Consider the following 70,809-nt stretch of genomic DNA (forward strand, 5'->3'; position numbering starts at 1 on the left):
CTGAGATGCAGGTGAGGGAGTTCCTGGAGAGATTGAGGTGAGTCAGGTGGGGCAGGGCCTCAAAGGCACCGTCCTCGATGTCCATGAGGACATTACTGTGGAGGTCTAATTGCTCCACCGCTGGCATACCCCAGAAGGTGTGGCGTGCCAGGCGAGTGAGGCTGTTCTCCGACAGTGAGAGCTTACGCAGCCTCGGGGTCTCACCCAACAGTCGCTCCACCAGATTGCCATGCAGGCTGTTCCCAGACAGGTCCAGGGAGACCAAAAGGGGCAGGCGGCCCAGACCACCACTGTTGAGTGCCATGCCCGTGGCAAGCCGATTGTGGGCCAGGTTAAGGTGCTCCAGGTAGGGCAGGGCCTGGAAGACCCCAGCCTGGAGGAAGCTAATCTGGTTGTCACTTAAATCCAGGTGACGAAGCGCTGTATAGAAGCCCAGTGGGGAGACCAGGATGCTCTGCAGTTGGTTCCCGGACAAGTAGAGAGCTTGGATGTCCAGTGAGAGCACCGAGGGGACCTGGAGCAGGCCAAGGCCGTGGCACAAGGCTTCCTTGTTCACCTAGGGAGAGCAAGGATGGCAGAGATGCTGGCATTAATGGGGACAGGACAGTAAGTGGGGACAGGGTTCTGTAGGAAAGATGACTCGCCCTCTCTCCAAGCTTGGGGTGCTTCCCCCAGAGTCCCAAGATGTTAGCCTTGCCTCCACCCAAGCTGATGCCCCAAGCTGCTCTCTGGCCCTGACTGGCAGTCCTCCTGGTTCTGGGCAGAAGGGAGCAGAGACAGAGACATAGTAGAGACAAAGTAGAGAGCTCTAAGAATACGTATGTGTTGACTAGTATCCTGTTCTATGGGAAACTAAGCCATGTTTCACTCACAGTGATGCAGAACCGAGGGGCAACATGGCCCACAGCTTCCAGTTCCACACCTGGGTCCTTGCCACATCCCAGATAAAGTTCTAGCTTTAGGCTGGAAGCGTCATCAGGAAAAGATGTTTACAACAGGGAAACCAGCAGGCCTTCCTGCCAGCCCCTTTGATTTGGTCCAGCCAGCACAGCTCAGACCACATTCCTGCTGTGACTTGATCCTTTCTGCAGCTACTAAATACCACCATATCAGTAGCCTGCTCTGGTCCAGCACAGCATCCCAAAGGTTGTAGGAGTAAGGAGACAGAATAGAATAAAGGGATACCAGAACCCAACGGGTGTTATCTGATGACAATTTAACTGAATGATCATTAACAGGACACATCAACATTGACGCTCCAGTTCCTTATCCCAAAATTAACTTGTCCTTCCCAGCACCTACTTAATACATCAGGACTTTCAGACTGGCAATCTTGTCTTACAACAGCCCACCCAGTGCATAGGGCTAATCTGATGTAATTATAGATTTTTACCAAAATCCAGGTTGGAGAGGGTAAGAGAGACTTCAGGACCACCCAGCTGATATGGTGGGAGTTGGGATTCGAACACAGGGCTCTTAGCAACTCTTTTCCTTCCACTAAATGTATCGCTACGGGTCATAATGCACATCTCCATCTGGTGGCTCCCAGATTCTCACCCCAGGTGCCCCCCTCCCTAGCAAAGAGTGTAATGTCTACATTAGCCAGCTTAGTTTTACCCCTGCCCCTAGCCTGTCTCTATCGACCCCCACTGAACTGCCTACCTGCTAAAGGCCCACAGACTGCTCAAACCCCACTTTGCCTATGGTACTCTTGGCTTAAACACAGAGCAGGGTCCATCAAGTCTGTCTGTGGCATTGACAGTCAACCTGTCGACTGACTCACTGCAGTCCAGTTTACATGCAGTGACCATGCCTAGCACTGGTCCCACCCCCTTGCACAGCCATCCCTGGACATGCATGGAGCAGACCTGTATGAGAATTCCTCACGGGGAATCCCAACATGTCTTCCACGGAGGCCCTCCCTAACTGTGTCTTCTCCCTACAGCTCAGTGTCCTGGAACAATGGCGGAATGGGGACCTGCAGACAGTGAGCTCTGCACGGAGAGGGGCCACTTTGACATGGATGTCTTGGACCTGGCCCAGAGAAAATCCTCCAGAAATGTCTTTTATGAATGAGTTGCAGACATCTGTGCTTAAGCAAAGGGCCTTGATCCAATCAATGCCGGAAAGAAAAGAGCTAACCCAGATAATCATATTCAAGCCAGAGAAAGACATTAGAACGGAGTGAGCCAGCCCACCTGCTGTCCAGATGCTGAGGTCAGGGTCTGCCCTGGCAGTAACTTGCCCATGTCACAGGGGCCCAGTGGCTGAGGTAGCAAGGAAGAAACACAAGCCTGGCATCCCTGCCTGACCTAGCTCTGAGCCTCCTCCCCCACACCAGGTCCCCCAGGCCAGGCACCGTCTGGCTATGGGCACCTGTGCAAATGCCTACTGCATAAAATACCTTGACAAGCCTTGTACCTCCAGAAAAAGCTGCCACCTGAGGCTCTAGGAGACCCAGTAACACCCCTTACCAACACCCATAGAAACTAGACACCTACTTGACACCTAGCTCCTGGACCACCCTGCTGTAAGCAGCACTGAGATGAGCTCAATGCTAGCATGAGTTTCTTTTTGTGTAAACGGAGCCTTCAGCTGCCCAGGTACCCAGGCTGGCTGGACAAACATCACCAGACAGTATTTACTATGCATTTGCAGGGTGCATGCCACGCTTCCCCATGTAAGCCCACACCCATGGACTCTCCCTTCTGGATAAGCAGAGGCTCTCCAGGACCCCAGCTCCAAAGGGACCATGACAGGAGGTGACATAACCTGAGACCACCTATCAGAAACTGCAGAGGTCCAGGGGAGTACCTGGTACCCTCCTCTTTGATCCAGCCCAGACTTCAGAAGAAGCCTGAAGGACTGGACCATCTCAGCACCCTCCCTGCCCTTATTGCTGAGCTCTGACTGACTGCTAGAAGTCTCTGGTGCAGAGATATAGGGGTCTTGGCTGGGGTTTAGCATCCTCCTTCACTCTGCCATGTCAGCCACTGCTCTGCCCTCTTCCTGAGGGGGGAAGGAACATGCTATCCAACTTCACTTCCCATCCATACACAGGAGGAGAGGTTCTGGCAGTGAACAGCACAGGGGGATCGGAGTTTGAATCCTGTCTCTGTCACTTTTGCTGTCGGAGCCCACAGGGTCACATGTCTTTTCTGCAGCTGAGTCTAGAGCTCTTTTTGATAGTTCAGAAAGTCTTCTCCTATCTCATGCTTCTCAGAGAGCCCCCGCCCCATGCCCTCTGTCTGTAGGTGCCAGAGTCCTCACTGTCTAAGGCCTCAGTCCACCAAGGCTGTGGGCATATGGTGATATCTGAGGTCTTTGCTCTCATTAGTCTGGGTGTGAGACTCTCAGGACGTCTCTAAGAAAGAATTAGTGGCCACAGCAGGGCACACAGACTCTAGGAAATGGCTGCTGGCATTTCTGGCCTCTTTACACAGTTAATCCATCCTATGCTCAAGTGCAGCCAGTGGTGTGCCTGTCCTGCTTCGCAAGTAAACCTAGAGCAGTGGTTCTCAGCCTTCCTAACACTGTGACCCTTCAATACAGTTCCTCATGTTGTGGTGATCCCTGACCAAAAGTTATTTCATTGTTACTTCACAACTGTAATCTTGCCATTGTTATGAATTCTAATGTAAGTATCTGATATGCTGGATATCTGAGCTAAACCCCCATAGGGGTCGAGACCCACAGGTTGAGAACCACTAGCCTAGAGGGTTTTTTCCCTATACCTCACAGGGTCACAATGTCTTCAGCCTGTATGGTTTCTGCCCCCTAGGAGCCCTTGGTTGGCCAGGTAAGACAGTTTTGGGCTATGGATGAAGTAGCACATATCCTCTGTCTGCTCAGCATGGAGATGGCGGGAGGACACAGAGCCAGAGGAGGGAGCAACAGAAGAAATCAGCCCATCAACGGTGGGAGAGGCTTCCTGGGCAAGGTGGCTTTTGACCTGGCTGTAATGAGGGAGGAACATTCTAGCAGGCAGTCCACGTTCAGGATCCCAGCCAGGGAAGGGCTATGTACCCGGGAAGATCAGTACAGCGGAGCCTTTTCAGCTTGTGTAGCCCCCAGGATTTCCCCAAAGACCAATCACTTGTAACAGGGAATAGAGGGCCAATGGGCCCCACGGTCCCCAACTGAATGACCTTGGTTAGGTCACCTGGCCTCTCCAAGTTTTCCCTTCTGTAAAATAGGAACAAATGCGATTGTTAGGTAGACAGGTTTCTCAACAGTCTAGTGTATGTTCGACAAATACCGAGGCAAAGCTCTATCCTTTGCTGGCTCCTCTAACCTTTGACCTGGACTGGGCTGTGGGACCCCTCACTCTGCCTGCACCGTGTCTTACCGTCCTACAGGGCACTTGCTCTCGACGCTGAGAGATAGCCAGGACCAGGGTCAGCATGGCCAGGAGTAGCAGGATCTGGTGGCTCATGGCTCTGCCTAGGATGGAGAGAAGAGAGCAATGCTGAGACCACGGCTCCCCCACCGACAGCAGCACCCACTTGCCCTCCCTCGGGGATTCTGACTGAAATGAGGAGCCACGTGGGCTGTGCGCGGGCCTCGGGGCAGCTGAGAGTAGTGGTATTCTGGAACTCAAGAGGCTGAGGTAGGAGGCCAGGGATTGCAAGTTTGAAGGCAAGCTGAGTCATTGCTCAGAGGAAGCAAGACTTTTAAAGGGATGTATGACTGTCTGCTTTGCGTTTACCTAAGGCCCACCCGAGGCCATTGAAACGGCCCAGGGGTAAAGGCTCTTGCCGCTAGGCCTGAGTTTGACTCTGGGACCCACACGGTGGAAGGAGAAAGCTGGCTCCTGGACTTCCACTTCCCTCCACACATGCACACCTCCCTTCCAATAAATAAAATGCAATAAAAAACTAAAGAGGGTCACCTGGCAGAAGACAGTTAGGAAGGGGTGCTCAGGTGACAGAGGGACCCTAGGGCAGGGCCAGATTGGGGCGGTGAACCTCTGACTCAATTTCCCTCCAGGCCCCAGGCAGGCCCCCATCCCAGGTCCTTAGCCCCAAATGGAATGTTTCAGTCTCCGCAAATCCTTCCTTTTGACCTTTTACTTTTGGTTGGAATTCTTAGACCTTGTCATTGTCAGGGGCTGGCCGGGTACTGACAGGAAGCCCCACCCCAGCAGGCTGCCAGGCGGCTACTTTCACTGAAGGCTACAGCTGCCCAGGTCCAGGGCCCCACTGCAGTGTAAGCAGCCAGCACAGAGGCCCATGGGGACCTCGGAGGCTCTTAGCAGGGGTGAATCCCTGTGGACTTGAGCCATGTGCTGGGGAAACACAGATCAGCCTGTTATTAATTAATTAATTGATTGATTGATTAATGCATTCATTTCCTCCCACACTGAATGTCACCTCATATCTAGTTCTGTGCTGGGAAACAGGGAGATTACAGCCTGGACATTATGGCGGCGGCAGCGTGCTTGCGAGGAAAGACCACAGCACTAGCTGATGGCTCCCTCTCATCTCTGCTAGGCATCTGCTGTGTGACCTTACACAGGTGTTGTCATCTCTCTGACTTTTTTTCCAGGGGTAAATGTCGAGTTTTGTTGAGGACAACAGACATTCTAGGAAGGTGTTACAGCATATCATACCTCACCATCAAACCTGACACTCAGTCCTCAGTCCACAAGGACTCAGCTCTGTTTCCTTACACATTTTATAGAAGGGAAAAGACAAACAGCCAAACCAAAACAACACCGAGGCTCAGAGAGGTTATAAAATACAGCTAAGACAACACAGCTACATGGTAGACTCTGTGCCCTTCGCCTCTGCACTTGAAGGTCTCAACAGTGGGTAAGGGAATGAGAGTTGCCACTCTAAAGATGGCCTTGGGAGAGCTCTGCAGGCCTGGGCCGGCTCTTTTGACTGTCAGAACCCACTGGGGATGACTCTCAATGCCGTGGCTGCTTATCTTGCTGAGACACGCAGGGGCTAGTGTGGCCCTTTCAACTCTCCTTCCTGGCTCCCCCAGAGCCCAGCCCTGCCCCACAGTGCTCTGCTTTCACTGCAGGCTATGAATTCACAGGAAATTTTGTTCTTTTGGTTCAAATGCAGTCCCCACCTGCTACATCAGCATCCTCAGAGCTAAATGAAAGCCCCTGGCTTTCATGTCCAGGCCCTGGGCAGCCATCCCTCCCTCGGCCAGCTCTTGTCTCCCACCTGACTTGGCATTGTCCTCGCTCTGTCTCTGGGCTCTGAGCACATGTACGTACCTGTGCTTCCTTTGGACCTCTGGACCCCTGGCTTCCTCTGCCTCCCCTGCAGCTGAATGTCTCCTCACCCCGTGGAGCTTAGATGCCCTGTCCTCTAGGAAGCTTCCTCTGGTTCCCACGGTTGCCCTGTGTTCTCGGGGCTCTCACAGTTGCTGAGCGATGACAGCCCAGTGTGGGGCACAGAGCACACCCCACTGTGATTCCCTACCTCTTGAAAAGGAAGTACCCATGGGGACCCACCTTATGACACAGGGAAGTCAGATGGTGCAGCAGCAGGCAAGTCTCCACTATGGGATACAGGTGAAGAGGGGTCCCCCTGGCCCCTCCCTGCCCTAGTCCAGCAGGTTCAAAGCCGCCCACCTTCACTGCAACAGCCAACTCCACTGTTTGCCTTCTTGCTTCCCTCTAGGACGGGACAATCTGTCCCATACATGGCACTCAGTGACGTTTCAAAATCACATGCCAGATCTTACAAATCACTTTGAAATCTCCAGTAGCGTTCAGGCGTCACCCTCTCTCCCATCAGCTCCACCTACCACCTTCTTCCCCTCAGCAAACTCCTCAGACACCTCAGTACCTTCCCTGCTGCCTGGTGGCGGGGGATGGGGGGGGGGGATGGGGGATGGGGGGGGATGGGGAAGGACTCTGCTTCGCTGCTCCCTCCTGGTCCAGAATGTTCCTGCTCAGGCCCCTGGGTGTTCTATCCCCCCCTTCCCTCTCTCATTTCTCATTTGCTTCATTCCTTAAGTATATGCTCACTAAATTTCTCCCAGGGAACAAGTGGCTGAATGATGTCAGAAATTCAGCTGCAATAAGGACAAGTTAGGACCTGGGGTTAAGGTAGGGATGCCCAAAGGGTCCCTATCTCTCCTTCCTCTGCACATCCAGAAGAGACAGTCCCCACAGAATTATGGTGGAAAGAAGCCCCCTGCTGTGCCCCATCTGCAGCAGTGAGAACTCAGTCCCCCCAGGGACAACCAGAGGCATTCAAGCCCCACCACTGGCTAGTGTGGCACTCAGGGCAAATTCTTTAGCTCTCCTTGCCTAGGTGACTCATCTGCAGGACACACCAGTTCCCATTCCAACACTGGCTATCCTTACTTAGCATGGGATGATCAGGTGGAGCATGACCAGGAAAGTACTGGGACCCTTCCATGTCCTTCCCTGATGGTTCAGATACCAACGATGCTGAGGATAGAGGTCCTGGCTCTGCAGGCAGGTAGCTGTATTCTGATTGGAGAGGTGTCAAAGAATATCTCTGTATGTGCTTGTGTGTGTGCGCGAGAGCACGCGTGCATGACAGAGGGGGACAGACAGACAGATAATGGAGGCAAACCTATAATAAAAATAAGACTGTCCCTGCTATGCAAGGAGGTTACAATTTTTCTAAGCCCTAGGTTGACTGCAGGTCTTTTAACTCTCACAACCACCAAGTGAGGTGATTACTATAATTCCCATTTACAGACCGGAGGACCGAGGCTTGGGAAGGCAAAGTGCCTGATCCTTAGCCCCTAGGTGTGCTGCAACTGGGACTCAGCCAGATCTATAGTCCCTTAGTGCTGGGTGGTCTCCACTAGTGCAGACCCCACGGGCACCCTGTGGATCTCTCTCCCAGACCACGAGATTCAGAGAAATGACTTACCCTAAGGCACTTGTACAGTAAATCGAAGAGTCGGTATCAGAATCCAGCCCCTGTGCCTCCAAAGCAACTGCCAAGACTTCTTTCCTAAGTTACTCAGGAGCCCACAGCCCCAGGCTCAGGAGTACACTGAGCGGTAGGGCTCTCAGTCTGTTATGACTACTGTCAAAGGGGGCCTGGGAGAGCAGCTTCAAGGCTCCCAGTGCAGTGAATCACTCACTAGGGGCAGCCCGTTCTAGAGACATCCTACATCTCAGGGGAATCAGACCTTAACCCAAAGGAATGTGCTTGTGATGTGAAATGTCAGGGTGGAGGTGGGGTAGGGGGTCCCTCCTACCTATCACACATAAATTAGTCTCCCCAAAGAGTTCTGGGTATCCCCTCCAGACAATAGTGGTAGTGTGGAAAGCCCATGTCTGCCTGGGGCAGACCTGAATTCAAATCCTGATCTGCTTGCTTGGCTGTGTGCTCCTAGGCACACCCGAAGCTTCCGGCCTCGATTTTCCCAGCTGTCAAATGGGAACGCCTATCTGAGCCCTTCCTTAGGTAGATCTGCTAACACCCGGGTGCCGAGGGAGGGTCCGGCCCTAGCTCTCTAGGCACCGCCGCTGTCCGCCGCCCCTACCTGGCTCAGCGCCGCCGCCGCCGCCTGACTCCTCCGCGCATCGTTCGCACAACCCCGGGGGTCTGGCCCGCCGAGGCCGGACCGCTGCAGCGCCGCTCCAGCCGGCCGCGAGGGGGCGGCGCCCGCCTTTTAAATAGCACGGGCCGCCCGGCCACGCCCCCTGGGACTCTGAGCCGCGGGGTCCTAACACCACCCTGCCAGCTGTGCGGACCGTGGAACCGAACATCACCTCTGCTCTGGAATCGCCCGGCCCCAGCTAGGGCGGCGCTTGAAACCGAAAAACGACTGGAGGGAGAAGGATCACAAAAGAAGCTAGGCCGGGGCAGCCGCACGTGCAGCTGTGGGCCCGCGTGGATCCGCTGAGGAAATCCTGGCGCCACCGCACCAAGGCAGGGGCCACCCAGAGGTGACTGACAACCACCGGCACGGAAGGAAGTGACCCTTCTTTGGCCCTGGGATGGCCCTGAGGTCCCCCCCTTCCACCCCCCCCCCACCTCAGCTATCCTGCCTTTAAGTCATCTCCAAGCCTGTCAGTATCCCCTGCTAACTGATAGAGAAGCTGAGGCTAGGAGTGGGATGAGGGATACCACGGCCGGCGAATATGTATGCAAAGCCAGCTGGTTGAGACTTGTCAGCTCCCCACGGACATTTGGGGGACCTGAGGCTCTGATAGGTTAAACTGCATAATGACAGTCTCATAACTTACCCAAAGCCTCTGCCTTTTCAGGGTACTTAGCCTCCTCAGTCACTGGCACCGTGCCCTGCTGGGTCTAGAGTGAAAGATGGGTGAAGAGTGTTGCTGCTGTCCTCCAGTCTCTAGTTCTGTATTCATAATGTTCTCCCTGGAGGTCACAGCGCCTAGAGGAGGGCCATCCACCCTATCTTAACAGCACCAAGCAGGGTGAGCCAGAGTAGGGCTAGGCTCTGAGCTGGACCTTTCCTCCCATCTAGTCCACAGTGGTTGGATGGACCTGTGCGGTGCGAACAACCCAGAGAGGACAGTCCCTAACAACTCGCGTCTAGAGCCCTGATCTAACCTAAGGTCAGGGAAAGGTTCACCAAGGAGGCATCCTCTGATGCTATAAGGAGTCAGAGCAGTAGAGTAGCCAAGCTTCCTGCCCCCACCCCACCCTCGGGAGCTCTCAGGGTTGTGGCTCGCCCACCTCAGCCCTTGTGTGTACTATCTAGTCGGACTGAACTTCAGTTCCCTCCTCTCTGCCAAGTGTAGAATGGCAAGAGCCGCTCTTTTGGACGTGGTACCGGGGCAGGATGAAGTCGATGTGCACCCGATGGGTGTTAGAGAACGTTCCTCGTCTGCCGCTTTAGGAGGGCTCCTTTTCCAGGTTGGAGTCCATGAGGTCGTGTATCAATCGAGGAAGGGGCTTTGTGACTACTCTGTAGTGAGGGCAGAGCATGAGCAAAGACTCAGGTAGGCTGGGGCTCTCCCTACCTGCTTCCCCATGAGGGCCTGATGCTCTCTCACTCCGTCAGAGTTGCCCTAAGAACTTGGCTCCCGGTGGGGGCAGGGCAGGGCTGGTGCCATCACTACAGGATGAGCGGCCTGCTTCCCTTGTGCCCCCAGAGGCTGCGGTTGTGGTTAGGAAGCACATGGGGTTCTGTGCCCGGATGGGGCTCCCCAAGAGATAGGAGATATAGAGGCAACCAAGCATGCCCTCCCCCAATACAGAGGTCTCTTGGGACTGAGGACCAGGCCGGAACTCTTTAGCCCCCACCCCCTACATCTCTGCTCTTGAACTGTCATGCTGTGTGACTTTTCTGACCTCCACTTGTTTCTGTAGAGCGAGACAAATGGTAAGCCCACAGTTCCGCTGGCTGGGGAGCCCACATAAGACAGACTGGGTTGAGAACCCAGTGAGGAGCCTGACCCTCTTCCGCAGGCCCTGGGAAGCTGGGAAATAAAATTGTCCAGCATCCTCTCTTGTGGGCAGATGTGAGGCTGAGGAAGTAGAGCAAGGAGGGCGGCTGATCCAGAAGTGTAAAAGTACCCCACCCCCCTCCAGGAGGCAGAGCTCGAGTCTGCAGGGCGTGATGTCAGAATCCAAGCAGGGTCTCATTTACAAGGCAGCCACGGGCGGGCGGCACATTTTTCTAAGACCCACGGAGGGCATCCTTTCCATCAGTTTTCTGCCACTGATGCTTCCGTCTGCCAGAAACTGGATGTTTTCAACACAGTCCTCTCAGGTGACAGGTCAGACAGGGGACACAACTTTTCCTGAGTCCTTACTGGTTCCACCCTGACAGAGTGGCTCTCAGATACTCAGTCTTCCTCAAGACTCCCTGGGAGAATTTTGCTCAGGCAGGATAACCCTTGAGGCATAGGAGCTAGTGACCCAGAAGGCCAATGGTGCACAGATCCGCTGTGACTTGGAGCATGTTGCTAAACCTCTGTGAGCTTCCTGTCCTTGCTGAACTGTGGAACGGAATAAGAAGGATCCGATCCCTAATTTAGTCTCCATCGCCCTTTGCCGGACACCTGTTCTGGCTCAGTCCTTTTTATTTGGTATACCAGAGTAAAGATGGCCACACACAGCTCTCCATTAGCTTCTATCCTCATCGACTGGAAAACGAGACTCAGAGAGTTCAAGTGACTGTCTCGAATCACACCACTTGGGAGTCAGGAACTAAGCATAGGATTCCATCCTACACCAGAATCTAGTGCTCAGTTATGGCTGTCTTCACTCTGTGGCCCTGCCGACTACTGATGCAGGCTCCTGGGAGCCAGGGAGTTCCCCCACCAGATGCTAATAGGGCCCTGACTGCTGGGCCAGAACCCTGGCTTCCCCAGTTCTTCCCCATTCACCTTCCCTTATACAAAAAGGGTGCTGACCATACCTGTCGAGGATCATGGCTCTGACCTTGTCTCTTGAAGGAACAATAAGAAAGTACAATTCATGTGTCTAGGTGTCAGACATATTAGAGAAAAGAATTTGAAGCCGAAAGCCAATACTGGGGCCAGGGAGACAAGCCCACATAGAAACTAGGTGTGTAATTTGCACTGGGGAATGAATGGCTTTAGTGCAGGGAAGAGAGTTGTGGAATGGAGTAGGGTGGATGCTTTTCTGGAGATCTCCCCTTGGCTGGTCATCATGGCCCCTTTCAGGGACAGGCTCGGAGATTCTGGCCTTATCCATACAATGGGCAGGGCAGGACATCTTGAAGTCAGCAGGTCTATTGAGCCTGAGTGACCCCCCGCCCCCAGAGGGCTGGTTTTCTGTTCTTAGTGGAACATGTGATTGTCAGAGTCATCCATGCAGGGGTAGCAGGTGTTGCTGAGGCCCAGTTTCCCCAACTCCCCTCCCCCATCACACAGGGGCCTCCAGGCTCTGTGTACCAGCAGCAAGCATCTCCCAGCAGTGAACACTTTGACTGATCCCCCTACAGGCTCCCCAGGCCCCCAGGGAGTGGCAAGGTGCCAAGTGAGAACTTTTAAGACAAACACGAAGCTCCAAGCATCTTCATAGCGTGTCTGTGCTGAGCCATAGACCGTGAAACCACAATACTGCTGCCGGGGACTGCTGGGAACTGGGGGGTGACCCAGCTCACAGGCTTCCCGGTTAACCATTTGAAGGTCAGATCCCATGGGGCTCCATCATGAGGGTAGTATGTCATGGCCTTATCTACGGTCTCTGAGGTGGTACTGGAGTTGGCAGTTATGGGATCTGGGCTTCACGTAGAGGACAAGGCTCCTGCCAAGGAATGGGGCACCCTCAGCTCAGCATCCTCACTGTGGTCTCAGATCATCTTCATCTTCAGTAGAATGGAGCGCAGCTTCAGGGGTGGTGAGGGGCTGATGGCACCAGGGAAGGAGAATGGTACAGGGCTGGGCCATCTGGTCGGTGGTGTCATCTTCCTCTGGGAAACCCAGAGTTCTGGGAATGGCAGGAAGATGGTGAGACCATGGGGGAAGGACCTGGGAGGCCTGGCTTGAGGAGAACTGTAACACAGAGACCTTGCCCCGCAGGCTCCATGCACCCTGCAGCTAGGACATGGGCAATGGCCTGGCAACGCTCTCACAATGGCCACCCTGTCCTGGCAGTTCCCTGAGGCCCTTTCCTAAGGTGGAGACTAGATGCCAGGTTCCTGCCTGGGCTGAGTTTGCAGTGGGCATGAGGCTCCATCTTCCTCAAAGGGCTAGAAGTCCCACACTTGGCAGAGCCTCTGGAATCTGGCTTCCACAAGTCAGACTGATCCCCACAGCTAAGAGTCACCTTCCCACACTTCAGAGGATGCCATCTGCCTGCTCTCCTAGAATCAGTAAGGTAAGAACACAGCCTGTGGTCACATGGGGAGAGTCCAGTTCTCTTGGCCCCACTCACTGTCTTCAACATGCTCCACATTGGATGCGAAGCTCCCGGCTTCACACAGCAACCTCTTCAGAGGAGACAGAGTCCTGCTCCCACACTTCCTAAACATGAGAGTTCTTTAGTCTGGTTAAAAAAGATAGCAGCCTCCCAAGGGAGGCTGGCTCAGCGGGTTGGAAGCGAGCCCCAGAAACTGGACCTTTAGTGAACCTCGGTGGTGTTGAGGCTGCTGGTCCATGGACCTCCCTCTGAGAGGCAGCTACACTAGGATGGCTCTGGACATGGGGGACTATGTGATGGGGGACAAGGGGCGGTAGGGTAAAAGGACAATGGAGAGATGTCCTCGTCTTGATAAGCAAGCACATTTACCAACTGAGCCATCTCCACAGCCCGAGGATCACATTTCAGGGCATCCCTGTGGGCTTGAGATCTTGGCTGGAAATAAAAGGGCCTGTTTCCCGGATCCCTAGTCTTCTTTACCAGAGGTGGTCTCAAGCTGTTAAGGCAAGGCTAGACCAGGCAACTTTTGAGTTATAGCACAGTCAAGCTCCACTACACCTAATAAGGCAGGTTTTAAAATCATCCTCAGTGACATTGTCATCTCCATTTTGAAGGTGATACATGTTGATGGTAAGTGACCAGCTGAAGGTCACCGAGCCAGGGCACAGCAAGCGGATTCAGCTTCCTGAGCTACATCACCAATCCTGTGACAGTCCCTAACTAACTTGCTGGTAAGAGACACGCACGTGCTCCACCAACACTGTGTTAGCAAACAACACCCACCCATGTGTGCCTTCCACACACAGCCTTGGAGACAGCCAGAGACCTCTGGAGCACACATTCATGGAAACAAAGGCCTGTCACCTGACACAAAATGCCACATAAGCATGCAGCGTCACCAACCTCCCAAGCTCCTGATAGGTCATCTCAGGGTTGGTAAAGTGCTTGCTGGTCAAGCATGAAGGCATGAGTTTGGATCCCTGAACCCTCTTTAAAAGCTGAGTGTGGTGCTTATGCTTCTAATCCCAGTGTTGGATGGGATTGGACTGGGCTGGGGGCTGGGCAAAAATTGGAGGATAGAGGAGGTTAAGAGACAGGCCAATCCCTGGGAATCGTGAACTCCAGGTTCAGTGAGAGACCTTGTCTCAAAAACGAATAAATAAATAAATAAGGTGGAGAGTGACTGAGCAGGCCACCCAACTCTGATCTCTAACCTTCACATGCACATGCAAGCATGTATGTGCTCCTGCACAGACATGTGCACACATATACAACATACACAGAGAGAGAGAGAGAGACAGAGACAGAGACAGAGACAGAGACAGAGAGGTCACATAGTCATCACACACAAATACACACACAAGTTCAACAGAAGCATGCAGGACTTGTGCAGAACACATCACAGGTGTATACACAGCACACATGCATGCTCATACACTGTATAGAGAATACAAACTATGGCTCACATCTTATGTGTACGGAGGGGCAAAATGTTCCGGCTCCCCCAAATCCTTGTTTGTACACCAGAGATGTGGACAAAAGTCTCCTTTCTGTGTGTTCACATACACACACTCAGACACACTCATAGGAACTGGCTGCCATCTTCAGGGCCCAGAAGCAGATTTTCTCAGTGTTGGACCACACAGGAGCCACGTGTCTTTTACTACAGCTGATTCCTAAGGTACAAAAAGGAATGAGGGGGAAGACACGTTTTGGCATCAGTTAGATAGCAGCAGCCATGGAGATCCTGTGATTAATCCAGACAGATACAAGGAGGCCGGGCTATGTCAGTGGATGCTTGCCCTTCTCCTCAAAGCTGCTCCTTTTCAGATCTGTGATCTCTCGGAAAGCCCTGGGTGTTGAGGACTTCTGCTCTCTGGTCTCTTCCGGGCTGGGTGAGTACTGCCTGCTGGCTCTCTCTCTCCTCTGAGCAGCAGGCAGGCAGGACACCAGGGTTTGAGGTCTGAACTCTTCCTCAGAACAAACTTGATCCTGTCTGCATGCATCCCGTAGGTGTGCCCAGTCTCCTGGTGGTCTAGCTGTGCTGCCTGATGGCAGACACGGTCCTGAGGAAGGAAAATTCTAGATAGTTGCTCTCCTTGTGTGTTTTTCCCAGCAGTAGGGACAAAGCCCTAATTCCCAGCTGCCTCTTCCCAGTCAGACTTAGAAGGGAGATGACGACTTTCCTGTCTTCCCCCTCCTCACTGCTGCCTCCGGCTCCTCAGCCTACTGCACTGGATCACAGCCTTCAGGCCAGTGTCACCATAGATGGACTCTGTCCCTGGTTCCCTCGGCCACTGGTCTGCATCCCTCCCTAAGTCTTCCTTCTCATATCTCCCTCCTCCCATCTGAACCCGGAGCTTCTCCTGGGTTCTCACCCTTTCCCTAGGACAGCTTCCTAGTCCAAGGCCCCCTTTCCTGTTCCTATGTCCCTGTGACGACAGCCATGGGTCAGGCCACTCCCTGCTTAAAGAGCTATGATGTCACTGTGGTGGGGCTCATACCACCCCTCCCGTCTTTCCTCCCTCTTGGATTGTCCACATCATCTCACAGATCACACAACCACACATGTCCTCTGTCCCCCTCTCCTTCCTGCTCTTTCCAGCCTGTTTGGTTATCGCCACCAAAAGCCCTTTCCAGTTCCCCACTCTCTTTCCTCTCCGGCTCCTCCCTCTTTGCTTCCCTCTTCCCCACCTCCTCCCTCTCTCATGGAAAATTCCAGAGGCGAAGGCTGGAGGAACTTCCTAGGAGGGCTCCATGCTGACCCTGCAAAAATGGCCCAAAGGGGTCTCGAGTGTCTGTATTCCTTGGGCTCAGGAGCCAGGAAAAGGCCACCGAGGGAGGGACAGGAGAGACATCGTAGGGGCTGCTGCCACGCACAGCGGCACAAGTCTGAAGCATCCTGGGTCTCTGGCCTTCCCTTTGCTCTCCCACAGCCTGACACACTATTAGCTGGAACTTGGCCTCTGTCCTCAGTACCCTTCTTAGCCCTTCTATTCATGTATACATCTGTTCATGGCATTGCCCTAACCGGTTCCTTTTCTGGCTTCATCTCAGAATGCTCATGTTTCCACTGTTGGGCTTTTCCCTCTCTCTCTCTCTCTCTCTCTCTCTCTCTCTCTCTCTCTCTCTCTCTCTCTCTCTCTCTTTCTTTCTCTGTGTGTGTGTCCATGTCACCTCATTACTCTGTCGCTCGTGAGGTTGCCAGGTTGGTGTTAGAGTTGGCTTTGGAGTTGAGGTTCAGTTCTGCTGCGAATAGGGTGGCTGGGTGACCTTGACCCCAGCCTAAATACCTTCATCTAAAAAGATGGCTCCTACTTACCTTGTGGGACTGTGGAGAAGATGGAGTCCCAGACACCGCATCCACATTAGTTCCCTCTTTGTGTGACATGAAAGATGCTCTACAGCTACGTGTGAGAGCCTCACGGTGTTCCTAGTACCAAGCCTTTAAGGAGCCCAGGCCTCAGGGTTGGGGGAATGGCTAAGTCAGTAACGTGCTTGTCATGCAGCAGAAAGGCCTGAGTTCTGACTCCCAGCACTCCACAGAAAGGTTGCTGTGTGGCATGCACCTCCACACCTAGCGATAGGGAGCCTGAGACTGGAGCTCATTGGCTAGTCCAGTCAGTAAACTCTGGGTACAGTGAGAGACCCTGTCTCAAAAACTAAAGTGAAGAGCGATCAAGGAAAATTCAGCATCAACCTCTGGCCCTATTTGCATGCACACACACCTAAACACAATCTACATACATGTATACACACATGCACACACATGTACTCATGCACACCTGTACACATGTGTGTACACACACGGGCACACACAGACACACACACACACACATCTGGCTAGACCCTACATAGTTGAGAGACTTGGTCTGTAGATCTGGGGCTCAGAAGAAAGGCCAAGCCATCAGTGGGAGGCCACTAAGTGTCTCGCTGTCTGTGAATGGGACAATCTGGTCTGCCTCCCAGGAGAGGGTGCAATAAGCCACGGGAGCCAGGGAACATGCTCTAAATGAGCTCTACCTACTTGTCATTTGGTACAAAGTGTGACTAATGAAAAGCCAACGAACCCTTTAATACATACCTCCTGGTGCCCCCAGGCCTTCTGTGTGGTGACAGGACACTGATCTCTCGCTGCCCTTCAGTGGTCAGGTGGAGTCTCCATGCAAGTCGATACAGTTGGTTAAGCCTACCACTGCCCTCCCTCCCTCTTCCAGCCGGCCAGCCAGGACACCAGCCTGTAACTCAGAAAGCCTGTCTGCTTCTGGAATGCCTTGCCTGCCCCCTAGTGGATGTCCTAAGACCCATCTCTCTGAGACTGGCACCTTGAACAGGACATGAGTGAGGGTCAGGGAAAAGGGCCTTGTAGACCTCAGACCCTTCAGGAGGGAGCCAGGATTGGATTGGGGACCTTGACTTCTCATTAAGGAGCAGCTGGCCCTCTCCCCAGGACCTCCAGGCTGTCCAGAGACTGTGTAGGTGATGGACAATCCATGTGTCCCTCTCTGTAGTATGTAACTGCCTCCTGCGGAGTGTGGCCCCTCTTTTCTTTTGAGCAGTGTTCCCCATACATTGGCATCCTTACACCAGTGCTTACTTAACAACTGTAGCTGCCTCTACCTCTTCTGTCACATTAAATTCCTTCTCTGTTGACCAGAGACTCAAGTTACAAGAGCAGGGCATAGACCTGGCCCTGCTCAGGAAGCTCCAGGTCTCAGATCAGTACAGCCAGAGTGGCTGGGAATGAAAAGCCATGGCGAATATCTCTTGCATAGCACTCAGGGGTGGGACAAAGGCTTCAGGGAAGGCTTTGGAGGGCTTCCTGTAGGAAGTGGCAAAGAGCAGAGACCTGAGGAGGAATCTTTCAGGAGAGGTGGTAGCCAAGGGTCTGGAAAGAAACACCAGGCTGTGCATGACTGCAGTTGCTGTGGGGTTGTGAGCAGAGTCTGTAAAAGAGAGGCTAGGCAGCTGACATGCCACAGAGCCTAAACCACTGGGTCCTGAGTGGGCATCAGTCCAAGGAAGGATCCCATAAGAAGCCTATGGGCTCCTTGGCCTTGTCACTTTGCTTATTTGCCCACTCACTAATTCAGTCCCTCACCTGCCTCTACCTGGGCATCAGGCTAAAGGAATGAGCTGGAGAAGGCTGCCGCCCCAGAGATGCCAGCCATAGCAACTGTTAGCTCATCCAGAGGAGGCTGTGGAGAAGGTTTATAGCAACAGGAGGAGGCTTCTTCAGATGGGCTTTGATGGGTGTGTAGCGATTTACTGGGCGTTGGAAAGGACTAAGGTCATTTAGGTAGACAGCGGCAGGAGCAAAGCTGGGGTATCCCCAGGGGCCTGGGGAAGAGTAGAGAATGTGCCACAACAAACGATCTGGGGGTTCTGGGAGCCTGTGGTGGGGCAGAAAGATGCAGAGCCTGGAGGCGAGCTAAAGACTCTGCAGTGTTCCAAGTCCACTACGCCAAATCATGCCCGATTGCATGATGAGGGACTGACTGCTTCCAATCACCTGGCTCCACCAGGGACCCCTCTGCTGCAGTATGACCCCCATTTCCTAGTGAGGCTGGAATGGTTCTCCCCTGAGAACCCACTCCCAAAGGATGGTGGGACAGAGGGACATCTCAGTCACCAGCTAAAAGCCAGCATAGGATTCTGCCTGAGTGTGTGAGCTCATGCAAGGCAGCAGGCTAGCTTCTCTCCAGAGCCACTGTGCCTGGCTCCAAAGTCCCCACAGCTCTCTAGAGGAGAGCCTTGGTTCTGGAGGCAGACCCCTGGGAACATACTGGGGACTGTGGCTTTTTGGAGGGGGGCTTCTCTAGCGCTAGGAGGCAGGGGTCAGGGAAGGGAGAGGGCACACTACCCCCTCCAACTCTCCATCTCCTGGTTAATAAGATGGACAAACAGTTCCTTCAAGGGCCATGGGTATGGTAGAGCTAAAGACAGGCCTGGCCATGCTGAGCAGGCAGTATGCAGGGCATAGTGGGGGTACAGCCCACTCCCCAATTCTGACAGAGAAGTGTAGGGCAAGGGAACACCCTCAGAGAGGCCAGCTCACATAACTACTTGTGCTTAATTGGCAAATTTTAGAGCCAGTGCCCCACTCCCCACCCCAAACCCCAGGTTCTTCCAAAGGTGTCAGTGCAGAAGTCTGAGAACAGCTGCCTGGGCCACCAGTGGGGACATCTCCTTGGTGACCAGCTGGCTGGCTGCTCTCCTGTACTGCTCAAGTGTGAAAGCCTATAGGTAAAGCCAGCTACACTAGAAATGGCACATACATGGGCATGCACAGACACATGTTATAGGAAATACAGATGTGAGCTGCACAGTGCTCACAGCAGAGCTTACACAAACACTCAGATTCAACCACACACATGCTGAAGCCAGGCTTGCAGCTCTCCAGGCTCACAGATACACTGTCACATACACTCAGAAACACAAAACACAAGTGCATAGACACAGAAACTCATAGACAGTGCTTGCATGACACAGTGACAGCTCACAGAGGCTCATTGTGTTCTGCCTGCTAGGGTTCTTTGAGCTCTGGTGTCTACACAAGGCTCCGCAGAGATTCATGGGTCAGGTCACTTACATGTGTACACCCTAAGTCATAGCTGTCCCATATCCTGAGTTTGAGTGGCTTCCACTTCCTGACCCCCCCCCTTTGATTGCACAAGAGCCCACAAGGCAGTAAAGGCATTTGGCCTCTGTAGTGCAGTGGGGACGGAGGCTCAGAAACCTGTGTGATGGTTGAGGCTACGCAGCTCGCAGAGGGAACACCAAAGCCTAGGTGAAGGCAGTTTCCTTGTGTTTGCCCATCATGTGCAGATATCTCTGTGTCCCTCTGTGTACCCCAGGACATTCACAGCATCCACATGCTCAAGTATCCAGACAGCCTCACTGACTATCTAACCAATCACTCATGTCTCAGATGAAGATACGGAGGAAGGCTTCCAGTAAGAGCTACGGCCTGAGGCAGGCCATGAAGACCCACAGAGAAAGCAGGTCCTCCATAGCTATACCACACAAGCCATAGCCACATCCCACCAACACACAGGAGGGCTTCCCCTTCCAACATCTGAAGGATGACTTGGTGGACTGGCATAATGTCTCCACATGCTTAAAAGGATTCGGTGCAAAGTTACACAGGTAGGGATGGCCAGGTGAAGGGAATCTGGACACAGTGACCCTAGAATAGTTTTCCAGAACCCCTAGGCTAGAGTCTTACCATCAGCTCCTTCTCCCAAAGGGCTCCAGCTAATAATGGGGAAATGAGTTACATGTGTGACTGATCTTGCTGGCTCTGAAATCAGCTGCAGGGATTTGGGGGAGCGTTCTTTGATGTGCTGCTGTTTAATGAGTTGGGCTCTTTTCTTCTTCTTCTTCTTCTTCTTCTTCTTCTTCTTCTTCTTCTTCTTCTTCTTCTTCTTCTTCTTCTTCCTCTTCCTCTTCCTCTTCCTCTTCCTCTTCCTCTTCCTCTTCTTCCTCCTCCCCCTCTCCCTCCTCCTCCTCCTCCTCTTCTTCCTCCTCCTCCTCCTCCTCCTCCTCCTTTCTTCTTCTTCTTCTTCTTCTTCTTCTTCTTCTTCTTCTTCTTCTTCTTCTTCTTCTTCTTCTTCTTCTTCTTCTTCTTCCTTCTTTTTCCTCCTCTTCCTCCTCATCCTCATTATTATTCTGAACTCTCATTTCCTGACAGCCAAGGAATTCTCAGTCCCTCTCCCCCATCCTGAGATTCTGGGGCCCCACACTGGACTCTCAGCACCGTGCTCCCAGATGCTGAAGTTGTGGACCTGTTCTGGTGAGGCAGGGGAGTAGTCAGGACTGGGCTCTGCCTATGGGCCCAATGGTATACTCCAGGCATTCTGAGAGATAGAGAGTCCTTTTGATGCTCTTAGGGAGGATAACAAAGAAGCCCCAGAAGCACTGTGATGGGGCTTGGGGCGAGGACAGAACACACACACACACACACACACAGAGGGGGGGTGGTGGTGGTGGTGCACTGGCCAAGCCTGAAGATCCCTCTCCTGCCCAGCTTTTACTTTTGCCCAAAAGAGCTGTGTCACTTGAGGCAAAGGCTCCCCGTACCCTGGCCTTGAGCCCTTAGCTATGTGCTGGGGACAGGATCTTCCATAAGGAATAAGGGACTTGGAGACAGTGAGCTCTCTGCCTCAAAATGGCTTGTCCAGCACTGCAGGGTGGAAGGGGGTATTTCTATTTTTATTGTTTTCCTGACAGGAGGCAAGGACACCCCTGGATTCACTAGGGAAGACCCCAGCTTCTCATACCACTCATGGGTAGCAGACAGCCAGGGGGCTGATATTCCTAGCAGAGCAGGGGTGGTGGGGGCATCTTGACTGCCTTGGCTCCTGCCCACTGACTCACTATCAGGGACCTGGCCCAGCCTCCCCTGACCTCCTGGGCTCAGCCAGTGCCTGGCGTGCTTTGGCAAAGCCAGTCCGGATTTCTTGGTTTATTCGGTCCTGCCATGGGTCTCTGAGGAGAAAGGAGAGATGAGGATTATAAATGACTGTTAGAGCAACAGTGAGAGGTGGTAGGGCTTTTTAAAGGGGCCAGGCATGCCTTCTGCTCTTATGTCTGCTGACACCTAGCAGCATGCCCTGGGCACAGGGGTACACTGGACATACTGCACATACCAGACCCACTGGGCATAGTGTGCATACCAGGCTTGATCCTTCCCACCTTAGTACTGCAAGATCCCAATGCTCAAACATGTGATGTCTTCTGCATGGTCACACAGTGACTTGCCATCAGCATGTGTGACCACCTCTCTGTGCGCTACTTGGGATATGACTCTGGGAGGCACTGGAGCAAAGTGTTCCCTGAACCCCCCCCCCATAAATGTTCACTTTCTCATGCTCTGCCCATGATGCCCAGAGCTGGCCACCTTCTCCCTCCACCCCTCCACCCCCACCCCTGGCATTGCTTTGGTCCAGACAATGAAGCAGGCATCTGAGGGACAGCCAAGATGTCACAGCATTCCACAGGAGTAAAACCCAACACTTCACAGATGCAAGGCAGGCATTCTGCCACTGAAGCGCACTCCCAGCCCTCAGAGACACCTTGGAGGCTGGTTGGCAAGTGCAGAGGGAGAGAAGGGAGCTTTGTGGTTGGATGTCTGCCTGAGGTGTGTTGGGGGTGGGGCTCTCTGAGTTCTGTTGCCTGGTAGGTGGCTTTGCCATCACAAAATCAGGGTAAAGCTTCTGTCTCTGATCTTTGTCCCACTTTTGATGGAAGTAGCATGTGTACACAGACGCTGTGAGTGTGCGTGTCTGTGTGTACAAATGCAGACCCCTGACAGCTCACATGTAGGCTCTGAGCACAGACCCTCCTCTGCCTGCCTGCCTGAGGCTCTGGGTCAGAAGATGCTCCTTGCAGCTAGTCTCCAGTTCCTTACTCCCTGAGCCAGAAGATGAAAAGGTTTCTGGCACTTTCTGAAGTCTCTGCCTGAGAATGGGAAAGTCGTCAGCCTAAGGAACCTGGGTTGATAAAACGCAGCCAAGCCTGCAGAACCCGGGCCTGGGACAGAGGAGTTGGGGCAGAAAGGACTTCAGTGAATTGTGGACATGGACAGAGCCTGGGTGGAAACAGGGCAAGAGAGGCCTGGGACTTCCTCAGGCTGTGACCAGATCAGATGAATAGAGGGAGTCTGCGAGCTGAGGCCTGAAATGCAGGAAGGGGCAGGGCTACTGAGGGTGTGGCTCAGCGGAGGAGCACAGTCCAAGTTCAGTCCCAGTACTACAAACAAACAAATAAACAAAATGACTTAATGATAAAAAGCAACAAAACAAAGGCGCTAAAAGTAGCAAGGCATCTTAAGCCATAGCAACAGCAAGAGCAAAGGCCCTGGGGTGGGAAGTCTTAGGTGTGCTTTAGTGGGTAGCCCAGAAGCCCCCGAGGAACTGTCCAGCTGCAGGAAACATTGGAGTAAGTACTGGCAGGGGTGAAGGCAGTGGCTCAGAGCAGCCAGTTAGATTCCCAGCTGTGGCGACCCTTTTTAAATACAGTTCCTCATGCTGTGGTGACCATTGACCATGAAATTATTTCATTGCTAGTTCATAACTATAATTTTGCTACTGTTTTGAGTCATAATGTATGCAGGATATCTAGTATGTGACTCCCAAATGGGTCGCAAACCATAGGTTAAGAACTGCTTTGTTAGAGGCACCTGGGAGGGGCCTGGTGCAGTCCCAGACTGATGTCCCCTGGTGGACTAAGATCCTTGGGCATCATGGTCCAGAATCTTCTGTCCTTTAATAACACCTATGCCTGCTGCCTTTGTCTGTGGAGGCTGCGCATGGAGGCAGGGGAGCGAGGATCAGCCTGTTGGAGGTACCCACTAATGTTCCACATGGCCCTCTGAAGGACATGGTGAAGGACATGGTGCTCTCAAGGATGGAGGACAGAGAACATGCTGTCAGAGACCCAAGCTCTAAAGGATCTTCCTCATGCCACCCTTTGATGTTCTGTTAATGTAGGAGTCCCGTGTCTGTGGCAGATAGTGACAAGGACACAGCTCAGAAGAAAGACCCTCAGGGCTGGATGCTGGATGTGTATGGCATGTTTCTGTGTGGTGTCCCCGCCGATGGCCTGTTTATGCAGCTTTTGTGGGGACACAGGAAGCTCTCACACTAGCTAAGTGAGCGTCCTAGGGAACTCTGTTGCACCCCAAATGGTGGCTCAGCCAGGCTGTGGAGCAGTCACAGCTGCCACCCGTTTACACAGAGACAGTGCTTAGTTAGCACCAGGCAAATTATGTATTTCCCAGGTCTTTCCAGTAGTCAGGCTTTTGATAATCTAAAAGAACAGGATCACCCCTAATAGGGAAGTGTTCTAGTTTTGAGGAAGCCCTTACTCACCCAGGCTTGATAGACAGAGGTGTAGGCAGGGGTCTGCAGAATCCTACCTTCCCTGTCAGCCAGTAGGTCTCCTCCAAGCCCTTCCCCTGGAACAAAGAGGAAGAGGTGGGAGACCCAGACCCTGAGAAACCTCTCCAGGCAGGGAGAAGCCTGGCTCTCCCTCTTTACAACTATGTGACCTTGGCCAACTTACTTCACCTCTCTGTGCTTCCTCTGTTATCTACTAAAGCCATTGTGAGAATTAGATAATGTAATACTTACCAGTTAAAGAGATGAAGGCAGGCCTGGGATGCTAAAAACCTGATGCATGCACTGTGTAGAATTCCTTCCAGCCTTCCCTTGAAAGACTCTGCAGCCTTCCTAGGACTGGGTGGGAGGGAGCTGTAGGACACTGGGCTCCTATGCTATTCCAGCCCGCAGAGTTCCTCTTTTGACCCAGCTCTCTGTTTCTCAGGACACACCATGCCATGCTCATGTCCCCAAGTCAAACTCTCCTGCCCTGGGCTCATTCCCCACTGACCCTAAGCCTCCTCTAGCTCTGTTAAAGCCCAGAGTGTCACAGACAGACAATGGCCCCCCAAGAGCTTGAGAACCTCAGTGCCTCCTGCAGCTACACCTCCTGCTGTCGCATCATCTCAGTGCCACTGAATCATAAGGAGTGCCTCATCCTGAGGTCCAGTCACAGCCCGGGGCAGGGGCGGGGGCTTTACACTAGGCAGCCCCTGCATCATAGTCAGGCTGTCCCCTAGCAGAGGAACTGGGGAGGAGGATGGGACAGGGTGAGGAAGGGGAAGCCAATGCCTTTATCAAGCATTGTATTAAAGAAAGAGGAGGAGGAGGAAGAGGAGGAGGAAGAGGAGGAGGAGGAAGAGGAGGAGGAGGAGGATACAGCTAAGGCTCAAGGCTTTTCTCTGCCTTGAAGGAGCTCATGGACAAGTTCAGAGCCCAGGATCACACTGTGACTGTGGGAAGCCATTCATGGGTGCACAGGGAAGTTATGGCAGCCACTATTTGGAGGAAATGGGGATGTTCTTGGGCCAGGGTAGGCTTTGGTGAGAGGTGTTTTCTGAACTGGGTTCTGAGAGATGCACAGGAGTCGAGAGTGTTATAGAGAAGGCACAAGATCAGAGCTGTCATTGGATCGGGTCACGAGATAGCCTTTGCTTTTCAAATTGGTCTTACTGAACTATTCAACATGGGGGTATTTGGTTCTTTTCATAGCTGCTCTGAGGGTTATAAGCGTTATGTGTGCTGGGCACCAGGGCACTGCACAGGTGGATCATCCATGGCTACAACTTCTCTGACATGCCCCTGACACTAGAAAAGAACCAAATGGCTCCCAGGGAGAAGCCTTTCTTGTCCCTAAATTGGGACCATAGAGGATCACTTCTATGCCCAGCTCACACAAACTGGCCATCTGAGGCCTCCTGATGCCCAGAAGCCAGTCTCCAAGGCAGTCCCTCACCTTCAGTTCAGTCTGACCCCTGACATCAATTTTGTAGCCTTCATCAAGGCTGAGCAGGGCCTGGACAGTGCTTCGGCTGACATGAATCCTGTAAGCTAAGAAGAAAGACAGAGATCAAGTCATTGCCTGGTGGCAATCTACTTCCTAAGAACCTATGACTCCAGCCCCAATCAGCCACACAATGCAGTTACTATGCATATGATTCTCTCTCCTAACCCTCTCATTCTCCTAGACAGTTGATTGCTAGGAGGGCCCCCAAGAAAAAGCAAATTGTATAAATGAAGTGTTAAGAGGTGGTGTCCCCCACCCCAAATAAAAGAGGTGGTGTCCCAGGAACACAATATTTGCCTGTAGAACTACCACATCCAGCTACACAGAGTGTGCACGAGCTACATTAGGGACTGCACCATCTACACCCAGACAGGTCCTAAGATGTGGCAGTGTTGGCTGCTTTCTTCAAGCCATCAGAGTAGCTTCTCTCTATGTAGGGGCCTAAAATGTTGGAGGTGTCTACATGGTGGCGTTGGAGCTGACCTAACATAACAGGGGTTGACATGCAGCCAAGTAAAATCCCAAGCTGGAAGAGGCCATCTGACTGTAGAGGGAGGATACCAAGGTCTTCCAGGCAGAGAGTGCTCAAGGACACTGGGCAAGTCGATTGCAGCGCTAAGGGGAGGACCCAGGTTTTCTGCCTCTTGAATCGTTGTCTTCTCTGCTAGTTATCCCATGAGATCATTAGAAAAGCTCCATGGGAAGTTAAAGGACACACATCCTTCCCTTCTGTTCCCTGTGCTGCAGCCTAGGGAATGCTGCCACCAGGAGGGGACATGGTGACTGAAAACTTTTCCCCACAGACAGTCTAGGTTTGTTGAGAAAGACTTCTCCCAGGGACGGGAAAGAAGTCAGAGACACTCACGCAGCCCAGTGGACTCCATCCTGGAGGCAGTGTTGACGGTGTCCCCAAAGAGGCAGTACCGAGGCATGGTGAGACCCACAACACCTGCCACACAGGGTCCTGAAAAACCAAACGTGCATGGGGAGCCCAGGGGCCAGAAAGAAGTTCCAGGGTCCACCTCCCATGCCACCACACCACCCTCTGTGTGTCCTGAGCTGAGGGTCATGGTGGTGTCTGGAGTAAGCGTCATCTCTGAGGGAGGTCATGAATGTGATAGGCTCTGGGCTGGGGCCTGGCCAAGTGGGAGACAGAGAAACAGTAGCTAGTGCTGTGACCAGGGAAGCCACCTGGAGAAGTGGCAGTTGACCTGTCTTGAAGGGAAGATGAGATGGGCAGGAGATGAGGTTCAAAGGCCTGAGAAACTGAAGCTGACCATGGAGAGGCTGGTGGGGAGCCACAGGGGGAGACTGTGGAGATCAGTGATGGCTCTGAGGCTACAGGGGGGCTCCACTCTGCTCCTAGAGGAGGAGCCACAGGGGTGGGAGGAGCATAGAGACCCTTCTGTGAGGCTTTTTCTACTCCCAGGTCGTCAGACATTTAGTTGTCCCCATGACTACAGGATATTTCTGCCTCTTCCATCAGACTATCGACTTCTCCACCTGGAATCAGCTGCCCTTGACCAGATGCTATGGGCCGAAAACTTCAAACCAAAAACTTTGAACCAAGTAAAACTTATGAAATCTGAGTGTCTAGGCCCTTTGGTAGCCAAGGGTGACCAGAAACAAAACTTTCTGACAGAGTGTCTGGATGCCTGCCCGAGGTCCAGATGCCCCACTAGAGCTGACCCACCACCAGTGCTGTTGGCATCAGGACCTCCCAAACCTATGACATCACATAGGCGACAGTGCAACCTACAGACTTGTTCCCAAGACAACGGCCACCATATTCCCAGCATCCACTTGGCTCACCTCCCACCTTTACCTGCGTTATGTCATTTTCCATATAAATAAGGGGAACACCTCTCTCTTTCTCTCTCTCTCTCTTTTTCCCCCTTTTCTTTCTGCCACCACCTCCCTTCCAGCCCCTCTCTCTCCCAATAAACCTCTCACACGTGGAACTGTTTGGGCCCAGTGTGCTGTGTTCAGATGCGAGCCATTATTTTAACACATCAAGTGCCCCTGGGAATTCTGGGAGGTTGATCTGGCCTGGCCATGTCCCCTGCCTACCTGAATGCAGACCGGCCCTGACACGGATGGGCACATCGGGTGCATGCCTCATCCGGAAGTTGCCTGCATAGCTAAGGATGTCCAGGGCCAGGTTGGCGATCTCAGCAGCGTGCCGATTTCCGTTGCGCCGAGGGAGACCAGAAGCCACCATGTAGGCATCCCCTATGGTCTCCACCTGCAAACAGCAACGTCATGCTGGGGCAGCCTGTTGCACACCCAATCCTACATGCTGCCGATCAGTAGCCCTCACCCTACCACCCCCAGATCTCACACACTCTGCAGCCTCTGCCAGACCTCCAGGCCCAGGGCAGGTGACTCTGTGTGTGTATGTGTGTGTGTGTGTGTGTGTGTGTGTGTGTGTGTGTGATGGCTCCATGGGTAAGAGCGTATGCAGCTGAGTTTGGTGATCTGAGCTTGAGCCTAGAACCCTCATGGTGGAAGGAGAGAACTGGTTCCACAAGTAGTCCTCTGTTCTCCACATACATGCACACACATGCACACACATGCACACGCACACACATGCACACACATGCACACACATGCACATGCACACACATGCACACACACGCACACACATGCACACACATGCACACACATGCACACACATGCACACACATGCACACACATGCACACACATGCACACACATGCACACACATGCACACACATGCACATGCACACAGAGAGAGAGAGAGAGAAACAGACAACAGGCCAACAGAGACAGACAGACACAGAGAGAAACAGACATACAGAGACAGACAGACAGACAGACACAGAGAGAGAGAGAGAGAGAGAGAGAGAGAGACACACACAAATTAAAGAGGAGGAGGTAGAAGAAGGAAAGAACGTTCTGGAAGCACCACAGCTCTGCTGCCTGCATACACTGGGGCTTCCCTTGCAGCCACAGCTCTTCCCTGTGAGCTGTATGTGGAGTTAACAGAGCCAGCTGTAACCCTGCCCACAGGGAACCCCCTGAAGCCTCAGGACCCAATGTCTGTGTGATGCCCCCTCCACCACACCCCTCTACTGCAGGGTTATTTGCCTCTCGAGACACCGCAATGCCCCACACACCCCAAGTCATGTACCTTGGCTCTTACCAGCCCCGCCCCCCAGCCCAGCACTGCAGGGTCAGCCACATTGGCCCTCACAGAGGTAGCGTGCCCAGAGCTGCCTGGAAACAAGCAGCCACTTGCAAGGGAGGCCATGGCTGCCTGTAATGTATGTGCTTCCTTCAGAGAGGAGGCTACCACAGAGGAGAAGCAAGACAAATGGCTGCCTTCCACTGAGCATGCTTGTGGACTCTGACTGTGCCACCTACTTGCTGTGCAGCCTCCATGAGGGACTCTTGCCCTCTCTGAGCTTCATGTGTATGAAGGGCTAAACCATCCCACCAAGGGCACACATAGTGCCAAAGATGGCATGCTGTGAAGACCTCGAGGCCAAGCTCTCCCTCAGGGCAAGGCCTGAGAATGAGGAAGGGCTGAGGTTAGCCGCTGCTAGCCTTCTGTCGGTGACTGCCTCGTCTCTTCTAATCTGCAGAGCAGATCTGAGCCACTGGTATTTCAACCCCATGTTTCACTAAGGGGAACTTTGGGCTCAGAGGGTGGACAAGCTTTGGGGTTGTTTGATGGCTTAGATGGCTAAGACCTCACATCTCACACAGCAGGCTGAGCTGGGAAACCACACCTCTCCCTGTCCCTTTTCTCCTGTCCCAAGCCTTGTCCCAGCACTCAAATTCTTTGCTATGTACAGAGAAGTGTTCACCCAGCAATGCTGATGCTGGGGTGGTCCTTCCACCCAACCCCCATTACCAACTCTCATCCCTATCCTCCATTCTCTCCCTCACCCCTACCCATACCTCCACCCTTGCAGGAAGTGGTTATATGGTTGCTTCTCAGCCCAGAAAAGATTCAAAGCGGTAACTAGATCCTGCTGTTGATGGGCGGGGTGGGGGTGGGGGTGGGGGGACCAAGGCAGATGGGGGAAGTGATGAGAGATGCACTACACATCACAGAGACTGGGCCTGCTGTTCCCCACATCTGGAGGGGTGTGCGGGCCTTGTTTGATTTCATTTCCCTCTGCTGGGAAGATGCAGGCCTCTTGGCTGGAGTTCAGAGCAGAGCTGAGCCGTGATTCAGAGCTGGGAGGGCCACATGTGTGAAAAAAGATTGGCAGAGGCAGGAGAGACAGGCCAGGGGTAACTTGGAGCAGATCAAAGCATGGAGGTGCAGGGAGACCTGTGGGACACACAGGAGGCCGGGGTGTGCCCATTGGCCTTCCAGACATCTTAGGAGGCATGGGGTCCCCAGGGGGAGCAGAAGAGAGGCTGGGGTCTCAAGTGGCATTGGCAAAGGTGTCTGGTGGTCACCACCATACTGTCTGCAGGAGAGAGTGCTTGTGGTAGCCTGTGGACACTTGGGGTTCCTCGTGGCTCTGCTGTTGTCTGTGTAGACCCAGGCAGGCTTCCTTCCTCTCTGGGCCTCTGGACTTAATCAACAAATTCTGCCAAGGGGAGTTTTACAAGTGCCAACGAGAGCAACTACCTATGCAAGGGAGTGAATGGGAGACTGGAAAGATGGCTAGCAGGGAGCAGGGAGAGAGGAAAATGGTGAGTGAATCAGGAAGAGGAAGGGTTATATGAGAAGGTCTGGTGTGAGACTGGGTGAACACTCAGAAAAATGTGGTGGTCCATAGAGGTGGAGCAGCTGCAAATACACTCAGAGAAGAGCTGGGTCAACTCCAGAGGGCTTGTGGGCCACTGTGACCTTATCCCAAGAGACTCTATGTCGCGAAGAGGGTGAACTTCCTACAAGGAGCTGAGGGCCCAGCAGCAAGTTCAGCCCTCAGGTTCACCAGAGTCACTTCACCCCACCATCTCATCTGTAAGTGAGGGGTGCTAGCCCTTTCCTCCTAAGTCCTCATGCACACAAAGCCCTTAACCTGGCATCTTGTATACAGTAGGTGCTCAGTAAGTGCTGGGGCACTACAAACAGTGTAAGCAGTTTGCCTGACTCTTTCCGGAAGAAATCAACTTAAATGTCACACTCCATCCCTCCTTGGATTCACATCCCCTGCAGTGTGGCTACAACACCTACCCTCAGCTGGTACTGCGTCTTCCACCTCTTCAAGTTGTCTCCCTCGGCCAACAGAATTTGTCAGGAAAAGCAGTGTGCCAACCCCAGGCGAGAGCTCATGGGCTAACATGCCTCTGCCCTCTCTCAGAACCCAGCTATACATGTGAACCATCTCAGAGAGGCTCTGGGCCAGAGCCCAGTCCCTCCAGTCAAGGTTCCAGAGATGCAGAAAACCACACTAAGATCAGCAAGCTGCCCACCTGGCCCACATCTGGCTGGAGATGCCTTGTGAGTCCAGGAACTTCTTCAAGCTCGTTCTGGGGCTTGTAACAAATGGTTTCTTTGTATGCTCCTGGACTTTGAGATTATTCATTACACAGCAAGAGTTAATTGATACAAGAAGTGGATAGATGCAAATCAGCAGTGCTGGCTACAGAGAGAAGGTCGTCTGTTGTCCTCACCTTATACACATCATGGCTGTCGAGAACAGCATCAAACAGCGTGTAGAGATCATTGAGGAAGCCCACCACCTCAATGGGCTCACTCAAGGCTGAGATGGTGGTGAAGCCCACGATGTCACTGAAATAGATGGTGACCTGGTCGAAGTACTCGGGCTCCACAGTTGTCCCCATCTTTAGAGCGTGGGCAACAGACCTGAGAAGTGAGAGGGGCCATATGAGGACCATGTTTTTCCAGCCTGGAGGCTGGGGATGTGGTAGGGAGGATGTCCCCGTTTGGCTAGTGTGTCAGCTACACTGGTTGCACCTGTCCTGACTTTCTCAGAATTAAAGCCACTCCTTGCTCTTGGGGTGTGAGGCAGTGCATACCAACTCTGATATGCACAGCTCAGTGTCCAGTATATGGGGAAAGGCTAGAAAAATACATTAGATAGATGAGAAGAAATGAGGGTGGGAAGGGGATCAGTCAGTGAAGGGGCACGCAGGAGGACCAGGGTGGTATGCGTGCTTGTAAACCCAGTGTGGAGGATGTAGTGACTGGAAGGTCCCTGGGTTGCCAGTCCTCCCATCCAAATTGTAGGCCATGAAGATGAATTCAATCTCAAAGAGACAACGTGGGAAGTGTTCTAAGAAATGACACTTGGGTTTGACCTCTGTCCTTACACACATGTACATGCATGTGCACTGAAGCACGAACACATGTGTAGGGGCATGGAGGTGTTTGTGCTAACAGACATTCCCTAGGGGAACCTGGAACAGTACATACACAGGGTTGTTCCCTCAACAGCAAAACCTGTTTTTCCTGCAGAAGGCCGGAGCAGATAGGCTTTCTAGTCTGGTGGAGCTTTGAAATCTGTGTGGCCTGAGCTGGCACCAGACCCTCCTCCAGACCCTTCTCTTAAAATTGTTTTTCTCAGTCGCTCTATATAACCTGTCTCTATGGAATTTTACAAGAGTTTCAACTTTACAAAGAGTTTCAACATAGTCAGGGCTGATCTGTATTTAGCTTACTTTGTTCCTCAAAGAGATCCAAGTATGCTTTGTTGTGCATGTGGGATTGAGTTCATTATCACAAGAACGGTTTTCACCAGGTTGTGCTGGGCTTAAATGTGCCTATTGTAAACAACTCAGGGTGAGACCACCAGAGTTTGGACCAACACTGGCTCCTGAGTGTTGTGACACCAAACTGCCTTCTTGCCGCCATCGTCTCTCCCACCGCTGCCCACCAAGGTCACAGAAACGCTTTCATCTGATTCCCAACATGGAAGGCTTGACCCTCAGAGAAGTAAGAGTGTTTTTAATGTAAATGGAAGCAGAGGGCAGGAGTTTGCTTCCCTCACCCAAGGAGCTGCCACCGCAAGTCACAGAGTGACACCTCACGTGTTCTCAGTCCTCGAAGACCATGCATTTTATGCCATTTTTGAGGTGTCTGTTAAAATCCAGGGGAGCACCTGGTGGCGATGACTCACACCTTTAATCTGAGTACTTGGGAGGCAGAGGTGGGTAGATATCTTATGAGCTCCTACTTTGAGGCCAGCCTGGTCTACAAGGTGAGTTCCAGGACTGCCAAGGCTACACAGAGAAACCCTGTCTCAAAACAAAACAACCACCGTCAACAACAAATGCAGGGGAGCAGCAGCTCTGTGACACAAAGTCACAAACGACTGTAAGATACAACCCTTGGTGTTCTGAACAAGGAACCATGCTGTCAACAATCGGGAACATGGGAGCCAGAGTAAAAAGAGCCTATAAAAAGGGAGATAAGATCACTGTCAGTTATTTTGCAATCTGGCTGTAGTAATGGACTCTCTTCAAGGGGACCATAATAAAGAGGAGACACTCCAGACACATCTCAGCAGAGAGCAAGGCTTGCTAAGGAAATGGGTGGCTCCCACCCTTTTGCAGATGGTGGCAGTGTCACTAAGTGGCCCTTGGCCCCACCCATGTATCAGCAGGCCTAGACCAAGGCGCCAAGCTCCACCCAGGACCCAGGCCACTCCCCTTTTCCATGATGCAAAAAAGGGATGGAGATCCAAATTTGATTCCCAGGGGGCAACCACAGACCCAGAATCAAGGGAGAAATTGACCCAGTATGAATTGACCAGTGGCCCTTTCATGGGGGAAAAATTAAAACAAGCCCAACTTCTAGAACAGGAACAATAACTAGGACATATAGAACCTGTCATCAGTCCTTGGAATTCCCCAATTTTTGTAATTCATAAAAAAGCAATGGGTTGAGACGGGGATCACTGCTGCCAGTCTCTCGTTTTCATCGTAGGCACTTCTTTTGCAAAGGTGGCCAACGTACCTAAAACCCAAAGGACTTTCTGTAAGAAATGTGGCAAGCAACAGCCTCACAAAGTGGCCCAGTATAAGAAGGGCCAGGCTTCCCTGTATGCCCAAGGAAAGTGGCGCTAGGATCGGAAGTAGAGTGGCTACAGTGGGCAGACAAAGCCAATCTTTTGAAAGAAGGCCAAAACCACAGAGAAGATTGTGCTCAGACTTGATGTTGAGCCCAACTACAGATCCAAGAGGATGCTGGCCATTAAGAGATGCAAGCATTTTGAACTGGGAGGCTACAAGAAGAGAAAGAGCCAAGTGATCCAGTTCTAAAACTTGTGTTCTCTGAAAGGAAAGTACTGAAGGGGTAGAAAAATGACCTGCTAGAGAATAAAGTTATTGTTAATGAATTTTTTTTAAAAAGGGGAACAATAGATTTCAACTGTTACATGATCTCAGGGGCATCAATGCTAGTATGAAAATGGGGGCCTCCAGCCAGGCTCTCTGCTTCTGCTATGATTCCTCAGGGACATTGCATTCCTAGACTTGATCTAAAAGACCACTTGTTCTATATTCCTTTGTGTCTTGATGCTAGAAATGTTTTGTATTCTCCGTTCCTGCTTTAAGCAATCAATAGCCAAGCACCTGATATCAGGGGAAGGTTTTAGCACAAGGGATGACAAATGGCCCCATGGTGGGCAATGGTTGCAGGGGTCTCCCCTGGGCAGCAGTGGGAGAGACTCTGGAGGCAAGAAGGAAGTTTGGTGTCACAACACTCAGGAACCAGTGTTGGTCCAAACTCTGGTGGTCTCTTGTTTACAATAGGCACATTAAAGCCCAGCAAAATCTGGTGAAAACCGTTCTTGTGATAATGAACTCAATCCCACATGCACAACAAAGCATACTTGAATCTCTTTGAGGAACAAAGTAAGCTAAATACAGATCAGCCCTGACTATGTTGAAACTGTTTGTAAAGTTGAAACTCTTGTAAAGTTCCATAAAGAGCGACTGAGGAAACCAATTTTAAGAGAAGGGTCTTGGAGAGCGTCTGGTGCCCCCCACACAGATGTGAGTTCTGGCCACACAGGTTTCACAAAGCTCACCAGGCTAGAAAGCCTGTCTGCTCCAGTGGGTGGAAAATGTGTTTTGCATTCCTACCATTGAAGAAACAACTCTCTGTGCATAACATTCCAGGTTCCCCTAGTGTGTGTCTGTGAGCACAAAGACCTCTGTGCCCTTACACACGTGTGCTTACACAGTGTGTAGGGATGAATTACTGAACAAGCTCGTCGAGACCAGGCTCCCTGAGCACCTCCTGAGTTCTAAAGCCCCAGAGGAGGGTAGGGGCCACTGGCACCCTCTGCCACTCACGGAGGGAGCATCTGCGAGAGCAGGCTCTCTGTCTTCTGCCTCTCCAGTTCCAGCTCCTCAGTCCGCTCCTGGACCAGATCTTCCAGGCTTTCGGAATACTTCTCCAGCATCCGCAGCATGGAGTCCACAACACTGGTCTTCTTGCCTTGGTTGATGCTTTTGAACTGAAGAGAAAACAAGATCTCGGTTTCGTTCATAAGGATCAGTGCCTCCTGCACACAGCTTGGGAGGGATCCAGGCAGAGCCCCAGCCTTGGGAGGTGGGATGAAATGGAAGATGATATGTGAATCATAAGGACACAGGGGCCCCGAGGGATGTGGGAGAACCTCTGTGTGAGATGGGCAAGTAGGAAGAGAAGCTTGGCAGAGAAGTTTGTGTCTGGGCAAGCATTATCAACAAACCCAGGTCTCACAGTAATGGTGGATGGATGGGTAGAGGCATTATGGATAGGTGAATGGATGAACGGGGGCATGGTGAGTGGATGGATGGATGAGTGATGGATAAGTGATTAAATAGATGGACAGCCAGGTGGACAGACAGACAGGCAGATGGGTGGGCATACAAATAGATAAGTAAACTGTATGAAACTCCACTTTACTGCAACCTTTAAATACCTGAGGCTATTAGGACCAAAGGAGACTAAAGATTAAAAAGAAAAAGGGTTAAATCCAGGAGTGAGGTTTGCAGGTAGAAATTTATCATTGTTTAGCTACAAGCTTCTTAGCAACAAAACCAAATGGAAACAGAGGATCAAACCCATTATTCCAAAAAAATACAAGAGAGAAACCTCTTTTGGGTTTTCATATTAGGTCACTGGGCCATAAACGACACCTCTTTCCAGCCAACATATAAAAGGCTAAGAGAAAGAGGGAGTTTAATTAGCCAAGCCAGTGGGTAAGAGTTCAGGCTGTCTGACTCTGCCTTTCCTGCCATGTGATGTGGTCCTGCCTTTGTAATGCCAAGCACAGTGCGAGCCCATCCACCCTTCTTTGCCATGGGCCTCAGGCAGGGGTCTTTCTCACAGGCACCCTTCACTCAGAGCCAGTGCCTCATCCCCTGGCTTCATAGCTAGGATGACCTCTAACCTCCACAGGAGATGACAGCCTGGTATTTGAGGAACCTGTGCTCATTATAACTCATCTCTTCCCCCCACCCCCCCATAAGCCTTGGAGCTCGGTAACTCTGAAACTCAGGTCCCCATCTGCGATGTGGGTACTACCCATGATGCTACAGTAGGCATGGGCATGTGTGCTAACACCCCAAGGAGCCTTGCAGATTGTCTCTGCCTCCCAGGTTGCCTCTGCCCCTCCTCAGCTGCCCCTCTGGCTTGTTGAACTTCACCTTGGTAACTTGGTGCTGTGACTGGGGACTGTGAGAGTAGAACAGGAGGCAGAGATGTGCCCCTGGGTTTGATGGGCTGGTCCTGGAGGAGAGCTGTCCTGCCCAGTCAGGCCCACACAGCCCTGAGAACTCGTGCAGGCTTGCCTCAGCCGTTCCACTACAGTCCCAAGGCTGGCCAGGGGACCCCAGAGTCCCTCTAATCTCTTCAGTGACTTGGGAACCAGGGTTGTCTCCATAGTCATTAAGGGCTTCTCAGGTGCTAGGAGGCCTGGTTCTGGGTGAGGCTCTTCAGACAGACAGACACATCCCTTGGGTACTTGTCTCTGCCTCATTTATCTCCTACAGAAGCATGACCATGGCGTTGTGCTTCAAAAGGTCACCTTCAGGATGGAATGACTTAAAACAGGCTGGGCACTGGCAAACATGGCTCTCTAAGACTGTCCCCCTCAGAGGGGTGTTGCTGGCCTATGTCCCCTGACTACCTGGCATTTCCAGACTCTGGAAATGCACAAGGCCTGTATGGGGCCAATGAGGCCTGTGGACAGCATTGCTTATAGGCACCTGCTCCTCTGGGGAGCACTGACCTGTGTGTAGATCTGGTCCAAGCTTGGCCTGTCATCTGGAGCTTCCTCCCAGCATAGCTGCATCAACTGGATACACTCGAGGGGACCCTGGTCAGGGGACACCAGTGGCCGGCACAGAGGAGGGGGAGATGCCACCTTCCGGATGATCTCTGCAGCAAACCCCATGGATACCTTGGGTCAAACTGCCTTGAGAGATTATAGGAGGGGGTCTTGGGGCAGGGCCGAGATGGGGGGTTCTGGCCCTAGGGATGCTCCCCAAGCTCTTTCATCCATGACTCATGCCTGGCTGGTCAGTGCATTACCACCTTGTTGTTCTCCTGGATCTCCTTCAGGCTGTGGCTAGAGGAAGATTTGGATGAGGCGAACTAGGTTTAAATCCTGAATATGCTATCACTCTCTATGGGGTGGTGGAGAAAATAGTAAACCCTCAGCCTCGGTCTCCTCATCTGTGAAATGGGATTAGCAAGGGCCTCCTCTTGAAGGGTGCTGAGGGAGGAGGTGTGGAAGGTGGTGCCTGGCACCTGACAGACTCTCCCCAACGCTACTGTTCTAGCCTTGCTCTTGAAACCCAACCACACAGCTCTTCCTACCAGTCTAAACATCCAGAGACTTCGCAAAAGAGGAGAATACAGCCCTCAGCACCTAGGTATTCCTGATCCACAGGGGGAGGACCATGTCACTATATCAAGGCTGAGAGATCAGTGTCCTGGCTCTCTGGCTCTGCCACTCTATGCCCTGGTACCACACCCCACTCCAGACACCTGCCGCTGGCAGAGCCAAGAATTCATCAAGGGGGAGAGGAGGACCTGCACGCCATGCTCAGGTTCTGAGCCTGAAGCTCAACATAGGTTTCTGTCATCTACGTACAGTCTATGTAGGTCAGGGCACAGCAGGGGAACCCCGCAAGGAGACCTGGGACCCTCCTGTCATGGAGCCTGTGAGAAGCCTGTTCCTCTACAGTCCTCTTCTCTCTACCTTAGGTTGGCTACCTTGATGGAGATAGTAAAGGAATCACTATCTCTTTACAGTTTTGGGGTTGGTTTTTTTTTTGTTTTTTTGTTTTTTTTTGCTTTGCTTTGCTTTGCTTTGCTTTGCTTTGTTTTGTTTTGTTTTGTTTTGTTTTGTTTTGTTTTGTTTTGTTTTGTTTGTAGGTTTGTATTTGTTTTGTTTGAGATGGGAGTCTTTCCCAGGCTGGCCTCAAACTTCTTATGAGGACAAAGATGATCTCAGATTTCTGATTCAGATGTGTCCCAAATGTTGATCCCAAATTCTATGGCCACGTGCCACCATGCCTGGTTATACCATGCTAAGGTTCAAACTGAGGGCTTTGTTCATGCTGGGCTACCACTCTGCCAGAGGAGCTCTGTCCCCAGCCCTGATTGCTGTGTTTTTGAAACAGTGTAGTCCATGCTTGTCTGGAACTCACAATATAGCTCAGATTTTACTCAAATTTGCCATCCCCCTGCCTCTGCTTCCCAAATGCTGAAGTTACAGGTCAGTGCTATCATACACTGTCTACTAATGTCCAATGTTATAGACAAGGAGACTGAGGCTTCTCAGGCTGGGGCTGGGGCATCTAAACAGGACAGTAAAAAGCAGACATGAAAATATGCTGTCTAGAGGGTCCCAGCCTCAGGCGTCAGACTCCAAGGGCCTCAAACCACAGGGACTGAGAGACTGTGTGCTTACAAAGAGGTGCGTGCAGATGGAAATGATACAGACCATGCACACTCGGGCAGCTGTGCTTTGAAAGCATACCGTTTGCATCGTGATGAATGAAATGTAAATCCATTTCAAAGCATCTCAGATTTCTGAGTAGCATCTGTCATCGGGGTTGCTGCCGTCAGCAGATAGTAAAAGCTGAAGACAGCGTGGGGGCTCCAACATTCTGCATAGGGTGTGTATGGGGGGGTGGGTGTAGAGGTGGGGGTGCACTGTGTGGCTGGCAAGCACATACAGGTCGGAGGTTGATGTTCGGTATCTCCCCTAATCAATCTCCATAGTATTTTTAATGACAGGATCTCTCAATAAACTTGGAGCTTGCCAGCTTGGCTAAACTGTCTGGCTAGCATCCCCTGGGCTCCTTCTGTCTCTTCCTCCCTGGTGCCGTGCCACCACACCCAGATTTTTATGTAGGACTGGGAAACCACACTCAGGTCCTCACAATTGCTTGGTAAGAGCTTTGCTGACTGAGCCATTCCCCCCAGACCAGGGTGCCAGCATATCCAAGGTTAGAAAATGCATGCAGGATGAGAGCGATGGCCTGCGCCGCTCTCCAGGTTCTCCTGCTGTGCCAGGTCCACAGTTCACACCCAACATGTCTCTGTTCTCAACAGTGTTGGCTTCTGGTTCCTGAGAATGCCATGCCTGGATAAGGAGACAGGTCTCTGGGACTGGGCAGATGGGGAGTTGAGGGGTACCTGCAGGAGCATCCTAAGGTCCAGGGAGCCCTGACAGAGACCACATAATGGAAAGACATTTCTGAAGACTGGCCCTGGGATTAGGGTGGCAAGAGAAAAAAAAATCTACAAGGCAGGTGGTAATGGGGAAGTATGTGTGGCAAACACCTGGAAAATGGAGACAGAGACTTCAGATAGCGTGCCCTCTGGGCAAGTAACCAACCTTCCAAACACGATGCTACCCGGCCACATCAGCACAGAGCCTAATGTCCAACACAGTTATATTGGAACTCCATTTTAAAGATGAGAACATTGGGACTCAGAGTGGGTGTGGGCTGTGTAAGTCAATAGAGCATAGACACAGGGCGGTGACGGGCTGAGAGGGGACATATGGCCCAGGGAGGAACACTCGCAGATGTGTGTGGGAAGCACACATCTTCTTGGGAGAAGAAGCAAGGGTTTACTGCTCACACAATGTCCACAGCTGGCCAACCACTTTGTGTGAGCTGCTACAGACAGCAGTTCTCACCGTTAGGCTTTAGGCATGTGTGCCCAACTTTCCTGAAAGTCACAGAACTTCCTAGCTATCCATGACAGCAGCCAGGGAGGCCAAGAAGGGGAGGAAGACATTTACCTTCTGCTGAGAGTCCCCAGGAGCAGTAGGGTGGGTCTCGGGTCAGTACCTCCTGCAGGATGATGGCCAAGCTGAAAACATCACCTTTGAAGGTGGCCTTCCCAGGACCCCCAGGCCCCCGCAGCAGCTCAGGAGCTGTCCACAGAAGCTCTGCAAACAAGAAAGGGTCACGCGGCCATCACACCCTGTTCCCGAGTGTGTCTGCTCTCCTGGATTCCCAGGTTAAGGGCCTCAGGTTCTTCCAGAACAGAAAGTTCATCAGTTCTAGGTCCAAACACAGAAACTGTGGGGTACTGGAGATCCCTTTCTTCCCTGGTGTCACAAGCACCAATGTACCACACCCTACTCATGGCCCCTTGCTCCCAAGCTGACCTTCTGGGGCTGGCTGGGACCTGGAAGAACAGTGAGACTCCAGGAACTCTGCATAGCCATGGTCAGTGATCTTGAGCACAAAGCGAGTGTCCACCACACAGTTCCTGGACTTGAGGCGCCCGTGGGGGAAGCGCCGATGGTGCAGATACCGCAAACCCTGGGAGGGGGCATTTGGGGTCAGTGAGGAGTGAGAAGGACCATGGACTGTCCACAGAACCCAGTGGCCTTCTGGCCTCAGCTCTGCTTTTATCCTGTTTGATTTTTAAAGGCAGGGGAAATCTGAGTGCTTCCCATCTACCCCTCCCCCTTGACTTAGCTCATAGGGAGGCTCTCACTCTGATCAGATCCAACAGTAAGGAGGCCTTGAAGGTCCAGTCTAGCCTCAGGTCCTCATTCTGCAGCAGGTCCTCGAGGCTGCCACGGGCACAGTGCTCCAACACCATTGCACTGACCCCAGGGCCCACAAAGAGGCCCAGGAAGGCAGTAACATTCTCATGACTCATCTCCCGCAACTGCAGAGACAAGGGGCACCTTAGAGTCCCCCAGGGGGCCTTCATCAAGGCCCCCTGGGGTAGATGGGTAATGAGGTGGTTGGATGGGGTGAATGGATGGGTGGCTGGATGGACAGATAGATGGACAAGGGGATAAGTAGGTAGATAGATGGGCAGTAGTAGGTAGATGGTGGTGGATGTTGATAGGTGGGATAATTGAATGGATGGATTGATGAGTTGATGAATATAAATGGACAGGGATTGGATGAGGAAATAGGTGGGTGGATGATCATATAGACACATTGATGGATATATAGATAGATAGACAAATGGATAGATAGATAGATGAATGGAAGAATGGATGGATAGATGAATGAAAGAATGGATGGATGGATAGGCAAATGGTTGGATGGATGGATGGATGGATGGATGGATGGATGAATAGATGATGGATGGATAGTTAGATGAATGAACAAATGGATAGATGAATGGATGGATGGTTAGATGAATGGATGGATGGATGGATGGATGGATGGATGGATGGATGGATGAATAGATGATGGATGGATAGTTAGATGAATGAACAGATGGATAGATGAATGGATGGATGGTTAGATGAATGGATGGATGGATGGATGGATGGATGGATGGATGGATGGATGGATGGAGGAATGAGTGGAAGCATCTAGGATGGGTGAGTGGGGGAGGTGTCAGTATCTCCAGTAGTCAGATTTAGGTCTATTTCTCAACTTGACTGAAGCCAATGATCTGGAAACTACTGATCCTTTCCCCAACAGCCCACAGGATTGCAGGAGGAAGGAAAGCTCAAGGATTCCTGCCTGCAGTGAAAGAAAGCAGCCTCCCCAGTGACTGGGTCCAAGCAGGACAGAGTAAACCCTTGTTTGGCAAGGCTTTCTTCACAAACATGACTCAGGACTCAACTAAATGTTCTCCCTCCTCCGACATGCCCAAGGCAGAAGCTTGCATGGAGAGATAAGGATGGCCCTGAAGCCTTTGCCAGTCCTGCCAATGGAGAGGTGATCTCTGACACCCCCTCCCCCTGAGTGTGCTCAGTGACTAATATGAACTCCTGAGCACCGTGGGGTGGTCTTGTATGTTTGGGGGGTTCAGAGTTTAGGAAAGGGCAGTTTCCACTTCAAATGGCCTGCAGCATCCCAAGTATGAAGCCCTTCTCTGGACCCAGAGAGACTAGTGGATGCCTTCAGAGTTTAAGAAAGAAGTCATATCCGGTGAAGCTTAGTCCTCAGCTGCCCTGCCTGCGAATGAAGCTCTTCAGTCCCTGTGGACCAAGAAACCATCCGAAGTGATCCTGATAGTAAATATTTTAGACTTTACACATCCCTGTCACAAACCCTCACTTCCACCACTGTGGCAGGGAAGCAGCTATAGACAATACACAAAGGAGAGCGTGTGGCTGTGTCCCAACATTATTGGTAAAGACATGCCTTGGGTCGGATTTGGCCTGCAGGCCACAGCTTGCCAAGTTCTGACCACTGAGCCTTATAGGCTGATTCCCACCCACTGCAAAACTGAATAGAATTGCCCAATCAAGTCCTAATCAAATTTCTTACAAAAGTATAAGATGCAAAAATCATCATCAGTTTTAGACACAGTACTTTAGAGTATACTGCAATACACCAGTAGACAGCCAGAATGGCACAATAAAGGCTCTGGGAAGTTCTGTAGCTACCCCAAGCAACCTACAAATGTGGCTGACCCCGCATGTAAGACCCTTTTTCTTAGAGAAGCTGCTCACAGTAGCTACAGGGAAATGCCTAACTATCTCCAGTCACTTAATCTCTCTGAACTGCATTTAAGATCTCGAATGCTGGGAATAATAATAATAATAAATAATAAAAGTTACAACTGAATAAAATTCACCATTTCTCAAAGGCATTGTCACTTGCTGGAGACGGCTCTAGGTCACCCTGTACACTCCCTGCCCTTCTCACAACTCCCCTGGCTGGGTGGTATTGGCTCTGCCTTACAGGACACCACCTGAGGTCTTCCTGGGCCCTGCCCTTCCTCCCATGTGATGGTGATAATCCTGGGGACAGTTAGTGATGGTGCCTGAAGCTCTCTGAGGAACCCCTTCTCCAAAGGCCAGGACTTTGCCTGGCCAACAGGAAAATAGCAAATCCAGGGATGGACACAGGGAGGCAGGCACAGGCTAAGGATATGTGGTGGTACCCAGGTTCCATTACTGGGAGAGAAAGAGCTGCGTCCAGACAGTTATGGTGAGACTTCTGTTAGGATGTTGGCACGGATTATGGGATACTGGTGTGTGAAGGTGACCATGCAACTGGTGTGATGCTGGCTGGGTGACGATCATGATGAAAGGGACCAATCCAGACCTGTGAGGGTGTGCTGAGCACATGCCTCCCTCTGAGGTCTTACCTTTCTCAGGAAGCTGAGGCTACTTGGCCGCAGATCAGGAGCCACGCCTGCTTCAAACTTCTTCAGCCATACCCACTCTCCCTGTTTAAGCAAGAACAAGAGTTTGCCTGCTTTAGTTCACTAGCTGGGTGATCTCAGAACACTCCCGCCACCTCTTGACCTCAGTGTCTACCCAATGCATGCCTTTTCTGTGTTCTGAACTGGGCCTAGCCTGGTTAATGGGAACAGTAAACAGACTTCTATTGAGACTCAGGGTGGGCCAGGGGCAGTCTTTGGCTGGTCGACCTGAGGTCCGTTTGTCCTTTGGCCTCCCTGGAACTCTGACCTGGGTAGATAACTTCTAGTCTGAGCCTCAGCTTCCAAGTCTGCAAAGCAAGGCAACCAAAAGGTGGGGGTTACGGAGGTACTGGTAGGAAACAGGATCGGAGCTGGATCTTTGTGTGTGTGTGTGTGTGTGTGTGTGTGTGTGTGTGTGTGTGTGTGTGAAAAACTTAAGAGTCAATCTGTAATGCAATACCTCTATCTTATTCCAATGTCAATTAAACAAACAAACCCCCACCAACCACCATGAAAACAGGCCAACTAAGATGGTAAGAGAACCAAAACCACTTCATCTATCCATCTCTGAAGAGCAGTGCCTCCTGGTGTCTTCACATCCTCCTCTTCTGTGTACTTATGTACAGCACATTGTTTCCTCGGATGAACACATCTCCATACTTATTCTTCAGCTGTCCATTTACATACTCCTCTGTCTGTTCCAGGGCTATATTCATGTAGCCATCCAGGCAGGCCAGGACCCCTCGATAATCCACGCCAGAATTTAATTTCACCACAACTGGCCGCCCGATGATCTGCTTTAAGAAGTCGCTAGGGGTTTGCTTCCGCAGGCTCATGTTTAACAACCTTGGGAGGCAGGAAACCTGAGTTCTAATCTCTGCTACTTAATTATCTGTGCAGCTTGTGTAACTCATCACCATTTCACCTGTCGCGGCCCCAGGCTCATATTGCAGCCGGATCCAGAATGCTCACAGACCGGGCCTCCGAGGACGCGCGCCCCTAGCTGGATCTTTACCAGGAAGAATTCAGGTACCTGGGATAAGCTAGCTGTGACTTGGGCCTTCAGAAGAGGCGTGAGATGAGGCCCACTGTGGTCCCAGCCCTCTGCTCTGATCCCTAGGGAACTGGCTCCTCCATACAGCCTCACCTGCAGCCTGCTGGCTATTGTGTTTTGTGTGTCAGGAAAGCCTCCTTTTGGTAGGAAAAGGAAAAGGTGGGGTTGCCCAGGGGGATAGGTGGAAAAAATAAGCAACAGGAGCCTCACACTGCTTCCTATGGAAACAATTAGCCATGTTCAGGAACTGTGGCAAAGAACGGTTGAACTTGAGACTAAGGGTGCCTGGGAAGTGGCTGTGATCTCCCCAGCATAACCCTGCTTGTTTGACCTTTCTCTCTATAGGCTCCCTGTTAGCCCAGGGGCCCAGCTTCTACCTGGAGGTGTCTATGGCCGAGTCCTGCCTTCACTGCTTTAGGGGCTGGGGATGTCACTGATCAGGGGGTGACTTGGGCCAAGGCCAAAGCTGAGTGAGTGGCTGAGACTGACTCCCAAGGTCGGCTCATGAACCATGCCAGCAGGAGCGATGTGTCTTTTCCTGTTTCCCATTTCTGGAGCCATGTGCCGGAGCAACCAAGAAAACCCCAAAACTAGGGCCCCCTGGAAGCCTAAGACTATCTTTGATTGGCTTCTTCCAAACTGGCCACAACCAGTTCCCGGCCTGGTACTGGAGTGTCAGCAGCCCTCACCTGGTACAGAGCCACGTTGGTGTGCTCCAGGAAGGCTGGTAGGCTCCTTGCTGACCCCTGGGTCACCGACCGTGGACTTCCACCATCCACCACACTTCTTGACTCACTGCCGCTGTCCACTTGTGGCCTCTGGGATAGGTATGGGGCGGGGTTCAAGAGGCTAGATGCAGGGTGCCCTTCTGCCTACCCAGCCCAGGTCTGCCCACTCACCCTCCGGCTGGGCGTCCGCTGGAGGAAGGTGAGCTCCTGAGATGTCAGCAGGATCCGATGGGGGCCCCGCAACAGCCGCAGCTGCTGGAGGCCTAACCTGAAGATGAAAAGAGGACCTCATTCGGGCTATTGACCCTGCCTGGACTCAGCACCACCCCCTCATCTTTCCACATCTCATTCCATGCCAGCTCCAGGACTGGCAGGTGATGAGTGCTACCAATACAGAACCCATTGGCCTTGGTCTCAGGTCTGCAACTTCCCAGGGCCCCATGGGCCTACTGGTGCGTAAACCAGGTTCCTTGAGGCTTTGTAAGAGATGAACATAGAAGGTTTCCAGATATGACTGGGGCTCAGGAGCATCTGAGAGGTGAAACATGTTTGCAAAGAGAAGGGATCCCTTGGATGGGCCTGGCTAGCCTCTCGCTGTACAAATAGGAGCCTAAAGCTCAGAGGCAGAGCCTCATCCAATGTCACAGGCTTCTTCCTCAAGTCTCAGACAGACCTCTCAGGAGGCAGCCGGAACTCCTAATTCTTCTTGTTGAGTGCAGCTAAGAGAGGGAAAGGAGGCCCTGAGATCTAGAAATAGAGGTGAGGAAAGCCCCTGTGGCTTGCCAAGGGAGACCCCATAGGACAAGGGACTCAGTCTGAGCCAGGCCTGTCAGCCTCACCTGATAAAGTAAGCAAGGAATCCACCAACCAGTGCCAGGACACAGGCTATCGTCAGAGTCAGGAGGCTGCCCAGGGGCTGCACACCTATGCAAGGAAAGACAGGGTCATTAGTGATCAGTCCTGGCTCTGCTGCCGCCTTCTCAAATCCCTACCCTGTGTGGGCTCTAGCCATCTCTGACTGTCTGGGGCTGAAGCCTCTGGAGGCCTCTGGAGGCTTTGTCTTTGAGTGTCTGTGGGAGGACAGGGTCTTCGTCCTGTTCTCTCCTACTCCTGAGAGCAAGCAGTGGTGGGTCAGGGGGCAGGAGTCACTGTTCATAGAAGAAAAGAGGGGCAGATAAGCAGGTGAGGGCTTTGGCTCCTCCCTCCCCAGAGGCTTCTCCGTATGCACATGTAGTCTGGTGGCAGATGGTCCTGCCTGGTTGGGCACACTGAGATGAAGGATGCTCTGGGAGGAGCTGGTGTATAAGGACCAAGAAGGCACGGGTGTGGCTCGGTGCTGAAGTGCTTGCTTGTGGTAGAGAACACACACATGTTACAGATCAGATGTGGTTAGGCAAGCTGAGGTGGCACCAGGGTCATGAATATAGGCGTTCCTGTTAGGGGAGGCCTGAGGGGTTGCCACCTCTGTTTGGAAAGTGTTTGGGAAGATAAGATGCATGAGTTGCTGTGTCTGTAGATTAGAGTTAAAAGATCCGGGTTGGCTGAGCCTGGACAACAGGAGGTACAGAAAGTTTGAGGCAGGACAGGGACATATACAAGTCTGGTTAACCCTGCCACTGCCACCATAATGATCACTTGTGCATTAGAGAATGTGCTTGTACGTATGTGCCTGTATACATGTATGAGAATTCAGTCACATGTGTCATAAAGGATGATAGCCAGGATGGATGAATGACAGAAATCAGAACTGTGTGGGCCTCTTGCCCCACAGCCACCAGTGGTCATAAGGAAAATGAATCTGTTTTGGATTCAGCAGACTTGGGTCCAGCATGAGCTCAGCTACTGCTTCCCTGTGGGACTCTCGGCAAGTCACCAAGGCTTTCTGAACTTCAATGCTTTAGTGGTGTCTATGGAAGGTAATGGCCTATGCACAGGCTGTGAGGCACTTAGGAGATCTATAAGCTGGGAGCATCTCTAGCCCTGATCATCCAAGGGGAGGCCTTGCTGGTCTCTCCTGGTGTTTCTCAGCTACTGAGTCAGGCTTCCCCAGGAATGGTCATAACTCTTCTTTAAATTTGCTCTCCCTCCCTTTGTAGGACTGATCACCCACATGGAGAGTTTTAGTGTAGGATGGCTGAGTAAACATGGAGAGACAAGATAGGCGAACCGATGGAATGGGTACATGGGTGGGGAGATGGGTGAATGGGTGGGTTGGCAGTGGATGGGTGGAGGGATAGGTAGGCAGGTGAGAAGATGGTTAGATGAATAGATGGATTGGGAGGATGGATGGACAAATAGATGGATGGACGGGTGGACAGACAGATGGTTGCATGTAAGGAAGAAAGAGTGGGCCAATGGATGAAAGGAAGGATAGGTGTGTGGATGGATGGACAGATGACTGGCTAGACAGATTAAAGATTAGTGGGTGGATGGATGGACAGATGACTGGCTAGACAGATTAAAGATTAGTGGGTGGACCATGAATTACCTCTGATGCATAGTGTGTTGGGGTCAAACCAGCAGCCGGCGTCGTGGGCTGGAGGGCTCCCCCCAGGAAAGTGTATAGGCTTTCCCAGAGGCTGCACCTGCCATGTGCCTGTGTCCAGAATGTGGGTAGGAACCAACTGGCTTCCTTCACCATCTGTGTCCAGGATGACATATTGGGCTAGCCTTCTGCCTTTCCCATCTGTCCGGATTCTCTGGCTAAAACCAGCCACATCAAGAGCTCTTACGTAGTCCCCTAAGTGAGCCCCTGAGAGCCCTGCTCCATGGGTCTCAGATCGGTTCAGGGCATGGGCCAACAGGATGACGGCATCATAGATAGTTCCAAAGAGTGGGGACACCTGTGGGAGAGACAGTCCTCCATCCGAGCACCCTGGACATCTCAGGGACCTGCAGGATTTTTTACACTGTTGTCCTCTCCCTGGCACTGTCCCCCGTTTGGCCACACATTACCCCAGCCCCACTGAGCATCCCCATTGTCTCCATGGTTACCATCACTGCTGTGCTATCCTCTAACTCAGATGTATCTCAAAGCTTCCAAAAGCAAAGCTGTGGTTCTAGCAAGTCCTGCCTCTCTGCTCTTTGTTCAGGTCCTCATCTGGATACTTCTCCATCCCTCAGCGCTCCACACAGACATAGTTACAAAATGAACTAAAATCTTCTTATATAAGGACAGCATGGGATACATAAACAAGAGTGTCCTTGCCCAGCAATATATGACAGTGATATTATATATAATGTATGTGGTATGAATTCGACATAGAAAGGTATTTTTAATCTGTAGCCCATCAGGTGACACCTGGTTCACTCAGGTGTCACCTCCTCCTGGGGGCCTTCCTGGCCCATCATGTCCCTGTTGTCCACTCCTCCACGCCAACCCCTCTCCATCCCTTGATCCTCGTCTACTTTCTGTGTAGTACCATCATTCTGGATTTGTGTATCTTGTTTTTTGGTTGTTGTTTGTGTTCCCTAACAGAATAAAGCCTGTTTTGTTTTATCGACAGGTCCCTGACTCCTGGCGTGTGATGATGCCAAGTGTCAGGAGATGAGGAACCTCCTTCAGCACCTGCATCCCTGTAGGCACCTCAAGCCACTACTATCTTGCTTCATTAAGAAGCAGGTGTGAATAGGCAGTGGTGGCAAACGCCTTTAATCCCAGCACTCAGGAGGCAGAGGTAGATGGACCTCTGAGTTTGAAACCAGCCTGCTCTACAAAGTCCCAGGAAAGCTAGGCTACACAGAGAGCCTTGTCTCCAAAACCAAACCAAACCAAACCAAACCAAAACAAAACAACAACAAAAAAGAAGCAGGCAGTGGAGTTCAGCTGAATCTGATAAGTCAAAACTAACACTTTCTATAGTCACAGTGACCTCAAAAAGTCCACCCTGACACTTTTTTTTTCTTCTGGTTTTCACAACCTGCTAGAGAGATTGAGTCAGAAGTAGGATGCCATGAGAAGAAGAGTGGCTGGAATCGCGTACACTGTAACTGGAGATTACAACAGAGCAGAAGGGAAGATGAGAGAGAGGAGGGAGGGAGGAAGGGGAACAGGAGGAAGAAGCAGTGGGAGAGGGAGGGAGGTAGGTAGGTATGGAGGGAGGGAGGTATGGAGGGAGGGAGGGAGGGTGTCCACAAGCTCACAAGCCCATAATTAGGGCTAGGCAGGCAGACACAGGCCATGTGGCCAGTGGGGTGCAAATGGCTAGCCAGATGTGTCACTAGCCCAAGCCAGGAAGACCTGTAATGGCTAGAGTGGGCACATACACTGGCTCAGGGCTCCATCCTCTAAGGCTTGAGAGAACCTGACACACTCACCTGCTCTGGCTCCAAGTTGGCAGCTGCCCCTCCACTCATCTTGGTAGCAGTGAAGGCGTGGCTCTCAGGACTGGACTCAAGACTGACAGTGAGTACTGCGTCGTAGGCCTCCTGAAGGGGCCCATGGTCATCCAGGACCAGGTAGGAGCGGTTGCGATAGGGCAGGGCAAAGAGCAGCGTGTCGTAGGGCAGGAAGACCAGCCTTCCGTCTGTAAGGCCCTCCTCCCAGGCACAGTGCAGCAGGGTGGTCTGCTCCAGGCCTCCAAGCAGCGCCGAGTGCATGCACAGAACCACAACTGGGGGGTGGGGTGGGTGGACATGCAGGGTCACCTGTGCACTCCAGTCCTTGTCAGAAACCCCAAATCCCGAGGCCTCAGAGCTTCCAAAATCCATGGTCATACTTTTAGCCCCAGCCCCACAGCATTCTGGGTATAAGTGAGATTTGCCCTCTATCTGAATCTAATTATGGCTAAGGCACCAAATCTAGGGGGAAAAAATTCTCTCAATCTAGAATGCCCTCTGACCTTTCGTCCTAGAAACTGAACCTGCAGGCCCTGATGATTACTGCTATTTTTCTGTGGTTGTTCCAAGTACCCTTTCATTTAGTCATTCACTGCTGACTGGGGTATTCACATGTAATGCCAACACTGAGGACACTGAGACAGGGAGGCAGGAGGATTATGAGTTTAAGGAGAGACTGGGCTTACATGGTAACATTCTGTCTACCAACAAACCAACCAACCAACAAACAAAAAGCCACAGCATGAAGATAGATGTTTATCATTATCAACCTCAGGAGAGGAAACTTAGGCACAGAGAGGTTTACGAATTTCCCCAGAACATACAAGCACCATGGTGGTAGAGCTAAGCCTTGAACCCAGGGGTCACTACCAGTTTATATACTTAAAAAGATTTGTGTACGTGTTTCGGAATAGAGTCTTGTCATGTAGTCCACACTGGCCACGGACTGTGATTCTCCTGCCTCAGTCTACCCACTGCTGGGATTATAGGTTTATGGCATTGTGCTTATCTTAATTTTTTTTAAAATTAAGATGATTTCCATATCAGAAATCATATCCTTAAATGTGTACATTTTGGTAGTTTGGATGTATTTGCTATTTAATCTGCAGGGTGTGTGTCACCCCACTGACACACCTGCCCGCCCATCTCAGAAGATTGTCTGGTCTGAATATTTCATCTGACACATGATCCTTAGTGTCTGACTTCTTTTTCTGAAAGTACTCGGGGTTCCTCTTGATGGCAAGCGCCAACAATTCATCTTTTATATGGCTGTATAATATTCCACCATCTGACCACATTTTGCTTCATTCATAATCAGCCTACAACTTTAACTGTGACCTTGGGTGACACCTAAAGGCCAAGCAGATACAGAGACATACGTTTTACTTTAGTAAAAGAAGTATCCTTTATGGATTGGCTCTGAAGTGTCTGTCCTCCAAAAGATCATGCATTGAAGTTTTGGTCCATGGTTGGTGGTCTCCGCCTTCATCCGTGGATGGGTTCGTAGTTGGTGGTATTGTTGGGAGGCAATGGGGTGTGGGACCTAGCTAGAGGGAGTGGGTCACTGGGACCACACCTCTGAAAGTTAACCTCACCCCTTCCTGACTCTGGTTCCTGGTGCCAGGAGGGAGTCACTGCTCCTGACACCAGGATATCCCGTCTCACCTCAGGCCCAAAGCATTGGACCCGTCTGACCTTGAGCTGAAGACCCAAGAAAAGCTTCCCTCCTTCCAAGCGGTTTTTCTCAGGTACTGTTTTTCATAGCAAGGTCGTCTACACCACAGCCTTTAATGGCCTCCCCAGGGACAAGGTAGAGTGGCCCCACTCGGGGTAAAGGTCCACAGATTCCCCCTGCTCCTCTGCTCTCTTCCCACCTCGGGTTCCTGATAGGCGCATAGCCACGGCAGAGAAGGCCAGCGTTCACTGAGATGAGGTCAGGTTCCAACTATCATCCTTTTCCTAGGAAACCCAGGAAGATGAAGCTATCACAAAAGAACAGAGGTCTCCCTGATGGGCCCCTTGTTGCACAGAGGTCAGAGCAGGGATGGAGCCTTTTCCTTGGCTGAGACCCCCAGTGGTTGTCCCTCGGCTGGTAACCATGAGTTATCTGAAACCTAGACAGCAGGAAGGGCTCCTGCCCAAAGACCAGCTGGGATAGGCCATAGTCATGCCCGCCTGCTTTGCCACTCTTCTGTCTCCCAGACACCCCTTTTCTCTTAGGTGATATTGGAAGCATATTTTGTATTTGGCCACAAGGGGGAGCCGAAAACCACATAATTAAGGAGAAAGCCAGTTCAGGGCACCTTTCAACATCGAATGAACAAGGAGTTTTAAACTGCCTTGTTCTATTGAAGGAACTATGGAAAAGCCCAGAACATTGAAAAGAAAGAACACTGAAAGCACAGATAGGTTTTGGTGGCTTGCCAGAGGCCACACAGCCAGTAGGGCCAGCAGGGAACTCCCACAGTACCCCTCACTGTTCTGCCTCCTGAATCTGAATATCAGTATCATGGCTGGAACTCAGGTCCCTGCCATGGTGGCAGTGGCCTGGTCTCACAGCTTCCTTAGCTGCTCCCACCCTGGTCCAGCCATGAAGAGTAAAACTGTCCCTTATCTTCCTTGGCCATGAGACGTGATACCTGCATTCCTTATGCTAGCTGGTGCTTGTCTTGGATGCGCCTCCCTCACATCCACTCTGCAGTTGACTTCTTATTCATTGCTCTCAGTCCCACCCTAGTGTCCCCTCCACTGGGAAGCCCTCTTCACCTCCAAACAGGCCATCACCTTTGGAGTCTGTTCCTTTTCCAGTTTCATGTTCCTCATAGCTAAGACCCAGTCTGTCACTGTCATGTTTCCAGAGCTCAACTGGGGGTACATTTCACAAAACTGAGTATTCAATTGTTGAGTCAAGCATCCCCAGAAAGGAGAGGTAGAACGTTTAGTCCCACTCATAAATACTAACCATGCCAGTTTGGGGCGGGGCTCTTGGCCAGGATCCAGGGGCCTGGGCTTGAGATTTCTGAATGAAAATTGTTGAGTTACTGTGATAACTCATGTATCAGCTGTCAGAATCCACTACATTGAAGTGGTGTGGGGATCAGAGCCAGTGCCCTGAGCACCTGGGATGAAGGCAGAAATACTAAAATGCAGAGAGAAATGTCACCTTAGGCTGGCTATGATCCAGGCTCACTTGAACATTGCAGGTGTTTTCACTAAAATATTAGGGGTAGTAAAAAAAAAAAAAAAAGAAAGAAAGAAAGAAAATCCAACCAGCCACCTAATCCTGGATGCCTAAATCCCAATTCAGAAACACAAGAAACATGAAGGATCAAGGTGATGTGACTGCCTGAAGATCATCAATTCCACAGGAATGGAACAGAGAGAACTCCAAATGGAAAGTTCAGAAGAATGGGTGTAAAATGTTCAACTGAATCAAAGAGCCTACATAGGAATTAGTGGCTGAATGAAAAGAGAACACAGATAAACAGCAAATGAAACAAGTCAATACAAGATGTCAAAGAGGATATGAAGAGAGGAATACTGGAGGAAGAGAATGGGAAAATGGCTTAGTAGGTAAAGATGCTAGTCACCCAGTGATGGAGACCTATACCCTGTGCTCAGTCCCCAGAACACACATGTGTACCATAGCACGGGCAACCACATACTCACATCATACACACACACACACACCACCACCACCACCACCACCATCATCACCATCATCATTATCATCATCATCAATTTCAAAAGAAGTACTGGAAGAAATCAAGTTCAAATATTGGAAGTGAGTAGTTAAATAATTCAAATAAAAAAATTCAGTGGAAAGTTTCAGAGCAGAATGAACCAAGCATAAGACAGAGAATATCAGGTTTTGATGTCAAAGTACATGAATTCAAATTTTCAGGCAGTGTGAAGATAAAAGATAGTAAGAGACTGTGAACAGAACACATGAGATCAATTCAGTGCCAACATATGAGATCTGCTCAGGGTTATCACAGGACTAGATCTGAGAGTCATGGACATAGAAAAAGGAGAATTTTGTGGCTGGAGAGATGGCTCAGCGGTTAAGAGCACTGACTGCTCTTCCAGAGGTCCTGATTTCAATTCCCAGCAACCACATGGTGGCTCACAACCATCTGTAATGGGATCTGATGCCCTCTTCTGGTGTGTCTGAAGACAGATACAGTGTTCTCATATGAATAAAATAAATGAATATTTAAAAAAGAAAAAATAAAAAGGAGAATTTCAAGTTAAATACATGGGAAATACATAAAAAAGAACAGAAAATTTCCTAATCTAGTAGGCTATTCAAATGCAAGAGGCATTTAGAATGCCAAACAGACAAGACATCCTCATGTCATATTATAGTTAGAATACAAATGTACAGAACAAAGAATGTATATTAAAAGTTACAAAGCTAAGCACAAAAGTCACATCTGGGACAGGTCTATCATAATAATAGCATAGATTGAAATATCGTGCATAACCTCTTAGCTTTATAATTTCTGTTGAGAAATCTGCTATTATTGAGATAGACCTGAGAACATGGATTATTATACCCAGCAAAGCTATCTTTCATATTATTGTTCTATATAAAAACAAAAGTAGAGACATTTATAACCACTGAGCTAGCACAATACACAAATGGGAAGGATAAACTTATCCATGGGGACATGAGAAAGAATAAACTACAGTAGAAAAATATATAAGCAATTTAGAATTGGGAAAGGATCAAATATTACAAAAATAACAAAGTAGCAGAAATGAATGCATACATTTCAATAACAATGCTGGATGTTAACAGCTTCAATTCATAAATTGAAAGGATAGATTAACAGATAAGATTTAAAACAACAAAAACAACAACACCCATCTATTTGTTGTCTATATGAAACATGCCTCACTAACAAAAACAACCTTTTGGTGAAAGGATAATAAAAGTCATTCCAAGTTAATGGAACTAGAAAGCAGGTGACCCTAACAATTCTATGATCTGGCTAAATAGACTTCAAAAAGTCAGAAGAGATAAAGAAAGCCAGAATGTTTGATAAAGGAATGACCTCCGAGGAGGCTACTGCAAATCTGAACATACATGCACCAACCATTGGCACATCTGACCTTGTAAAACAGTCCACACTGGATGTAAAGGCACTGATTGATCTAAACACAGTAACAGTGGACAACTAATTGGCTGCATTTTAGGACACAAAGCAACTGTTAACAAATGAAAAAGAACACTGAAATAATTTTATCTATTCTATCTGATAATAATGGAATAAAACCATAGAGAAACTACATAAGATGGAGATTGGACAACTCAGTACTAAATAATGAATGAATCATCGAAGAATTCAGAGAGTGAATTGTTAAATTCCTAACATCAAATGAAAATACAATATACCAGAACCTGCAGGATCCAATGCAAGTAGATCTAAGAATTACATATATACACATACATGGATACACACACACACACACATACACACACACACTGTTCTATTTTATTTCATTCTCAAATCTATTTTTCCTTCTCCCCTATTTCTTTTTTATAGTGCTAGCTATGATGAGATCTTTGCAACACTCCTGGAGCTTTTATTTCATAGGCAACTGCCAAGGATGCCCTAGGCTTCAACAGCAAACACTTGAACCAGAGCTTAGCATCCTGTTGATCTGCGTGACTGCTGTGTGACAAGTTCTTTGCTCTCCCTGACAAAAGAAATCTTCAGCAAGGACGGCTTACAGGACCACTGCTGAGATACTCAGCAAGTGCTCGGCCCAGTTGATACAGACAGGGTCTCCTTGTGGCCATGTAAAGTCCAGCTGCCTACAGCAGGGAAGGGCCCTGATATACTTACTTTTCAGACCATGAAAACTGTGGAGCTGCTTGCAAACCTCTGTGGCCCCCTTCTCTCCAGGTCCCAAAGAGGTCACCAGTCCAATGGGCAGCCCATGAGTCCTGAAAGCAGTGGCCAGCTGCTGGGCTGTGGTTACCCAGATGTCCTGGTGAGAGGACACAATGGCCCAGCGAGCCCAGCCAAAATGTCTCATGACAGATAGTACCACATCGGCCGCAGAAGGTAAAGTGGGCACTAAGTCACCTCCTCCCTCTGGAGCTCCACAGGCCCAGGAGAAGAGGGACTTGCCCCAGCCTTGGGCCAGCAGAGCTGCTGCTGAGCAGAACCCAGGATTAACAGGGCCTACAAAAGCAGCCACTATGTTCTTGTGGGCCACGAATGTGGCCAGGGCATGAGGAGTGTCACAGCCTGTGGGGAGGACCTTGAAATCCAACTGTGAGCCTGGCAGCAGTGAGGCATCCTGATTAACTTGATCTACAGCCAGCTGAGTAGCTATGCTGGGGAAAGCCTGGGCAAAGATGGGGTCACAGTCCCAGGGACCCAGCACCCCAAGGGTGAAGGTCTCTCTTGCCCATGCTAGCAGGGAAAGGGAGTCAGCCCAAAGTAGGACACCCCAAAATACCACAGAGAGGACTGATATGGAAGAGACAGTCTTCAGATGACTGACAGTGAGTCGCCACGGGCCCTGGCAGGGCAGGCAGGTCTTCCAGTGTGGTGCTGTCCAGTTCTGGCCTTCAGAGTGACAGCCCTGCTGCAGACCTGAGGAAGGGTATGTATGGATAAGCCTTGTTGTCTAGCAGAGTCCCAAGCATGGAGCTCAGACCGGATGTCACCTACAGGAATAACATCCAGACCTAACCTCTTGTCTCCACCCACAGATCCCAGGCTAGCCTCTGGGTCTCTCTGAGCCTTGTTTTTTTCCTCTGAAAATATGGACAACAAAACTGCCCAGAAGTTTTACCGTGGTGACAATATGGCATTGTGGACAGCAATCGGCATAATGCCAGTGCTTAGGGATTCAGTGTCCTAACTCTTTAAGGAGGACCAAGCTCTCCCTGACCTGTTGCTGTTCTCCACAAGCCCAGCTCCACCCAAAGACCCTGGCTGCTGAGCCCAAGGCTCTGGAAGCAAAGCACACGTGCCAAGTGCAGCAGCTCACCTGCTACATCTGCTCACCAAGAGAACTGAATCTAAAGTGTTCACATCACCAGTGGACCCATTTCTCACATCCTTCACAGACCTGTCTGGACCAAATGGCCTCTCCACCACACTGCATAGAGGAAGAAGCTAGGGGAGCCAGCATAGCGTCAGTAGAGGATGGTATATGACCCAAGTCCATTTGGCTCCTCTCCTGCCCCAACATGACCTTCTCAACCAGGAAACTTGGACTTCCCTCCAAGTGAGTACATTTGACTCTGTCGTAAGATTCCTCTACCTGCTGGCCGGACTCTGTGTCTCAAGAATCCTAGAGCTGAAGACCCTGGCAGGCCAGCTTCAAGATAAGGCAAGGTCTGGCCTTCAAGATAAGGCAAGGTCTGCTGTGTCTGATGTGGGCACAGAGTCCACATCCCTCGCCATTCTCCACTCTATTCTACTGTTAGAGGCTCTGGACACCACCTTTAAGCCTTTCTTGGCCTCTGCATGGAACACCATAGCCTCTCCTCCATCCACAGAGCTTGGCTGTCTTTCTGCCCACACCATTTGTGCAATCATCTTGAGAACCCCAGCCAGGAATAAGGTGCATTCTGACCCCCAGGAAACTGCCAGGAAAATAGGGATGCAGAGCTCAGCAAAGGGAAGAGTTAGACATGAGTTTGGGCCATAGACAGGAGGATGGATAGGAACGAGCAAGGGCAGTGAGGGCCTCCTGGAGGATGCAGAGCTCTCGTCAACCCTACACTTGGAGACATAGCTCAGGGGAAGGGGAGGTTTTCTTTGAATATCATCAAAAGGGGTCTGGGTAGAGCAGCTCTTTAGAAACCATATTTGATTCTGAAAGGTAGATGGGAGCCTTAGAGCCATATTAAAGTTGCACTCATGATCTCCTAACTTTGGGCTAAGGACTGAGGTTCTTGGAGCCTCAGTTTCCCAGCCTGCAAAATGGAGGTGCAACTAGTTACCTGGAGACTAGATTGCCTCATCTGTGGTGGGAGGATGATCTGCACGCACTAAGTGAAGCCATCCCGCCTCTTCCTCATTATCACCTGCATCGTCAGATCTTTGAGGGGAGGCAAAAGGTACAGAGAGAGCCTAGCAGGAAGGAGGCAGGAAGTTGAGTTTCAATTTCTCCTCCTGTGGAGTTTCCAACACGTTTCCCTGCTGACTGAAGCTTTCCGTGCTCTTCTCCCCATTCAGGGCTGGGGAGTAAAAGGCTACTCTTCTGTTTGTATCGGAGCCCCGTGGGCTCAGTGCCCTCTGCTCTGATACTTAGTGGTCTCCTAGCATCCAGCAGAGGTTCATCTGCCCTGGAAGTGAATCCTTCGGGGCTGTGGGATGAGCTCTGGATGTACAGAGTCCTTGTCTGTCTCCAGCTGAGAACCAAGGCATGAGTCTTCAGTGTTCTAAGTGGCAGTCACTTCCCCCACAGTCTTACTACTGAAGTACCCCTGACTCAGACTTTGATGGGACATCTCAGAAGCTATCAAGCAGATGCTTAACTCTCAGTTTTAGAGGAAGAGACTGATTATGGGTAGTATAGTGACTTGTCTGAGGTCTTTAAAAAAAAGGTGAGACCAAATCAGAACCAGACTTAGCCACCAACTTCCCAGCCAAAGAGAAATCCCACCCCACCTCACTTGCTTTGTCTTTATATCTATATCTAATCTATATCATCCATATTTACATCTATATCTATCATGTCTATCAATCATCTATCTATCTGTCTGTCTGTCTATCTATCTATCTATCTATCTATCTATCTATCTATCTATCTACCTACCTCATAGGGGATATCAGAGCTTTAAAGATGCTGATGTCTAAGTTAACCCCTATGTGTTCAGGTGGGGACATTGAAACCCAGAGAGGAGGCTATACTTCCCCTGGTCCTGCAAAACATCCATTGGACTCCTTACCTAAGGTCCTGCTGGTCCGACTGCCACAAGAGTCCTGCAGCCAACAGAGGTGTGCAGACATTAGCAGGACACGGCAGGGACCACCTTTTACCACAGCTCTGCCCTGATTTGTAGCACAGGGTCTGGACCTCTTTCTGTGACCTGGTTTCCCCAACCACAGAGAGCTCAGTTTGCCTCTTAAAGTCTCTAAATGTCCATTTGCACTGATGTCCCAAGGGCTGGTAGAACATGGAAATAGATCTCTGTCTCTGAGATTAGCCATATTTACCTCCACCTATTGCTTCAAAGGGTGTAAGCTCCTCTGGTCCCTCTACACTGGGCCCAGTAGGTTAATGGGCAACCCTGAAGTGGAGAGGGGATTCTATTTCTTGGATTTGGAAATGGCCTTTGGGTTTGCCACAGGTTACTTGGTTATGAGGCCATACACATGGAGTTGAAGGTTCTCTATCAGCATCCTGGAGCTCACAGACAGAGAAGGAAGCTTTTGTCTGCACAAAGGCACCAAGCCAGAGAGAGTGACATCAGTGCAGGGGAGAAGGATGGAGAATTCTTATCAGCCTAGGGTCACCCACTTGCCCCCAGCCTGGCCCTTTTGGCTCTCTTCAGGGCATGCTCCCAGCAGACTCACCTGCCATGATGGGCTGTCAGAGTTGACACTGGATCTTTGTCAGACCAGAGGGTCGCACACCAGGGCCCTCAGAGGCGAGGCGTTCTGAGCACTCTCTGACTTGGGGCCTCCCACATCTGTGTGGTGTCTTAGCCACTCATTGCTCCTGTTATCTGCTGGCTTCCCGACACTCCTGCCTGGGGAGTGCTTCAGATATGGCTCATTCCCTCCCTCTTCCCCTTAGGATTCCAGAGAAATCATCTGGAAAATTGAATCTGCTCAGACACCAGGGCTCTGGGGAACTACACGAGAGAGAGAAAGAAGTTAGGGTGGGAGGGAGAGGGAGAAGGTAAGAGGGTGTCTTCAGTCAGCACTGTGGACAGCTCCGGCCACTCTGGGGTGCCCAGGAGGCAGGGAGTCCAGACAAGTCACAGAGCTCAGCATTGATAAGCACCCATCAAGTGCGAAGCGCAGTTCATTCTATCCACAGTGGCATCGTTATTACATCTTTTTAGAGATATACAAAGTCTGGCACAGAGAGGTTAGATAATTTGACCCAGGTTACAGAACCAGTAAGGGCCATGGCTAATCGATGCTTTAGGCTTCTGCTTTCCGCACCATGCTGGTCTCGCATGAGATGACTTTTGGTGGCTAAGACCTCAGACCAGAGGGCTTGCCTAGATCCCCCTTCACGACTCTCTCTGGCGGACCAGCTTTTCTTGAGGTCTCTGTTCTGCTAAGGGCTGACAGCATACTCCACCTCCCCTTGAGATGACTTTGTTACACGGAAATGTGTCTTGTTTGGTTTTGTCACCTTATTCGTTCATCTGAACTTACTAAGACCGCACTTCCCAGTTCTCCCATGGAGTGAGTCAAAGTCACTTTCCCCCATTGCCTCAACTATTCCTGCCATTTCCCACAAACTCACTTACCTCCTAGGTGTTGTCCTAGATAAGTGAGCCCCATTGACATGTGGAGAGAACAAAGCATTTTTCTCTTAACAGATCTTTTCTAGCAGGGATAAAGAGGGGCACAAGAGTCAACAAATAATAACTTTACTGCTGAAAAGTGACAGATGTTATAAAACGAGGTGGCGAACATCAAGAGTACCAGATACACAATTCAGCAGAAGAGTTTTATATTATTATGCAGTCTTTAGAAAGGTAGGTATGGGGCTGGAGAGATGGCTGGGTGGTTAAGAACACTTGGCTGCTCTTCCAGAGGTGTCGAGTTCAATTCCCAGCAACCACATGGTGGCTCACAACCTTTTATAATGAGATCTGATGCCCTCTTCTGTCATGCAGGCATACATGCAAATAGAGCTCTCGTATACATAAGATACATAGAGAAATAAAATGTATAAAGGAGGGTAGACCTGCCTGTCATGAGTTAGTTTTGGTTGTGCGTTTTCATGTAGCTCCAATAGTGCTCTGAGCGGGCTGCAGGCCCCTGCTGATGTGCTCAGAGTGCTGCTGGGGCAGAGCATAGCTGCCTCCTGGTTCTCTTTCCAGCTCTGCTCCATGCTCCAGAGGGACCTGCCAAGCCTCTCTATTAGGAAGGTCCTTGTGGAGTCTGTTCTTACTGCAGGACTGACAGTGGCCTGCAACACTTCCACCCTTACAGAGCTGCTTGGAACAAAGACCACAAGGTGACTTGTGGCCCAACAGGGTGACTTTCACTCAAACACATCAACAATCATTAGGGACAGGACAGGTTTTTGCATAAGGGACAATTATATTATCATAAGGCTGCTGAAACTGCCAGGTGGGTGAAACTGAGCCTTCTGGAAGGATCTGAGTTTAGTCTTTATGGGACTCACCGGGATTGTAGGACAAGGCAATTCTTGGGGCTAACATTCTGCATTCTTACCATAGCCCTTCTTGCAGCCTATGGGGCACCAACGCCACCTCTCTATAAAGACTGAGATCTGTCACTTGGGCTTATGTAGCAGCTCCCTTCTTGAATTGACCTGGGGTCATGAGAAGTCCGTATGACTGGGGATAAGTCCAACCCACTTCATCAGAAGAACCGCTGGACGTGCTAGAGCCATGGTTCTCAACCTGTGGGTCGCGACCCCTGTGGGAGCTGCCTATCAGATATTTACGTTATGATTCATAACAGTGGCAAACAAAATTACAGTTATAAGGTAGCGACAAAATAACTTTATGGTTGGAGATCATCACAACATGAGGCACTCTGTTAAAGGATCCCGACATTAGAAAGGTTGAGAATCACAGTACTCCAAACTTCAAGCTCAAGAGCACAGAAATGGCAACAAGTGAGCTTTCTTTAGCGCGTCCAAGAAACAGGCCCCTCTATCCTTACTCCTGGCCCATTGCTCGGTCTATGAGGAGACACATTTGGCCCCTAGACTACATCCTATCATGCAGGATGTTGTCCCAACTGCCCCTGTCACAGCCCTCTGTACTCCCTTTCTCTGTGAAGTACTCTTGGGTAACAGAGGAGGTGAAGCCAGTTAACTCCTGTTTCCCTGCTCCTGCAGTATAATGCCTCCTTCAATCATTGACAATGTCGGACGCTGATAAAAGATGGGATGGTCTGTACGACTATAACCACAGTTTCAGCTAAAGCACCGAGGGTGAGAAAAACAGATGTATGTGCAGTTCAGCTTCTCTTCTGAGAGGGAGAGATCTGATAGAGTCAGCCCATCTCCAGGTAGCTGGCTGATACCCTCCCCTTTACAGGAACCGTTGCTCAGCAGCGACCTCTGCTGTTAGCTGCTTGAATACACAGCGATGCACAGTCATAATCTAAGTCAAGTGCGAGTGTAGGCTACATTCTGACTGTCAAGGCTACTTCCACCTATTGATGGAACCCTAGGGTGTGGGAGAAACAGCTGGCTGACAGCCATGGGTCATCTTGTATAACTAAGTGCTAAGGACATGCACGTGTATATATATATACAGACACACACACACAACAATTATAATAACTTGTATTAGATTTAGTGCATGCTATCTGGTGCCTCAGTTCTGTTTCTTCAGTAGCTCATCAGGAGCCTTCCTACAACAGCCAAAGGAATGAAGTGGATCAAGAGCATAGGAGCTTTTTCGGAGGCCGTGGATGCTGCAGGAGATAACCCTGCAGTGTTGGACTTCACGGGCGCAAGCTGTGGGCCTTGCAGAATGACCAACTTCCTCTTATTCTTCTCTGAACCAAATTCCAAGGTGCTGTTCCTTGATGTAGATGTGGATGGCTGCTGGGACATTGCTGCAAGCTGTGAAGTCAAATGCGTGCTGAGCTTCCACGTCTCAGAAAAGGGGTCAAAAGGCAGATGAAGTTTTCTGGAGCTAACAAAGAAAAGCTTGAAGCCACTGTTAATAAATTTGCCCAGTCATGCCCTGAAAAAGCAAAACAACCACCAGCTGCTTAAAACTTAGCATTTTTTATTTTCTGAAAAGAAAATGAAGTATGGAAATTTATATCCAACTGTCATTTATTTAGAAATGACAATAAAATATCAATTCCACTCTTTAAAACATTAAATTAAAATTTTAAATTAAGTTTAAATTTAATTGAGAAACAATGCTCAAGGTAGACTCTGGTCTGCAACCCCCCCCCAGATGCACCCACACCTACAGCCCCACCCCACAAACACACACACAGAAAAAGGGAAGAAAATAGTCTGGAAGGAAGGGAGGGAGGAAGAACATCCCAGCATGGCGTTAGGCCATCTGGGCCCTGAGGGACAGCTTCTGAATTGTCATCTCGCCCTTGCACTTACCACTGTGACAGCTAGGATTCTGGCTACCTCCCTAGCACCAGGTCCAATTAGCAAAATGGCACCAATATAATCTGCTGCCATGATACTCTGTGGGCTACCCAGCTGATCCAAGGTCCCCTTGAGCCCTGTTATGACAGAGAACCGGAACGCTGGATAACTCTGGAGACCAAACAATAGAGACCTCTGTTGTTCAGCACAGCACCTCTAATGTTCTTCCAGAGAGGAGCTGGAGGGGAGAGATTTGCTAGGACAAGAGCCACAGAGCAGGCGTCAGGGACTGTGTTGACTCAGACCAGTACAGACAGGTGAGATGAAAGCTTTCTTTGATATCACTTCAGACTGCATTGGTGACAGCCACCTTTGTCCTCCAGGACCCCTCTAGCCTTTTTCTCAGTCAAAAATGCAAGCATGGGGTGCTAGAGAGATGGATCAGGGGTTTAAAACACTTGCTATGCTTCCAGGGGACTCAAGTTCGGTTCCCAGAATCCATGCTGGGCTGATCACCATAGCCTTCGATAGCCGGATCCAGGGCATCTAACTCCCTCTTCTAGTCTCCATGAACACCTGCATATGCATGCCATGTATACATGCACACACACGTAAGAAATAAAAAATATTTAATTTGCAAAGGAAATGCAAGTTGTTAGGGGTGTACTAGGAATGACTGTCCCCGTGTCTGTCGTTCACTTCAGAGTGTGGGGATCTAGCACTGCTGGGGCTCTGCTCTCTGGGCAGGGGGCAGAAGGGTGAGTTATTTCAAAGCTCCTGCCTTATAACTTGTCTCCTAGAGCCCCTCTTCCCCAGGTCAGAGAGGCCAGATGGCTTCTTGCTGTGCATGCCCACTTTCATCTGCCCATTCTCGAGCTGGGCAAATAACCACCACTAGGAAGGCTCAGGCAAGATTGCCCTGCTTGCACCTTCTAGCTGCTAGCACTCAGAGTCTCTGTCTAGCCACCCTCCCTCCTCTATGGAGGAAGATCAATAGCATCCACTTACCTCAAAGGGACTTAGTGTCCTCCCTCACTCTATCCCCATGAGGTTTTAAGGCTGGGAGTGGCAGTCTGGGAACTGTGTGGGAAGCAGGGCACCCCCACTGTGGTGACTACAGAGAGCTTTTGGCTTCTATCTCTTTCTCCCTGGAGATGATATAGAGATCACCACAAGGGGACAAAATGGGACCCCACCCCCACCCCCAGAGCCCTTAATCTGCTGCCTACTGACAGCACAACTTCTTACCCACACTTGCTCCCTCTCAACAGCCTTGTCATAGAATGCTGGGTCCGACTGCAGGGCCAGGTTCCTGGAAGCCCCTGTGATGAGACCACCTGAGCAGGCAGGGTTCAGGATGGCCACAAGCATAAGCGAATAGATCCCAAATCCCTCAAGATCAAGGGGTAAATAAAGATAAAATGGAGGGGCTGGTGAGATGGCTCAGTGGGTAAGAGCACCCAACTGTTCTTCCAAAGGTCCGGAGTTCAAATCCCAGCAACCACATGGTAGCTCACAACCATCTTTAATGAGATCTGACTCCCTCTTCTGGAGTGTCTGAAGACAGTGACAGTGTACTTACATATAATAAATAAATAAATCTTAAAAAAAAAAAGATAAAATGGAAACCACTACCAGGGGAGAAACTCTCAAATGCCTTTGGGAAACCCCAAGAATGGACTCAAAGGTCCAGTCGGAGCCCAGTGGTAAACTTAAAAATCACTAATTTTGAGGTCCCTGCAAGTGGGCAGTGCATTCTTAGCTCCCCACTAACTTTGCTGTGGAAAACAGCTGCTTTCACCGAGAACACCAACTCTTCTTGCATGTCTGAAGGATGACTGGCCAGGCGAAAGGCTTGACATCTCTGTCTTCCTAGTGTGTTTGCCCCTTTTGCTACCTTGCCCCGGGAGCCAGATTCTACTTGACCATGCACATAGAAACACATTTCTTTAGCAGTCCAAACACTGAAAGTCTTTCTTCCTATCATAGGGCCAAGACTAAACTCTAAGGCCAGGGCATCCTTGGGAGGTGGTGGTGCCATCAGCAGAAGCAACTCAGCGGCTCCTGAGTTAATAGAAGCACCCCGCTAGCTTGCCAACCTTAAGGCCAGTTGTTTGAACACAGAACAAAAACTATCCTTTGAAACTATACCCAGTTTAGCTCACTGCAACAGATCAGTAAAATGCTTGCCCCTCCCTTCCTTCAGTGGGCATTCTGGTTACCCCTTCAGTCAGTGCCACCTCGCTTCTCTCTACTCACAAGCTCAAGCCCTATTAAAGTCATGACTATCCTTTTTTTAAAAAATGATTTTATTTTTGGAGTGTTTGAACCCAGGACCTTGCATATACCAGGCAAGTACGCTATCACCCAGCTGAGCACCTGAGCCACTTTGTCTGACCTGTGACCTTTGTGTTTGTTTTACCTCTATTAGTCCTGAGTGAAAACATCCCATCTGTGGTGTCAGGGATACTGCAATGAGTCAAGAATCTTCAGAGATCCCAGAAACACTTCCACAATTATTCGGCACCCATGGCTCATGCTGGTAATTGTGTTTCCCCCCTTTGCATCTGATGGTCAAAGGCTCTTTCTTCCTTATCTAGACTCCCAGGCTCCCATTGCCCACACTGATATCAAAGAGCATCTATTACATCACTTCCACAGTCCACTCTGGCTCCGAGAGTGGCTTCAGCAAGAGCGGGGGAGGGGGCACCCTATGCATGGATTCCTCTTTGCTCCGTTGGAGGGAGTGTCCTCTGCTCTCCTAGGAGGCTAGCAAGTGCCATAGACTTCATCTGCTTCAGTGAGTCTGCTTCTCTTGACCTCCAGATGTTTCCCTCCCCCTGTTCCAAAGAGGTGCTGACATTTCTTTTTTATGAGCGAGGCCACGGTTGAATCCAAACTCCAAGCTCATCCACCCAACAGATGACCAAGGAAAAATATTAAATCCTGAAACCAGGTCAGTCCCACATCAGTGAATTAGGCCTAGTCTAACCTTAGCGTTTTACTCTTGATCTAAACTTCTGAGGATCGGCATGGACTTTCACTGCATGTGAGTCTGGGCACTGAGAGCATTTCACTTGACCCTCATATTGTCCATAAGACTGCTTCCCAGGGGTTCTTCAAGCTCTGCTGGGGTGGACTCTTGCTTGTGGTCTGAAAGCAGTGAATTGGTGTGAGCCTGCTCTGGGAGGAGCCACGGGAATGCTCAGAAAGGCCTTGCTAGCAAAGGACGACTTCAGAGCAACTTGGAGTTTAAGAATTCTTGGACCTATCTCTGGTCTTCTAAATGCCTTCCCAGTGTGTCTTGGGATCCCATCCTTGCCCCTCCTTTAGGGTAGAAGAGGGAGCAACTGCAATGTTATCATCACACCCTGAGTTCAGGCCTCCATTACACCTCACCTGTCCCCACAGGGCCCAAGGGACTTCATTTAAGTGTCATGGATGCCATCCATCGGTCACATGTCTTCAATTGTGTGATCATAATTTACAGCCTTTATTTCCTACCTACAGATATGCATCACATAGCAGTCAATGGCAGACTGCATACGTGAGTGTGCATGGTGTGGCCTAAGCACGTTTCATTATGCCATCTAGGTTTGTGTGCATAGACCCTGATGGTCACACAACAACCCAAGTTGCAATATGCTCTTCAGACTGCACCCCTGTTAAAGAACACACAACTTTAAGTGTATCCTCTTGGGCTGTAATGACCCAGGTCCCTCCACCATCTTTACATTCATTATCATTGTCACAGGGGCTTAGTGCCAGAGCCCTGTGACACCTAAGTCTATGTATTGGTCCCACACTACCACCTAGGACAAGTTGCTTGTTCCCTGTCTCCCTCAGTGAAAAGACTATTCCAGGATTGCACAAAACAGGATACTATTTGTATATTTCACGATTTGACTGGTTGTTTAGTTATTTCATGACTCCAGGAATGGAATCCAGGCCATCTGCTTAGGCAAATGCTTTGCCACAGGATTTTAGCTCTAATTCCAACAACTCAACTTCATTGTCTTGTTGGGCTGGTCATTTCCTAGGATCACCACAGAAACTGTATGGTTAAACTGGGGTAACTCCAAGAGGCCTTGTTGATGGGTCTTTGCTCACGGTTGGGGTAGTAGGGCTGACGAGATGACTCAGCAAATAAGACTTGATGCCAAGCCTGGCCACCCAGGTCCAATTCCACACACATGAAGAAGAGAGAATTTCAACTCCCAGTTTTCCTCTGACACACTCTAAATACATTCATTAATAATTAAAGAATTTAGAAGATGGGGTCAGCCTGTGGAGAGGGTGTTTTCAGGAGTCCCATAGACAGCTGGCTGCCTGGGGAGATGCAATGACCTCTGGTGAAAAGCTATACCAGATTGCAACATCTGAGCTGAGAAAATAGAAATCAAGCTTGTGTGAGTGGTGTGGCTCAACCTGCGTGTTCCAAGTGTTCCAACTGTCATTCCATTTTACAGATGAGAAAACTGAGACCCACAGAAGGTAACTTTCATGGCACATGCTGTATGCTCTACAGTATCTCTCCGAATTCTGAAGGGGACAAGCAGAGTGTTGCATTACATTATGTAATCTAGTTCCATAACGAGGGGAAGATACCCGAAGTGGAAAGACTTAACCCAACCCCAGGCTATTCTGTCCATGAGTCTGTCATTTGGAAATGGCTGGCCGGGGAAAATTGAATCCATTACCTTTTCATTGCTCTGACCAAATGCGTGAAGAAACAACCCAAGTTTGGAAGGATTGGTTTTGGCACCTGCTTCATCCTCCTGGGCTCAGTTGACTCTGTGCCTGTGCAAGGTAGAATACCAAGCCAGACACACACACATAAACATACTATACCTTGGTAAATGTCTTAAACTATGCCGGCCGTTCCCTTCTGTGCTCTTACAGAAGTGACAGCAGTGGTGGTACATAGGTGGCACGTGTGTGGCATTGTGTGGTGTTCTTGTATCACAAAAGCTTCAGTATAATGTCACAGTGCAAACCGAAGACAATCAGAGTCCCCTGGTGCCCTGCCCACAGATGTGGCACATGCTACACACAGCAAGCAGTCATCAGATGGTTAACTTTGCCACTGAAGAGCTAAGGCTCAGAGACCCTGAGACACTTGCCCAGGGTGACAAGATTAGTGACATCTCATTGTCTTCAAAGACTACTCCTAATGTTGGGCGGTACCATGTTTCAGTTTCCCCATCATTTAGATGGGGATCCTGACTAAGGCTTTTGACAGCTACTGGTGGATGGGAAAGTGCTCTGCAAATAGGGGACAAAGCACACATATTAGGACCTCTATTTCTCCTTCACTGTGGCATTGAGGCCTGTGCAGGAACTGGTCCAGATGAAGGGCTGGGGATGCTGCAGTGAAGAGCCTGGTGAAAGTGAATGGTTTCTTTTGGACATAAGTGATACTGAGAGGGAGGAAGGGAGGGGTAGAAGGAAGGAGCGATTGTGACTTGTAGGAGTAGGTGTATGGATAGATCATGGACTTGTAGGCTGATGAATGGATGGATGGATGGATGCATGGATGCATGGATGATAACCAGATGAATAGATGGGTGGATGGATGACTATATGATGAGATGGGTGGATAGATAAGTGGATGGATGGATGGATGGTAGCTGGATGAGTAGATAAAGGAATTGTGGGTAAATGGATGATGACCATAGATTAGATGGGTAGATAGATGGTAAGTGTATGGATGGATGAGTATGTGGATGAGTAGATCAAAGGATTTATGTTTGATAGATGGCTGATTGGTACCTGGATAGGTAGGTGAATGAGGTAATAGAGAAATGATGTTGCCAGGTAAATGCTTTAGAAGTGTAGTCATGGTCAGTGCTTCTTCCAGCAGAGGGCGCCAAGACTGCACTCACTGGCTCCACTAGCCTTCCAGTGGGTACATCTGTAGTGAGAGCTGGCCTTCCTGGCAGCAGTGTGTTAGCAGCTCTAGAAGGTGAGACCCTCAAGGTGCAGAGAGCTAGGCTAGAGTCCATGGATACAGGACAGAGACAGAAAGCACAGAAACTCAGTGGCACCTGACACTCGCCATGGAATCTCGGGGGGGGGGGTCGTAACATAATTGCCTTCAGTACTTGTTTAAGAACTGACTGGAATGTGCCTCAGATTGAAGCATTTGGAGCCCAGAGAGTTACCCCAGACCATCCAGCAAGCGTGAGGTGGGAGGCAAGTTGTCTAGTATCTGAGAAGACTGGGGGACCTGGGGGTCCCTCAGGGGATGGAGGCAGTGGGGAGGGGCGGCTCTGAGGCTGGGGAAGAACCTTGCAGACACAGGATGTGTTCAGGGGACTCATCCTGCCACCTGGGAGAATGTCAAGTGAACACTTCATACCCCATGGTGAGCACCAGATGTAAATCAGCAGTGTGCAAAAGCAGGGGCTTGGCTTGCACCTCTGGGTGTGAGTGTAATCCTGACATCCTCAGGGGAACAAGGGTACTGACTTCTCCCTTTGGGGTTTGTCAGTCACTCCTGGTCCATGACAGAGATTTATCTCAGGTCAAGGGATGAACCTGTGGACTCCATGTCCACGGGTGACACTCTGCAGAAATCAAAGCCAGGCCCTACGCAGCTTAAAAAGGCAAATAAAATAAAACCCTGAGAACAGTGGCACACACCTATAATCCCAGGATTTGGGGATGGGATGGAGGCAGGAAGAACGTCAGTTTGGGGTCACCTAGAACTATATAGTGAGACCCAAGGTGCAGAGAGCCAGGCTAGAGTCCATGGATACAGGACAGAGACAGAAAGCACAGAAACTCAGTGGCACCTGACACTCACCTCAAAAAACTGAGGGCTAGGGTATAGCTCAGTGGTAAAGCACTTGCTAAGCATATACAAGGCCCTGGACTCTATCTCTAGTATACACACACACACACACACACACACACACACACACACAGAGAGAGAGAGAGAGAGAGAGAGAGAGACAGAGACAGAGACAGAGACAGAGACACAGACACAGATAGACAGAGACAGAGACACAGAGAGACAGAGAGAGAGAGAGGGGTGGAGGAAAGGAGGAAGGGAGAGAGAGAATTGTCTGTTCTGAGTTGAATGAGTATCCTGCCCAGAACCCAAAACAGTTACAAGATGTCATGCAGAACTGGTCCCCTGGTTTCTTGGGAGGTCTGAAGATGGAGAAAGACCCTCAATGGGGAAGGCAGTGGCCAGAACCACATGTGTCCTGGTCTAAGACCAATCCTGTTGGCACTGCATCATGAGACCACTTCTGTATCTCTACAGCCTCAGTGTGGTTCACTCAAAGCAAGCCAACATCCTCTACACAGGAGGGTCAGCATCTTCTGTCAGTGAGTGACAAAGCTCTCAGGCTTGGGCTCACAGGGCCTTTCCTTTGCATTCATCCCTCATGAAGCTCTCCAGCGCATCCTATCCACTAGTCTTGTTTGTTGCAATGCAGCCTCTATGCACATGGGAGATCCACTGGCTCCCACCTTGGGCTCTGCAAGCTGTTTTGATGTCAGTAGACAGGGCAACTGCTGTAATCCGGTGGAGGAGGCTGAGGCACAGCAGGAGTGAGAGCAACTGGCTTGAGAAGGGGATCCCCAATCTGGTGATTCCTGCCCCTCCGTTGACATGCAGGTGAACAAGCCATCTGCTAGTTCATCACCATCCACAGTTAAATAACAGAAACAATCAATGGTGGGCAGGCTGCAGAGAAACTTTCCTCCTGCATAAATGTGACAGCAAATACATACAAGTAGGAGATACAGAAGCCATGAGCCATAGTGTGTGGCCAAAAGGAGCCCTGGCAGTACCCTGGGACATGGGGTGCAAGCATTTGTAGCCTAAACAGCTGTCTACGCCCTCCCCACAGTAACCCAGGAGAGCCAACCTAACATGGTATTTTCAGGAGTTGCAGAGTGCATGGTATTGATGCTGTGTTTGCAGGGCTTCCCTGGCTCTGGATGGTGACCCAGGGAGGAAGCAGGTCCTCTGTGCTGATAAACCAGCAGCTGCCATCCCTAGAGAGGCAGGCCTGGACCTTCTTCTGGAGGGGATGTGATGTGTCGAACCCCCAAGCTCCTACCGTAACTGCCTCATCCTGACTAATTCTAGTGTGGTCCCGTTGGGATAGCAGGTCTGATGTACTTAATTCTGCTGAGTCTTTTCCAAAGCTGGTCCAGTTGCAGGCTCAGCTGATTCCTCTATAGCCAACTCTTCAAGCCTGGGTTGTCACTGTGGCCAGAGGACAACACGACAGGTGCCAGGCTGATAATTCTGTCCCGGGATGACCTGTGACCCCTGGAGCCCAAGTTGCCTCACCTGTGACATAGAGAACAATGGTGCCTTCCCCTCAGGGTAACTATGGTGGTCCCATGGAGTGGTGGGCTCTTGGAACTGTGGATACATAGCAAATGTTACTTTAGATCTAAGTTCTAAAAAAGCTTAGAAGCCAGACTACAAGATGTAGAATCTGCCAGTCTGATGTGATAGTCAACTCCTAGACCTCAGATGGGTCCAACTGTGTTCTCTCCCTGCTAAATCTTCATCCACACTTGCATGGAACATCCCAAGAGCCAGGCTGGAACCAGAGCTGACAACTAAGGTTGGAGTCAGCTCCAAGGCACAGGGGAAGTGATTCTAAGTGGAATGTGGGCAACAGGAGCTGTTCCCATG

The 70,809-nt window shown here is 50.6% G+C and overlaps 2 protein-coding genes and 2 pseudogenes across 5 annotated transcripts in view; 1 reads left to right on the plus strand and 3 right to left on the minus strand.

The window, feature by feature from the left end:
- The window catches only part of Lrrc32 (leucine rich repeat containing 32), an 11,915-nt gene extending 3,152 nt beyond the window's left edge, over positions 1 to 8,763 (minus strand). Inside the window, exons 1-3 of one of the 4 annotated variants that reach the window (XM_021167710.3) lie at positions 8,497 to 8,763; positions 4,349 to 4,443; positions 1 to 556 (exon numbers count right to left, since the gene is read on the minus strand). The exon at positions 1 to 556 is cut by the window's left edge and continues 3,152 nt beyond it. In XM_021167710.3, coding sequence (XP_021023369.2) covers positions 1 to 556; positions 4,349 to 4,443; positions 8,497 to 8,722 — 877 coding nt within the window. In that variant the 5' untranslated portion in view covers positions 8,723 to 8,763. The other 3 variants (XM_021167711.3, XM_085841507.1, XM_029480050.2) reach the window with 3 other exon arrangements.
- Positions 8,764 to 21,199: 12,436 nt separating this feature from the next.
- Positions 21,200 to 58,436, minus strand: LOC110298578 (guanylate cyclase D). Its single transcript, XM_085842448.1, has 21 exons — positions 58,430 to 58,436; positions 57,802 to 57,835; positions 55,907 to 56,000; positions 54,731 to 55,523; positions 48,855 to 49,150; positions 47,026 to 47,380; positions 45,377 to 45,461; positions 44,709 to 44,805; positions 44,499 to 44,627; positions 42,699 to 42,779; positions 40,125 to 40,301; positions 39,790 to 39,946; positions 39,418 to 39,567; positions 36,385 to 36,533; positions 34,460 to 34,623; positions 30,812 to 31,004; positions 27,279 to 27,453; positions 26,074 to 26,172; positions 25,158 to 25,252; positions 23,693 to 23,778; positions 21,200 to 21,308 (listed from the first exon to the last, which is right to left on the minus strand). The coding sequence occupies exons 1-21, from the start codon at positions 58,434 to 58,436 to the stop codon at positions 21,200 to 21,202; spliced, it is 3,525 nt and encodes a 1,174-aa protein (XP_085698574.1).
- On the minus strand, positions 43,257 to 43,668 carry LOC110298579 (U6 snRNA-associated Sm-like protein LSm6 pseudogene; annotated as a pseudogene).
- Positions 58,437 to 61,449: 3,013 nt separating the features above from the next.
- On the plus strand, positions 61,450 to 61,707 carry LOC147002930 (thioredoxin pseudogene; annotated as a pseudogene).
- The last annotated feature ends 9,102 nt before the right edge of the window (positions 61,708 to 70,809 follow it).

The sequence above is a fragment of the Mus caroli genome, unplaced genomic scaffold, assembly GCF_978045245.1.
Source record: "Mus caroli unplaced genomic scaffold, Mus_caroli_1 scaffold_8, whole genome shotgun sequence".
Taxonomy (NCBI): domain Eukaryota; kingdom Metazoa; phylum Chordata; class Mammalia; order Rodentia; family Muridae; genus Mus; species Mus caroli.

Coding starts and splice junctions, on each gene's coding strand:
- LOC110298578 (XM_085842448.1), bottom strand. Junction 45,462..47,025: donor CAACACACTATGCATCAGAG/GTAATTCATGGT, acceptor TTCCTTGCATAG/GTGTGCAGCCCCTGGGCAGC. Junction 39,568..39,789: donor GTCCCAGCCAGCCCCAGAAG/GTCAGCTTGGGA, acceptor TCTTGTTTGCAG/AGCTTCTGTGGACAGCTCCT.